Source organism: Bos javanicus, chromosome 10 (genome assembly GCF_032452875.1).
Source record: "Bos javanicus breed banteng chromosome 10, ARS-OSU_banteng_1.0, whole genome shotgun sequence".
Taxonomy (NCBI): domain Eukaryota; kingdom Metazoa; phylum Chordata; class Mammalia; order Artiodactyla; family Bovidae; genus Bos; species Bos javanicus.
This window is the reverse complement of record NC_083877.1, coordinates 94038816-94110904: the sequence shown is the minus strand read 5'-3', so window position 1 is coordinate 94110904 and position 72089 is coordinate 94038816.

The following is a 72089-nucleotide window of genomic DNA, read 5'->3' as shown; positions in this document are numbered from 1 at the left end:
CTGCTCACTCAAGGCCAGCCCCCGTATGCCAGCTGTTGTACTGTTCTACTGTGCTTCTCAAGGTATTGTACTGTAAGATGAAAAAAATGTTTAAAAAAAAATCTCAATTTCTTCTCACTCAAGATGAGGTAAAAAGACAGTTTTAGAGTAGCTTACAAACACTTACATTTGATTGTTACACATTTGAGCTGAGAGCCATGTATTAAAAATCAATCATTTTTTTTTCCCAAATGTATATAATTGTGGTAATGAATCTATTTGTTCATAGAATGAATATGTGAAACAAGGGTGTTGGGAGCAGCAAGGGAAATTATGGTCAGTTAAATGTTCAATTTTATTCAACTTATTTGAAAGACACAGACCAAGCTTAACTTGATCATCTAGTCTGTCAGCAGTATGTAACAATCTGAACATCATAATCTTGATTTAGGCAGCTGAATGGCATAATCCATGGATGCAGCATATGCCCATCACACACTCAGCAGACCACCTCCAAACAGCTCATTGCTTCAGTTCAGTTCAGTTCAGTCGCTCCGTCGTGCCTGACTCTTCACGACCCCATGAATCGCAGCACGCCACGCCTCCCTGTCCGTCACCAACTCCCGGAGTTCACTCAGACTCACGTCCATCGAGTCAGTGATGCCATCCAGCCATCTCATCCCCTGTGGTCCCCATAGACAAACCCAGATATCGCCAGCCAATCAGAACAGAGACTTTGCTCTCCTAATAGAAGACAGGGACAGTTCAAAGTCTTTCTTCCTCTCAACCTCATTCCCCAGAGCTTTAACTCTCCTCTGTACTGGGCATACTGCATGACAGCAAAATTTTCCACTCATCACTCAATAGTGAGCCTCATTTTTTTCTCTATGACAAAAGAAAATGTATCATTATTTTTTATGAATCCAAAAATGGGTGATGGAATTAATAGAGGTGTCAAGGAGAGAAAGAGTTGACAGGAAAGATTATAAGATAAAATATTGAATCAGTACTGAAGGACATTTACATTCTATCCGTTATTCTGTTGTAAAGGTAGAACAGAAGAGGATTTATGAAACACAGAACTAAGCCAAGCAACAAGAACATGAGATAGCACTGAACTTAAAAATTAGACTGAAAGGGCAATTATATGAATAAATGTAAAAATGTGACTTATCACCCTTAGAGATTCTTGGGTTGAGATACTAAATAAGATGTGATAGCAATGCTTAAAATTAACACCCTGAGATAATTTTGAGGGTTTAACATAATCACATTTTAAAATACTAAATCTATGTACATTTACACTGTTAAAGTATGTTTTAAAAAGAATGCATCATATTTGATATATAAACAGAGTCACTGTAGGTGAGGGTTGATGTGGATACTTCGAGCCAATTTTTTTTTTTCTGACATGAACATATAATATTGCCAAAATGTGTAAAATTCAGGAAACATTTAAGCTCTACCTACAACAAATGGCCACAAGGCAAGGAGAAGGGCAAGTTAATCTAAGGGAAATTTCAAACATGCACAGTCATTCTGATACATTCAGATGAAGTAAATTCATTTTATATTCAGATAACTGTGATCATATATTGAAGTTTTCATGATTCTAACACATTGTTATTGTTGTTCAGTTGCCGAGTCGTGTCTGACTCTGTGACTCCATGAACTGTAGCATGCCAGTCTTCCTTGTCCTTCACTGTCTCCTGATGTTTGTTCAAACTCATGTCAATTGAGTCATTGATGCCATCCAACCATCTCATCCTCTGTTTCCACCTTCTCCTCCCACCCTCAATCTTTCCCAGCATTTCCCATCTTTCCAATGAGTCTACTCTTCATATCAGGTGGCTTCCCTGATGGCTCAGATGGTAAAGAATCCTCTTGCAATGTAGGAGACCTGAGTTCAGTCCCTGGGTTGTGAGGATCCCCTGGAGAATTCCATGGACAGAGGAGCCTGGTAGGCTACAGTCCATGGGGTCCCAAAGAGTCAGACAGGACTAACACATTAATTATGGGTTAACAAGTTGGTTTGGAAATTCCGGCCCTAAGTCTTCAAAATAAAAGGATGATTCAGTATTGAGGTACATTGGCAAGGGTTTGGGCAGTTATCAGTCAAATATTCTGCAAGGAGTAGCTAATCATCCCCTGCCATCTATGTAGACTATTTAAATCTCAAGAAAGAAGGTCTGATTCCAGTGACTGCATTATGGTGAAGCATTGCCCTGTCTTCAAAACATGAAAATCAGTGGGTTGTTAAAAGTGTCCTTATTTCTTTTTTGAAAACAAAATTTTTTTTATTCTTAATATCTCTCCTATATTATACTATCTTACATTGTCTTACAGTTTGTTGAAATGAGGGTAGAATAGGAAAACAAAACAAAAAAAGAAAAACTTCTGTAAGCCAACATTTTCCATGACCAGAAACCCAGAAAAAAAACCACAAGTAAGATAGAAGATATTCTTGAGATATCTTTTCAACCTGCCTCCACTTTTAATAATATTTCATAGTAATTTGAAATCTGAGTTTTGCCAATGACTTTTAAAAATCTCTGAAAACTGTGGTTCCAAAACTCTATAGATGGACAATTGGTTGTTTTCTGTTTCATGATTACAGTGTCATTTTCTTTAATTAAAATTATTTTAAATTTACTTATTTTAACTGGAGGCTAATTATTTTGCAATATTGTAGTGGTTTATTTGTTTTTTAAACTTACTTATTTACTATTATTTTTTGGCTTTTAAAATTTTACTATGTTGTATTGGTTTCTACCATACAACAACATGAATCAGCCATAATTACACATATTATCTCCCTCCCTCTTGAGCCTCTTCCCCTACCCCCCGGCTCATCCCACCCCTCTAGGTGGTCACAGAGCACTAGTTTGGGTTCCGATAGTAACTGGCTATGTTTTCTGGATTTAAGTTCCCAAACTACACAGGCAGTGTTAACTTTTTAACTGTTTCTCATCATTTATCTGCATAAAAACAAATCATGAACATAAAAAGATACAAAATGAAACCAAACAAAGAAGTCAAACTCTGGGCACTCTTGCGGTGGTCACCCAGAATCCTGCCCCAGGAGAAAGAGCTTCTCCTCTGAACATTCTGGTTTTTGCATTTTTCTTTCCTCTTTTCCAATGTCACTCTTCTCTCTGGAATGTAAGCTTGCCTAGGGTACAATCGCTGCCTTATTTAGTTACACACCCCTATGGCACATGGCAGGGCCTCAGAAAGTGTTGGCTGAAGGAAAGAACAGCATTTCTTATTTTTACGCAGCTTCAACTTAGAGGCAAAAGACCTTTTTCAGTCCATCTAGGAGCCACAATAATGAAAGAATGATGAAGCAGTCTGCCTCATCCCCTAGCCTTAGAAATTTCCCTGACAAAACCACCATTACGGGGAGAGAAAAAATACCATGATGATAGAAGAGAAACAGGTAATCTGAACTACACAGCAAAGAGAAGGGCAAGGTTTTTAATAAATTACCTCTCGTGTGAAAGACGGTTAGAGGTAGAATTAAGTGCGTTTCCTACAGCCTGGCAGCGGATGTTTAAGCCAACATAGAGTTATATATTTTATATACGGAGAGGCAGGCTTGGCCCCTGGGAACCATCAACTACTGAATTAAATTTAATCACCTATGTTCATTTATTATGGATTCCCCAGAAGGCTTTTCTCCATGGTTCTGGGCAGCTGTGTTGGTTTCTCTTCAGCTTTTCCTGAACTTTTTAACCTTGTGGCTATTTTTCTTCTCTTCAGTTTTATTCATTTCTGCCTAAATGTACCTTTTTTTTTTTTCCTTGAAAAAGTAATCAGTCATTGTAAAAAAACTGAAGAATATCAGTTCTGAGGAGGCAGATATTCTATAATGTCTTACTTTTTGAAGTGAATACTTATTTTTAAAAAACACCAGATATCGCCATTAAATTTCTGGGCTCTGATGAACATTATTTGTTAATAAGAATGCAACTTCCTTAAAGAATTAGTAGTAAAGCCTGCAGAATTTGGGGTGTTTAGATACATTCTGACAATAGCTGGACTGTGGCCACTTAACTGTAGGTCAGGATTTTTCATTAACCTCTTAATAATCAGTACATTCACCATTGCCCTGATTCTTCCTCTTATACAAGAAAGTCACTGTTTATTGCTCTCTGATAGATTTCAATGAATAAGCTAAGCTGCTTTCAAATTATTTAAATAATTGTCCTTACTTTCAGCTTGCTCTATCTTGAGACTTTTCATCATTTTATCCATCCAAAGCAATCCTCCTGCCTCACACAGAGATAAGAGGATTTTGTTCTGTGTCTTAAATATGAACATTGATCACAATAATTTACTCATTCAGTCAGTAGAAGCTCTAAGTCCTACTGCAATGCCTGATACATAGTAAATAAGGCACAGATTTTGCCCTCCCAAAGCATAAAAATCATGAGGTGTCAAAACCTGTGATGATTAATATGATATAAAATCATGTTCCTAAAGACAGCAGCTACCCCTATAGTCTGGGGCTTGTGGCAAGATAGCCATCTCTCATCTAGTCATACAGAGTTTGGGCTCTGATGAATGGTTGAATACATCCCACTAAATAGGAAAATAAGTGTGTATGTCAGTGTGGGTATGTAGAAAGGGGGTAAAAATTTAAGGGAGAGCACAGAATTAGGGTTAGAGAAGAAAAATAGCCACAAGTTTAAAAAGTTCAGGAAAAGCTAAAGAGAAACCAACACAGCTGCCCAGAACCATGAAGAAAATACGTGGCATGCTTAGGAAATCTTGAGTAAGTTTCCTACAGCTGGAAGTTAAAGGCCATTATACTTTTTCTTTAAGAAGTATCTGAGAGGCAGGAAAGAGACACTGCTGCTGCTGCTGCTGGTAAGTTGCTTCAGTCGTGTCCGACTCTGTGCGACCCCATAGACGGCAGCCCACCAGGCTCCCCCGTCCCTGGGATTCTCCAGGCAAGAACACTGGAGTGGGTTGCCATTTCCTTCTCCAATGCATGAAAGTGAAAAGTGAAGTCACTCAGTCATGTCCGACCCTCAGCCACCCCATGAACTGCAGCCCACCAGGCTCCTCTGCCCATGGGATTTTCCAGGCAAGAGTACTGGAGGGGATGCCATTGCCTTCTCCTAAAAGAGACACTAGAGAAAGTTTAAACTGTGAAAACAAGTCGTATTAAACAATATAATGTACACATGCTTCAATTTGAAAAGAACTCAAGGGACTACAGTAGGGTTATAACAAGTCTGCTGACTGCGTAGAAAAGAGAAAGCATTTAGAAACTGGCCTCAGTAAAGAAAGTAGCAGTGTGAGAAATATATATATTCCACCTAATCATTGTAAAATTTATTTTTAATTTAGTCACTCAAGGCTATCAATATTACAGGTGAGATAAATTAACATTTACAGAACAAAGTGCAGCATTTGTGTGTGTGTGTATATATATATGTAAGTAATGTGTTTACAATCTTCACCTTAGATTTAAAACCAGGCAAATACTGGTGGAATCACATGGAACGTCAATATTTCAATTTTTTGAACTGACAAAGTAATTTAACTTCTAGAAATCTTTTATAAGTTCACAACCCCAAACCATACTTACTATGAAAAAATAAGTCATTTGTTGTTGTTCAGTCGCTCAGTCATGTGCAACTCTTTGTGACCCCATGGATGCAGCATGCCAGGCTTCCCCTTCCATCACTAACTCCTGGAGTTTACTCAAACTCATGTCCAGTGATTCAGTGATGCCATCCAACCATCTTATCCTCTGTCATCCCCTTCTCATCCTGCCTTCAATCTTTCCCAGAATCAGGGTCTTTTCCAATGAGTTGGGTCTTCGTATCAGGTAAGCCAAAATACTGGAGCTTCAACTTCATCATCAGTCCTTTCAATGAATATTCAGGACAGATTTCCTTTAGTATGGACTGATTTGATCTCCTTGAAGTTCAAGGGACTCTCAAGAGTCTTCTCCAATGCCACAGATCAAAATAATCAATTCTTCGGTGCTCAGCCTTCTTTATGGTCCAACTCTCACATCCATACATGACTACTGGAAAAACACACACACACACACACACACACACACACACACATATCCTTGGCTAGAAGGACCTTTGTTGGCAAAGTAATGTCTCTGCTTTTAATATGCTGTCTAGGTCAGTCATGGCTTTTCTTCTAAGCAGCAAGCGTCTTTTAATTTCTGCAGTGATTTTGAAGCCCAATAAACTAAAGTCTCTCACTGTTCCCATTATTTCCCCATCTATTTATCATTAAGTAATGAGATCGGATGCCATGATTTTCATTTTCAGAATGTTGAGTTTTAAGCCAGCTTTTCCCCGCTCCTCTTTCATCTCTATCAAGAGGCTCTTTAGTTCCTCTTCACTTTCTGCCATAACGATGGTGTCTTCTGCATATCTGAGGTTATTGATATTTCTCCTGGCAATCTTAATTCCAGCTTGTGCTTCATCCAGTCTGGCATTTCGCATGATGTATTCTGCATATAAGTTAAAAAAGCATGGTGACAATATACAACCTTGACATAATCTTTTCTTAAAAACCAGTCCGTGTTTCCATGTCTGGTTCTAACCTTTTCTTCTTGACTTTCATGTACCTTTCTCAGTAAGCAGGTAAGGTGTCTGGTATTCCCATCTTTTTAAGAATTTTCCAGTTTGTTTTGATCTATACAGTCAAAAGCTTTAGCGTAGTCAATGAATGAGATGTCCTTAAATGATCTTGACTATTACATACATACCTTTATATTTATATATTCAGCAAACATTTAAAATATATAGAAAATTTGAAAAGCAATTGCATCAAAATATTGTCTGTTATTGTCTTCTGGAGGTAAAGTTAAGGGAACTCATTCAGTTCTTCTAGTTTTTCTATACTGAGGCAACTACAAAATTTGCAGAAGTAAGGAAAGGGAGTAAAGAGCTGATGGAGGTAGACAGAGAGGAGAGGAAGAAGGAAACAGACATTGGGTTTGCCAGTTAGAAGGCCAGATATATACACACTGCAATGTGTATAATGGAACACTAGTGGGAACCTGCTGTATAGCACAAGGAGCTCAGCTCAGTGCTTTGTGATGACTTAGAAGTTTAGGATGGAGGGTGATGGGAGGGAAGCTCAAGAGGAAGCGGGTAAATATATAGGAATAGCTGATTCACACTGCTGTAGAGCAGAAACTAACAAACTAATCCAACATTGTAAAGCAATTGTACTCCAATTGTGTGTTTATTTAATCTCTATAATAATTTTCCACTGAAATCGACTGAAGTGAAAAAAAAAAGTAGAAGAAATTAAAAGACTTAGTTATTTCATGATTTTTCAAGTGAAAAAGCAGGAGATTTGGGGAAGAAAATAATCAAGAGATAGATATCCAAGTGGTAGGCCTTCAATGGTTTGTTGAATGTAGAAACATACTTTTGTGAATACTTTGACCACTCTACAAGACCTTGGAATGAGATTATGAGTTATTGGCTTGTTACTGTTGTGTGTTGCAATTTATCTTTTTGTCATTCTTGCCAATTAATTGCTTCCATTGCTAGAAAAGGAGATTTAGTGATATATATATATTATATATGTATATAATATATGTATTGTGATATATATATATATATATATATATATATATATATATATATATATATATTGTCAGCAGGTCACTGGAAGGTCCAGGTATTTGCATGCATATAGATCACACACTGCACTGGCTATCCTGCTACTGGGATCTGACATTTCTGACCTTTCCTGTTTGTGACATGTGAAATACAAAGGCCCCGGTGTATGCAAACTGCATACAGGGAAATTTAAACATTTATCCCAGGAAAGATATAATTCTGTTTAACAGCTTTGTTCACTAATTTTCAAGTTAAATTCTAGTAGAGAGAACTGAGGATCACATGATTCTACTGAATTTAATGAACAGAAGAAAGGGTTTATTCATCCAGCCATTTCAACTAATTTTTCCAATGCATTTTTTATTGTTCACTATCCCCCAAAGGATGAAATTCAGTGTGTAAAATATGTGTTTTTTTTAAGGGATGAATCAGCTTCTAATGCCAAATTCAATAAACTCAGCCGCTGAATTCACATCCCCATTATTACAAGAGGGGAAAAAATAAATGATGCCCCAAATTTCAACTATTTTTTTCTCAGAAGCTTCAAGCTGAAAATTAAGGGTAAGTTATTGGAGTGCTTAGAAACCAAATTGATATTTGGAAAATAAAACTCACATAATGATTTTTCCATCCAGTTTATTTATTCAGAATCCAATAGCCATTAATACACTTTAAACTCCAGGGAACTGAAAGAACCAATGTGGAGTTACTTCATTATCTCATTTATAGGGACTGTATGACTTTAGAAAGAACTGTGATTATGAAAAAAGTGGTTTTACCCCTTCGTTGCCTACTGAATAATGTATTTATTTTAAAAATCCTTTCTACCTCTTCTAGCATAGAACTACCAGAAACAACACAGAGCTGAGTCAATGATATGAAATACGCCCTTTCAATGCTTTTGACTTATACCTTAAAAGAAAAACATTGTCCAAATTATCACCAGCAAAATCTTCTGATAATGAGAAACCAACCCACTTATGGACGATGGATCCTTCCCACTTTACTGTTTGAACATTTCTCTTGTTATTGCCATCTCAGAGAGGGTACACACGGGCAGCATGAGCCAGGAGACCTGGGTTATAGTTGTCTCTGCTGAAGAATCCCAAACAAGGTTCTTGGCATCTCTAGACCTCAAGTTATTCCTCTGAGAGATGAGGACTCCCCTTATAGTACAAATCTCCACTGTCCTTGCAATCCTAGAAATCCATCTTCTAAGAAAAAAAAGATGCAAATTTGAAGTACAAAGACCATACCACTCGATAAAACACAAATGGTTTTCAAAACATACAGGTGCAAGAGACGATTATTTTACTGCACAAGAGTTATTGTTTCCCTTTGCTCTTAAATATGAGTGCTAACATAACCAAAAATGTTGAGTAAAATAGGCTCATAGAGTATACATATGAATTAGTTTTCGTGACATTAAAAAAAATGCTCTGTATAGATAAAATTACTACAACTGTTGGATTATTTTAAACAATTGACTGGTCCAAGGGTACATACATTTGAAGAAGAATTAATAACATAAATACACCTGTTTTGCTAATATGAAATGTGTGTATGTGTTTAATTTACAAAAATTGTTATATTTTCATTAATTTTCATTATGTTTTACAGAGCATAAGATAATTTTATAATCATTTCTCCCATTTTTTCATTTATGGAAATTGATAATAGATATGGACAGCCCAAGAATGTAGCACAGTTTATGACTTTTTAACATTAAAAATAGACATTTAATATATATTGTGGGCAAAATGAGCAGAGTGCTTATAAAATAATGTAAGCAAAAATACTGATAATGATAATAACTACACAAATACTATCATACGTGAATGCTGTGTGCCATGCACTGCAGGAACTTTTATTGCATTATTTTATTAATGCAATAAAGTATTAGGCAACTTTACTGACCAGAAAACTTGATAATAAGCCATAAGTAAATACATAACAGGAGAAGGCAATGGCACCCCACTTCAGTATGCTTGCCTGGAAAATGCCATGGACGGAGGTGCCTGAAAGGCTGCAGTCCATGGGGTCGCTGAGGGTTGGACACGACTGAGTGACTTCACATTCACTTTTCACTTTCATGCATTGGAGAAGGAAATGGCAACCCACTCTAGTGTTCTTGCCTGGAGAATCCCAGGGACGGGGGAGACTGGTGGGCTGCCGTCTATGGGCTCGCACAGAGTCGGACACGACTGAAGTGACTTAGCAGCAAATATATAACAGAATGCACCAGGAAATTAATATTTGCATTAGTCCTAGTTGGTCAGCTGTGTTCAGCTCTTTGCTACCCTGTGGACTGCAGCTTGCCAGACTCCTTGGTCCATGAAATTCTCCAGACAAGAATATTGGAGTGAGTAGACATTCCCTTTTCTAGGAGATACTCCTGACACAGGGATCGAACCTGGGTCTCCTTCATTGCGAACAGTTTCTTTAATATCTGAGCCAATAGGGTAGCCCAATATTTCGATTAGCAGTATAATTTGGATCATTCAACATGCTAGTCAGCACTTGGCATTATCAGATTTTTTTTTAATTTCAGCCATTATGATGAGTCTAATTGGTATATTACTGATCTCATTGAGATTTTAACTTGCACTTTCCAAATTAAGCATGATTTTTTCAAACTTTACAGGTACTTACTGAGCACAAAATGAAGCAGAGCAAAGGTTAACAGAGTTTTGTCAAAAGAATGTGCTGTTCATAGAAAATACCCTTTTCCAACAATGCAAAAGACAAATCTACAGATGGACATCACCAGACAGTCAACACCTAAATCACACTGATTATATTCTTTGCAGCCAAAGATGGAGAAGCTCTATACAATCAGCGAAAGCAACACCATGAGCTGACTGTGAGTCATATCTTGAACTCCTTATTGCAAAATTCAGACTTAAACTGAAGAAAGTAGGGAAAACAAACAGGCCAGTTAGCTGTGACCTAAATCAAATTCCTTAATGATTATACAGCGGAAATGAAAAATAGGTTCAAGGCAGATTTCATAGAGTGCCTGAAGAACTATGGACAGAGGTTTGTAACTTTCTACAGGAGGCAGTGATTAAAATCATCCCCAAGAAAAGAAATGCAAAAAGGCAAAATGGTTGTCTGAAGAGGCCTTACAAACAGCTATGGAAAGAAGAGAAGCTAAAGGCAAAGGAGAAAAGGAAAGATATACCCATCTGAATGCAGAGTTCCAAAGATATCAGGAAGAGATATGAAAGCCTTCTTAAATGAACAATGCAAAGAAATAAAGGAAAGCAGTAGAATGGGAAAGACTAGAGATCTCTTCAAGAAAATTAGAGATACCAAGGGAACATTTCATGCGAAGATAAAGGACAGAAGGCTCAATAAAGGACAGAAATGGCAAGGGTCTAACAGAAGCAGTAGGAAGACAAGCAACACCTGGAATAACAGACAAAATGTTCATTGGAAGGACTTATGTTGAAGCTGAAACCCCGATATTTTGGCCAACTGATACAAAGAGCTGACTCATTTGAAAAGACCCTGGTAATGGAAAGATTGAGGGCAGGAGGAGAAGGGGACGACAGAGGATGAGACGGTTGGATGGCATCACTGACTCAATGGACATGAGTTTGAGTGAGCTCCAGGAGTTGGTGATGGACAGGGAGGCCTGGCGTGCATGTCACAAAGAGTTGGACATGACTGAGCGACTGAACTGAACTGAACTGAACGGGCAAATTAGGCCTTGGAGTACAGAATGAAGCAGGGCAAAGGCTAATAGAGTTTTGCGAGGAGAATGCCCTGATCATAGCAAACACCCTCTTCCAACAACACAAGAGAAGACTCTACACATGGACACCACCAGATGGTCAACACTGAAATCAGATTGATTATATTCTTTGGAGCCAAAGGTGGAGAAGCTCTATACAATCAGCAAAAACAAGACTGGGAGATGACTCTGGCTCAGATCATAAAGTCCTTATTGCCAAATTCAGAGTTAAATTGAAGAAAGTGGGGAAAACCATTAAACCATTCAAGTATGACCTAAATCAATTCCCTTAAATTATACAGCGCAAGTGAGAAATAGATTTAAGGAAATAAATCTGATAGACAGAGTGCCTGATGAACTATAGATGGATAGATAGATAGATAGATAGTTAAATAAGCAGGGTGACAATATACAGCCTTGATATACTCCTTTCCCGATTTGGAGCCGGTCTGTTGTTTCACGTCCAGTTCTAACAGCCTTTGATTGTGTGGATCATGACAAAATCTGAAAGAGATGGGAATACCAGACCACCTGACCTGCCTCTTGAAAACCTGTATGCAGGTCAGGAAGCAACTGTTAGAACTGGACATGGAACAACAGACTGGTTCCAAATCGGGAAAGGAGTATGTCAAGGCTGTATATTGTCACCCTGCTTATTTAACTTCTATGCAGAGTACATCATGAGAAACCCTGGGCTATATGAAGCACAGCTGGAATCAAGATTGCCAGGAGAAATATCAATAACCTCAGATATGCACATGATACCACCCTTATGGCAGAAAGTGAAGAACTAAAGAGCCTCTTAATAAAAGTGAAGAGGAGAGTGAGAAAGTTGGCTTAAAGATCAACATTCAGAAAACTAAGATCATGGCATCTGGTCCCATCACTTAATGGCAAATAGATAGGGAAATAGTGGAAACAGTGACAGACTCTATTTTTGGGGCTCCAAAATCACTGCAGATAGATGGTGACCACAGCCATGAAATTAAAAGACGCTTGCTCTTTGGAAGAAAAGTTATGGCCAACCTAGACAGCATATTAAAAGGCAGAGACATTCCTTTGCCGACAAAGGTCCGACTAGTCAAAGCTATGGTTTTCCCAATGGTCATGTACGGATGTGAGATTTGGACTATAGATAAAGCTGAGCACTGAAGAATTGATGCTTTTGAACTCTGGTGTTGGAGAAGACTCTTGAGGGTCCTTTGGTATGCAAGGAGATCCAACCAGTCCATCCTAAAGGAGGTCAGTCCTGAATATTCATTGGAAGGACTGATGCTAAAGCTGAAACTCTAATACTTTGACCACCTGATGCGAAGAACTGTCTCATTGGAAAAGACCTTGATCCTGGGAAAGATAAAGACAGGAGGAGAAGTGGACGACAGAGGATGAGATGGTTGGATGGCCTCACCATCTCAATGGACATGATTTTGTGTAAACTCTGGTAGTTGGTGATGGACAGGGAGGCCTGGCGTGCTGTGATTCATGGGGTCACAAAGAGTCAGACATGACTGAGAGACTGAACTGAACTGTACTGAACTGATGAAGAGAAAGAGGAAAGAGAAAAAGTTAGCTTAAAACTCAATATTCAAAAAACTAAGATTATGGCAACTGGTTCCATTAACCCATGAAAAATAGATGGGAAAGAATAGAAACAGTGACAGATTTTATTTCCTTTGGCTCCAAAATCACTGTGGATGGTGACTGCAGTCATGAAATTAAGACACTTGCTCCTTAGAAAAAAAAAACTATGACAAAAGTAGATAGCAAAAATAAAATATATATATTAAAAAAAAGTAGACAGCATATTAAAAAGCAGAGATGTCAATTTGCTGATAAACATCTGTATAGTCAAATCTATGTTTTGTTTTTTTTTTTCAGTAGTCATGTATGGATATGAGAGTTGGACCATTAAGAAGGCCAATAGCCGAAGAATCGATGCTTTTGAACTGTGGTGTTGGAGAAGAGTCTTGAGAGTCCCATGGACAGCAAGGAGATTAAACCAGTCAATCTTAAAGGAAATTATCCCTGAATATCCCCTGGAAGGATTTTACTGAAGCTGAAACTCCAATATTTTGTCTCCATGATGCAGAGTTGACTCATTAGAAAAGACCCGAATTCTGGAAATTATTGAGAGCAGGAGAAGAAGGGGAGGATAGAGGACGAGAGTGTTGGATGGCACACCACCACTCATGTCAGTGGACATGAGTTTGAACAAACTCCGGGAGACAGTGAAGGACAGGAAGTCTGGGTTGCTGCGGTCCATGGGGTTGCAGAGTTGGACAAGTCTGAGCAACATAACAACTGATCATTCAGATATATTCTTCTGTGAACTGCCTTTTGCATTTTTGTTGTTTTTACCTTTTTCCTCCAAAGTATTTGTCTTTTTTTTTTTTCTTTGCTGGGATTCTGTACATACAAGTCCTTTGTCTGATGTATGTGTTGCAATCACTTTTCCCTGTTTCATGTTTCCCATATTTTCCTGGTGTCTTTCCATGATGAAATAAAATTCTCAATACCAATGACATTGAAATTAATAAACATTTCTTTTTTTGAATAGTGCTCTCTTTAAGAAATATTTCCTCATGCCATATCATAAATATATTCTCCTATACTCTCTTCTGAGAGATTTCTAATTTTCATTATTAAATATTGTGACTAAAATTTTCACTATTAAATGTTGTGACTATCTGTTTATAATATACCTAAATATCTGCATAAAAGACGATTTTAGTACACAATTTTAGTACACAAGACTCTGATTAAAACTGTAAAACTTATCCTTCATCTACAGGAAAATTGGGTGAGGATATTTTGCCAGTTATGTCCACTCACATGACAAATTAATCTCCTGGACTTAATCTGTTGCCTCTATATTATACATCTGTAAATACAAGAAGACTGGATTCCAGGATGTGCCATAATGCAAACTAAGAAGGACAGGAGTGATTGGATCATTCAGTGGGGACAGGAAATAACTTTTAGAAAGAAAGACTGTGGTCTTAAATCAGATAAGCCATTCCACAAGATCAACAATGGTTTCTTGCAGTAAGTAGATGTTTTGATAGGACAGATACAAAGAAAATTATTTTTTATGACTTGTTTTTTTTGATGTCAGTCAAGTTGTTTGTTTTTCTTTTTTTTAATTTTATTTTATTTTTAAACTTTACAATATTGTATTAGTTTTGCCAAATATCGAAATGAATCTGATACTCAGGAGTGTAGGTAAACCACAGCAATACAAGAAACCCTGGATAATGGCCTCTATTATGTAGACTCAGCTTGCATTGCTGGGAAATCTGGAACATGCTACTAAATGCTATTTAATGAAAATTTATGTTTAAGAAAAATCTTTAAGGGGTTTACAAATTGAAATGCTGTACAAAAATCTCAAAAATAATAAAAACTAGAGACCATGTTGAAAATTTGAGTGAATCCTGAAGTTTTTGAATCTTGAGCATGTTTTTGAAACTTTAAGGGAACACTATATATATATATATTGTGTTTATATATATAAATCGACAATGCTTTCAGGGATATTTGAATGAAGAAAGCAGATTCAAGTATAATATTTATCTAAATTCACACTTCTTGCTGGCACAATCAGCATTGTTATATCTTTTCCTCAATATATCAAGAGTTTAGAAGGTCAGTTATTCATATATATCTATCCCTGGTGACTCAGATTGTAAAGAATCTGTTTACAATGCAAGAGAATTGGGTTCAATCCCTGGGTTGGGAAGATTGCCTGGAGAAGGGAATGGCTACCCAATCCAGTATTCTTGCCTGGAAAATTCCATGAACAGAGGAGCATGGCCAGGTAAAGCCCATGGTGTCACAAAGTGGACACGACTGAGTGACAAACACTACTACTACTACTGTGCTCTCCATGGGGAAAAAGTGCAAAAGAAAATATGTAAAATAGTGTACAGAATGTATGGGAATTTCAACTCATGAAAGATTTTCAAACATAGGGATAGAGAAACTAAGTGCTTGAGGCAGGGAATGCTTACCTCACCATGCCGTACCATGCATGCACTGTCAGATGCAGAGGATTAGGTTGAATTACCACAGCATTCCACATTGATTCCACTAGAATTAAGTTACAAGGCAGAATGCTTCAAGACCAGATAGAGGACGCACTGATTATTAAAAAAAAAAAAAAAAAAACTCATGACAACACAGGAGGACACAATTTTGAGCAACTAAACCTATATAGATTCCTCCAGAGGACAGTACTAAAGTAATTAATGAAGAAAATTATGAGGACTTGTGGGTGTATGTTATTAGGATTGAGATCTGTGATGATGAACTCATAGGTTGCTCAGTTTTCCCACAAGCAGAATGGTGTAGCTCAAGGAATAAGAACATACAAACTCGGGGGACAAATCAGTCTGTTTGGATTGTTTGGATAATAGCTTACCCAGTGATGAGTCTCTCATGCATTAGTTTTCTCACATGTCAAATCATTGTAAAGAAAAAAAACAAACCTAGCTTTTTGGTGAACCAGAGTATGTAAAATTTGCCTGAAGTGTAGTCAACGGATGAAAGCTATCATTAGGACTTTTCTTTTCATGGGTGTCTTCTGCGGTTATGAAATGGTGACAGATCCTTGAAATTTCTCTACAAATGAAGAACTCTGTAGAGAAATAAAATATGATAGTAGGCTATCCAATCCTAGAAAAGAAAACCTAGCAACTTTCAACTCCAGCAAGAGCCTGCAACCCGCCTGCCGTTTGGGCTAAGGCTGCGTCAGGAACTTTTAATCCAGGTGCTGGCTCTCTGACAAGTGGCAGCCACTTTATTTTCATTGCTTATTTGACTAAAGGTTCACCACCTGTACAAATTGCAATTTTGATATTCCAGAGCCACACTGGAATTGTTCAACCCATTTCCATAAATTTCCTCTGGCGGTCACAATTGTTCATCCTTATCAGTCAGACCCAGCGCTCCATGGAACTGTTGTGAAGCTATAGTTAAAACCCTTTCTCAGACTTCTACATCAATTCCCAGTGACCCTCAGTCTCAATCTACCATACAGAACACTGTCTGACGTACTCATAGGCACATGGGCCTCATGAATAATCACCAACAAGAAAGACATTTATTTCCGTGTGAATTCCATCATTAACGGTGCTATAAATAATGGCGAACTAGAGGAAACATTTCTAATGGGAAGCACATGGACGAGGATTTTAGGTTTCCTTCCATTTCAATCGGGTGACTTTGCTTCCAAGACATGTGTTATTGTACCTGACGGTGGCTTTACAGGTGATTTTATTGGAGGTTGAATAGACAACTTAAACAGGCACGGATTAACGAAACACAAGTGACGGTGTCAACCAGGGAAGTGACCGTCACTGCTTAGGCAAGAGAAGGAGAAGATGCAGGGAGTAGCTTCCACTTACCGTCTTCCCACACACAGGAAATGTGAGGGCTGAAAAAACCCAGGGATGGGGTGATGGGTGGAGTTCATGGGAATAGTATACAGGAAAGGCTATTTCTTCCCCCTTGAAACTTACTTATATCTGAATATTATACAACAATGCAGTGACGAGCAGGCCACTTTTCCTGAGAGAATGATGTGGAACTCCAGCAAAAAAGCAAAATGTACCAAGCCAAACTCATTGCCTGCCTCCAGGCAACGGCCGCCTGTTAGCATGGAATAAGGATAGATTTTTCTGGCATCCCAGCTCTCAATAATTCATATGTAGATACATCAGTGTACTGATCGTTGAACCATGAGTAAATATCTGTGAAAGAGGTTCTCCTTGTGTAAATATAGAGTTAACCATTAAACATTTAAATTTTATCTTAATGACATAAATGAAACAAGGCAATAACTTTGTGCCTATCCAGACTTGAATATCCAAATTGTCTTTCATGTGAATACATTTTTTATACTTCTCTTTCAAGATTTACAGATGCCCTGAGATCCATCTCATTCATAAATCATATATAAATAAAGTTATTTGGCAGTAGGTTATATACAAATCAAAGAAGTTGTTTCAAAAATATAGAAATTATAAGAATAAAAGCTAGTTTTTGATGAGTATAGATGTCCTTGTAAAACATTTTTAACATTATGTCTTCATATACATACACATTTAGGTATATTTCATATTCACATAAACAAATGTAAGAGTTGTTACCATTAACATTTTACTAATGAGTAAATACGATAAATGCCATAAATGTCATGAATTTCTACCACAAAGAAATAGAAATTGGGAGAGACACTGAGCCCCAGATTATCTGAGTGAAAGCCCATCTTTTTAACTACCTCAAACTTGGTAAGACCCTTTTGCTAAATATTCAGAGGATTGTTGAGGCAAAATAAAACATATCTCACCAAAAAGATCTAAAATATTTGTGTTCTCATAGGTTCCTTCTTCAGTTCAGTTCAGTTGCTCAGCCTTGTCCGACCTTCGGCGACCCCGTGGACTGCAGCACGCCAGGCTTCCCTGTCCATCTCCAAATCCTGAAGTTACCCCAAACTCACGTCCATTGAGTCAGATGTCATGATCTTAGTTTTCTGAATGTTGAGTTTTGAGCCAGTTTTCACTCTTTTCTTTCGCTTTCATCAAGAGGCTCTTCTGTTCTTCTCTGCTTTCTGCCACAAGGAGGGTGTCATCTGCATATCTGAGGTTATTGATATTTCTCCCAGCAATCTTGATTCCAGCTTGTGTTTCATCCAGCTCAGCGTTTCTCATGATGTACACTGCAAATAAGTTAAATAAGCAGGGTGAGAGTATACAGCCTTGACGTACTCCTTTTCCTATTTGGAACCGGTCTGTTGTTCCACGTCCAGTTCTAATTGTTGCTTTCTGACCTGCATACAGATTTCACAAGAGGCAGGTCAGGTGGTCTGGAATTCCCATCTCTTGAAGAATTTTCCACAGTTTATTGTGACACACAGTCAAAGGCTGTGGCATAGTCAATAAAGCAGAAATAGATGTTTTTCTGGAACTCTCTTGCTTTTTCAATGATCCAATGGATGCTGGCAATTTGATCTCTGGTTCCTCTACCTTTTCTAAATCCATCTTGAACATCTGGAAGTTCACGGCTCACTGCTTCCTAAAGCCCACTTGACTTCGCATTCCAGGTTGTCTGTCTCTAGGTGAGTGATCACACCATCGTGATTATCTGGGTCATGAAAATCTTTTTTGTACAGTTCTTCTGTGTATTCTTGCCACCTCTTCTTAATATCTTCTGCTTCTGTTAGGTGCATAACATTTCTGTCCTTTATTTTGCCAATTTTTGCATGAAGTGTTCCCATGGTATTTCTAATTTTCTTTAAGAGATCTCTAATCTTTCCCATTCTATTGTTTTCCTCTATTTCTTTGCATTGATCACTGAGGAAGGCTTTATCTGTCCTTGCTATTCTTTGAAACTCTGCATTCATAAAGGTATATCTTTCTTTTCTCCTTTGCCTTTCACTTCTCTTCTTTTCACAGCTATTTGTAAGATCTCCTCAGACAAACATTCTGCCTTTTTGCATTTCTTTTTCTTGGGGATGGTCTTGATCCCTGCTTCCTGTGCAATGTCAAAAACCTCCGTCCATAGTTTTTCAGACACTCTGTCTCTTGTCTCTAATCCCTGGCATCTCTTTCTCACTTCCACTGTATAATCATAAGGGATTTGATTTAGGTCATACCTGAATGGTGTAGTGGTCTTCCTTACTTTCTTCAGTTTAAGTCTGAATTTGGCAATAAGGATCTCATGATCTGTTTTCTTCTTATTCCACTTCATTAAAAGGCTCTCAGTTGTCAGAAAACCTTTCTATAACTAGACACACATTAACCAAAACTATAACAGAAAAGAAAACAAATTGAAAGACCTAAGAGTGTCTTTCAGGCACACTGGGTAGCTGCTGCATATTTTCCTTCCAATAAAGACTTTGAATCACTATCTAGCTAGTACAAACCATGGGAAATCTTCATTTCACTTCAAAACAAAGACCTGTACAATGCCAGGAAACTAGTGATGCTTTGGGGACTTATCTGCAGAGTTTATAAAGCTATAAATTTTATTTTTTTGAGGAACAGAGAGTAAGCCTTAATAATTATGCCAAAGATGAATTGTGTAGCTATGCAATTAACATTATAATGGCAATAAAGGCACAGTTAAATTCATTTTAATATATGAAATTGTAAAAATATTAATACACTTAATTGGCATCTAATAAGATAGCTTCAGCAAGTTAATTGGATCTCAATCTATATAGTTCATGAATGTTATCTTTTTTAATAATTAAGCCCATATCCTCAAAATACTGCTCACATAGCTTATTAGGATTATTAAGATATACACACTTTCATGTGTAACGTATGTTTGAATCTTCCACATGTAGATTTACTTCCACATTTACCCATGCTTGTACGTTCATGAGCAGAAATATAATCCATCTGTATTCATCATCACAACTGAAATTCACTTAGCTGGCATTTTATATTATTTTTTTAAGTCTAAAGAATACATCCAAATACATTGCATAAATTCTTACCAAGTTCTTTAAAAAGACCTTGGCTTTATGTCTTTCTTTCAAGCTTAGTTAACTTACCTTCACACATAAGACGTTATCTTCTTGTTCTTTATTGTCTTGGGGTCTTACATTGGGAAATATTATCCTGACAACTGTCCTTTAATTCTATGATCTTGTAGATGCTGGGAAAAGATTTAAAAAAGAAAACAGTTGAATCACTCATAAGTAGTTCCTTCTTCAATCTATAATTAGGTAGAGAAAAAAATTAAATACTTAAAGAGTGATAATTGCATCAGCAACAATCTAATACAAAAAAGGAGAGTGAGGAGAGTGATATTATCTCACAAACTTGGAAAAGCTGGAACCATATCTATTGTTTCAGCCAGATCAGCTACACGAGGCATCAAAAACAATTGCCCAAATTATTTCAGAACGTGTAGTTAATCTGAACTCAGCAGCCCACATTAAGAACAAGATGAAAAATAAATAAGCTGGCAACTCTTCAAACTTTGTCTGATGTAGACAAACCAAAGGAGTAGAAAATAATTCTGCAAAAGAGATAATCTCCCTGAGATAATAGAACTTGATTAGGATTTGGTGATAATTTGAATTCATTAAAATATTTGTACAGAATGTTTTTTATGAAAAAAAAAAAGACATTTAGAAAGCCAAACTAAAGAAATGTACTGGACGTACAATATTCTAATAAATACACTGGAAAAAAGAAAAAACAAAGAATGAAATAGATACAATGAAAAATCAAATTAATGGCATGGAATAAAAGCTTAAAACAACTTCTATAAAGGGATAGAGGGGAAAAAAAGTAACCTGCCAAATGACTTCCTCTATAGACCCTTTCACAACCTAGCTATTTTGTATTATTTCAAAGCCAGCCAGAGAATTTCTCTCATTCTTTAAATGTCTCTGACTTCAGGAAGAAGCCAATATTTTTGAAGGGATCAACTCATTAGATCTGGCCCACCTGATAATCTTAGTTTTGAATAATGTAAAATCAATTGAATCAGGACCATAAACTTGTAAAATCTCTTCACTTTGACATCAAACATAGTCTAATTATGTGCATGTAGTCCATCCTATTCACAGCCCTGTCCACACTTAAGTGGAGGACATTATACAGAGCCTCCACAAAGGTGGGAAATTTGTGGACTATTTCAGAATTCTGCTGACTCCCATTTAAACAATGAACAGCATGGAGGTGAATAATATTCATATTCATATAAATATTTCCATATGTGAATAAAGCCTTCACGCATTTCACCTGCTTTACTACTTAATGTCACATGAATGATCCTGTGGACAAACTCAGACTAGTTGATGACCTAATTCTGTCGGATTGGCCTAACCTCCATGTGTACTTTTGGCTCAGAGGAATAAAACATATCAGTTTCACCTAAAATACTAGTTACATTTTCTTATAACCCCTTGCCATTTATTGCATAAACAGTAACACAAATTGCTCACTCCGATCTCACCTCTTGATCTTCTCTTTCCATTTAAAGATTATAATGACATCATGGTTTTTTGATAATTGACAGAATAATTTCTCTCTTTTTATGCCTCTTTAATAGTATGTGTTAGGATTTTATGAAGCCAAGAAGATTTTTCACACAATTGCAACCATCAGTGTCTTATTAAATCTCTACAAGCGGAAAAAAAAAAAAAATGCCTGGGGGAACAAATTTCCACACCCAAATAAGGTTTTCTTCCCTTCTGACCTGGCTGTACCATCCTTCAGCTTAACATTATCCTCAAGTATCTTGCATCTTGGATACTGAAGCACACACAAAAAATTTTATTGCATGCATCTGAGATAAAAACTATCAAAAACTTAACATAAGTAATTTGAGTAATATATACTGTAAAAATTTACTTGTTTACAAACAACTGTCTTCTTTTTCCCAAAGAAGATTTGTTTCTCTCAGTAACCCTCACTCCACTCCACATTGTGATATTTGCATTTTGGGAGTCTTCCACCTACTTCTCTTACTGAGATTTTGCAGGGGGACTTACGAATAAAAATCAGCCTTTAATCAGCCAGGAAAGGGATACTATACCCACAGCTCCTTTGGCTTATGGTTGGTTGGGAGGTAAGGTGAGCTCCTTCATTAGGGAAGTCACCCCATGACTTCCTGTTGCTTATAATCAGTTTGTTTAAGAGTAACATTTTTAGTGATTTGCAATGATTACAAATGTTGAAGTGATTACCAATCTCCAGAGAAAAACTAATTCTAATGAAGTTTTGATTTTCATCTTACCTTTTTTTTCCCCAATGTCTCTGCTATCCTAATATTTCATACCAAGATGAAGTCTAAGAGGAGAATAGTTTTATGAATGGACTGGTGATATTTAAGATCTGGAATAACACAGTCAAGTGCCCAAGCCAGCAAGAAGGGAAGAAAAGAGGTGGGAGATAAAGGTGACAGCCAATACTGATTACATTCAGATGATTTTCTAAATGTTGCTGAAAGAATAGAATTTTTTAAAAAAAGTAGTCCAAGCAATGACAAAGAAAGTATTGCTCAACAGAATCGCCAACCTTAATATAAGAAAATAATGGGACAAACATTAAAGGGGATATATGTCCAAGACTTTAAAGTTCAAATCAGGAAAAAAATACTGTATTATTTACATTTTCTTAATGATCTATTCTTAATGTCTAGATGGATTTATTTTGGGCACAAATATAATTTTTTTTGGTTCTGACTTATTTAATGTCCTTTCCAACTTTTCTAGATCTAAGTCAGTTTCCTCATGCTTATTTTGGTAAAGAGAACTCCTCTGCATTTGGTGGGAATTCTACCTCTTGAAACAATGCTTAGTTATAAAACAATGAGATAATTTTTTGTGAAATAAAAAACAATGTGCTGTAATATAATAACTGAGTAAAATGTATTTTCAAACTTGGAAAGACCACCAAAAAATAAACATTAAACAATACAAAATTAATGTATACAGAAGAATATTGCTAATTTTTCCTCTCTAATCTCACGATAACATTTCCATTAAAAATATTATTAAGTAAAATTTCCACATAAATATGATCATTAATTTTTGTAATCTAAGTGACCACCTGAGAAATTTAATGTAAAAACATTGAAAATTGTCTTTAGCTGTTGTGACTCTTAGTCTAATTCTTGAACCAACAGCATTGGTGTCATCTGGAAGTTTGTGGGAAATGCTCAACCTCAGACCTTACCTCAGATTTACTAAATTAGAATTAGCCCTGGACAGTAAAAAAAAAAAAAAAAAAAAATCTACCTTCAATGCAGGAGACCTGCTTTGATCCCTGGATTGGGACGATCCCCTGGAGAAAGGAATGGCAACCCACTTCCGTATTCTTGCCTGGAGAATCCCATGGACAGAGGACCCTGGCAGACTTCAGTCCATGGGGTCATGAAGAGATGGACATGACTGAGTGACTATCATACAAAAACCAATTAGAATTGCATCTGGAAAAATTCTCAGATAATTGACTTTTTTTTTTTTAAATCAGGAGATAGAAAACAGAAACTGAACAATCATAACTTGATTTTAATTAAAGTACAAATAGCTTAACTCTTGTAAAATTTACTTCTTATCAATGATATGTAGAAATATGTCCAATGATAAATATGTATAAGAAACCCAAATAATAACTGCTGAGAGTTGACTGAAAATGATTGTCAAGATGATCTATTCACACTATCCATTGACTTGTGCATTTTATGTTTACATAACTTTTAAATAGTAATATTATTCCTCTTTATTGTGGAAAGTACTGCTTAGAGAATTAATGCAGAATATAAATATATGTAAATATTATTTATTCCTCATATTAACCACTTCTGGAGTCTGATCTAGGAAACTGTGACTCCTTTCCAGTCTTGGACATCTAGAATAAACGTTCTGCTCGTGTATCACACAGTGTCACAGCCCAGAGACCAATGCTAGGGCAAATTCTGAGTCAAGTGCCAGTATTTCAGAATGCCTACCAATACTACCAAAGATAATCTTTTGTAGTTTCCTCAAAGGAAAAAATGAATTTAGTTTTCTTTATAATAAATCATTCAATTTGGTTTGTTCTACATGTCTTAAAATGGAGCAAGCATTTGACCTTTTAGCCATCATATGATTTTACATTTAATTAATGAAGAAGATTATATTCACTTAATGAATATAATATTTGAAGGAAAATTGTTCAACTTAATGATGTTCGAGCCTTACAGGATCCAGCCTGGGAAGCACTGAGTTTCAACTTCCAAAAGTTACATTAGCCTATGTCCTGACAGTTCAGGATCATTACATCTAACATATAATCCCAGTACCTTTCTACACAGTCTCCCACATCTTTTAAAATGTTTTCAGTAAAAAGATTTCTGGCAAGTACAACCTTTTTCATGATTGACATCTAAGGATAGTTATGTATAACAACATACATCGCAAGTTCAACACTGATTACAGTAATAATATTCACATATTATAGTAGGTATTCAACCTCATTTTCTCTCTCGGTTGATGAGGGAACAGGGAGAGACTCTTCCCTCATCAACTACATTGACTTTAGTCTTACCAGGTGTTATTCGTGAAACTGACACCCTAGCTATTTTCTCACAGGACCATATAATTTCTGAGATGAAACAAGCTTTTTTAAAAATCTAGGCAAATACCTCTAGCCTACGTGAGGAAATTGAGATTTGGAGACAAAAATTGAATGGCCTGTGCCACATACATTGTTTGGAGCTGAGCTGGAACTAAAAAAACAAGCACCTACAGATGAATATGATGTCATTAAAACTGCATATGTAAAGCCTTATTATAAATAATTTGATGGTTGGATTTCCCCTAATTGAGGACATCTCAAGTTTCCCATTATTATCAATGCTTACAGAAAGTGGCAGCCAGGGAGACTCTCTGTGACCATCTCAACCAAACAGTCTGGAAATAGATAACAGCTATTTTGATAAAAAGGATTACAGAATGGCAGAGACAGGAAGGCACCCAATAATCCTCCTTCACAAATCAATGAAAAACTAAATGCAATTATTTAAAAAAATTTAAAAAAAGGTCTGGAAGCAAATAACAAATTGAGAGCCATTTATTCCAGACAGATGACTGAAGTGCAGTTAAGAATGATTCAATTCTGTATACTTTTAGCCTGTAGCTACTCCATACTTTCCCTACACTCTCCCCATCAACCTCCACATAGGCCAGATAGTGTTGAAAACCAAGGAGTTTGCTGTAGGAAAGAGCTGTTTGAAACTAGAGAGGAGCTGAGAGACAGCATGCCCTGGGTATTAGAAACTATAGCAATACCAATGGGAAATGAATGGAGGCAGCCAGTGCTGCCTCTGTGTTCAGGCTGCAGACTTGACTTGGAAAAGATGGAAGCTGGCAGACTACTCTGACACTGATGAAGGTATTCAGTGAGCCAGGCATACTGTGTCAGCTATACCCTGATCTGTGATCTCTAGGCAACATCTTTTTGTTTGTTCGTTTGTTTTGGTTTTAAATAGATGTTTATTATAGTCACTGCCTCATGTACAATGTTACAACCCTCTGCCCGTAGTTCTTCAGGCACTCTGTCTACCAGATATAATCCCTTAAATCTATTTGTCACGTCCTTTGTACAATCATCGGAGATTTAACTTAGGTCATATCTGGATGGCCTCATGGTTTTCTCTAGTTTCTTCAATTTAAGCCTGAATTTTGGAATAAGGAGCTCATGATCTGAGCCACAGCTTCAGGTCTTAAATACTCTTAGATGATCCACTAATGTATTTAAAGAATAAATGTTTTTGTCTATTTTTACAAGGACCTAAATCTCTTTTATTTATTATGTATTTAAAAAGTTTTATTGGAGTATAGTTGCTTTATAATGCTGTGTTAGTTTCTACTCTACAACAAAGTAAATCTGTTATACGTATACCTAAATAAATAAATAAATAAAGTTGCCCAGTCGTGTCTGACTCTTTGCGATCCCATGGACTATCCATGGAATTCTCCAGACCAGAATACTGGAATGGGTAGCCTTTCCCTTCTCCAGGGGATCTTCCCAACCCAGGGATCGAACCCAGGTCTCCAGCATTGCAGGCAGATTCTTTACCAGCTGAGCCACCAGGGAAGCCCTATGTATACATATAGCCCCTCTTTTTTGGATTTCCTTCCCATGTAGGTCCCCACAGAGCAATGAGTAGAGTTCCCTGTGCGATACAGTAGGTTCTCATTAGTTATCTGTTTTATACACATATCAATACTGTATATGTCAATCCCAATCTCCCAGTTCATCCCACCTCCCCCTTTTCCCTTGGTATCCATACGTCACTATTTTGCTTTGTAAATAGATTTTAGGCTGCACGTTCTTAAGAGGCTTGTGAGCCCTATCTAGGTTTCCCCTCTCTCCTATGGCCTGGAAACTATCTTAAGGCAGTAAGCTGGGGCAAATGCAGCACTCACCTCGTGTGTTTCTATCCATCAGGAGTCAGCGTCATTCATTTCCCCATGTCCAGTATCTTCGAACCATGATTTCACAGATTGTTTTGTAATTATTATTGTTTATGGTAGGAAGTTAAATCCAGATGCCTGTTACTTCAGTTTGCTCAGAAGCAAAAGTATTTCCTTTGTCTCCTTGACACTTTCTCTTCTGACAGTGTAGGAAAGTCCAATTTGTTTAGTTTTATAATATTGTAATTAGTACTAGAGAGAAGAGTTGCCTTTACTCCATTTCTTTGTATTAATCTGAAAGAACTTTTCAGTGCCCTAAAATCTGCATATTTTCTTCCTTTGCTTTTAACCATTCAATTTCCAATGGCACTTACTTAAGCATTCTCCACTTCCCCTCAAAAAAATCATACTTTTCAAAGATGACCACCTCACATTGCACATGTTTAAAATCCTGTAAGTAGTGCTTTGATCTACTAAAACTTTTTTTTTCTCTTTTGGTATTTTCACACATAGGGTAGAGGTACCCTTTATGGAGAAGTAATAAAGCCATTTGAGATATGATGTAGGTTCCCTTCTGTCTTTTACATGAAGCTTTTCTTGAATTACCCTTGTTCACAACAAAAGCTGTGATAAGAGTGTGAAAGATTGCCTGTTGGGATTTGCTGTTTTGTATTTTAATGTGCAAGCAATTTAAAGTTTGGGCATCTTTTATTTACCAGTTACATTTCAGTTTTGGGGATTCCCTAGTAGCTTAGATGGTAAAGACTCTGCAGGCAATGTGGGAGACCTGAGTTTGATCCCTAGGTTGGGAAGATACCCCGGAGAAGGGAAAGGCTACCCACTCTAGTATTCTTGCCTTGAGGAGTCCATGGACATAGGAACATGGCAGGTTGGGGTTGCACAGTCAGACATGACTGAGCAACTAACACACATACATTTTACTTACAGCTTTATGTTGGTAGTTCTATGGGGCCTTCTTCACATTCTGTTTTATTTTTGAAGAATATTGGAAGACATGGGTTTATGCTGCTGCCATTGCTTTGGAATCCCTAGGAGTTACCCCATGTATGATATGGATTACCAGAAATTTGGGTTCAATTTATTTTTTCAATTTATTTTTAACTGAAAGATAATTGCTTTACAGAGTTTTGTTGGTTTCTGTCAAACATCAGCGTGAATCAGTCAAAGGTATGCATATGTCCCCACCCTCTTGAGCCTCCCTTCCATCTCCTGCCCCATCCCACCCATCTAGGTGTGTACAAGGCCCTGTTTGAGTTCCCTTAGTCATACAGCACATTCCCACTGGCTGTTTATTTTAAATATGGTAATGTAAGTTTCCATGGTACTCTCTGCATACATCTCACCCTCTCCTTCCTTTCCCCCACATTTCCATAAGTCTGTTCTCTATGTGGATGTCTCCATTGCTGCCCTGCAAATAATTTCAAAAGTACCATCTTTCTAGATTCCATACATATGCACATATGCATTAGTATGTGATATTTATTTTCCTCTGACTTACTTTACCCTGTATAACAGGTTCTAAGTTCATCGACTTCATCAGAACTGACTCAAATGCATTCCTTTTTATGGCCAAGTAATATTCCATTGTATATATGTACCACAGCTTCTTTATCCATTCACCTGTCAGTGGGTGTCTAGGTTGCTTCCATGCTCTAGCTATTGAAAACCGTGCTGCAATGAGCACTGGGGCACATGTGTCATTTTCAATTTTTGTTTCCTCAGGGTACATATCCTGTGGTGGGGCTGCTGGGTCATATGCTGGTTTTATTCCTAATTTTTAAAGAAATCTCCATACTGTCTTCCATAGTGGCTGTATCAGTTTACATTCCCATCAACAGCACAAGAGGCTTTGAAATCTGGGTTTGATTTCTAAATGCTAAATAAGTACTATTATGAGGGCTTCTCACAGTGTTATGTTACTTAATGTTATCAAAAATTATTTTAAATACATTTTCTCAAATCATATTTACATTTTATTTCTAAAGGATCCTAAAATTTATATAAATCTTACTCGAACTCATACATATTTTAGGTGCTAGGTCACCAACACTGCATGCATTTTTAATTTAGCGTAGTAATTTTCTTTTATTTCTCCTAAAAGTAAGAATTCTAAATTTGATATTTCACCTTCTTTCCTAGAATTTGAGGTTTCTCTAGAACTGGGGCTTCTCTGGTGACTCAAAGGGTAAAGAATCTGCCTGCAATGCAGGAGACCTGGGTTCATTCATTGGGTCAAGAAGATCCCTTGGAGAAGAGAATGACAATCCACTTCGGTATTCTTGTCTGAAGAATTCCATGGACAGAGGAGCCTAGTGGGCAACAATCCATGGGGTAGCAAAGAGTCAGACACAGCTGAGTGAATAAAACTTTCCTAGAATTATAATACAAAATAAATCTTTTCACATTCTGCTTCTCATATTACTGTATTAATTTTAAAATACCTCATGATTTTTCCTTCTATATTTACTTTAAAAGCTGAAATTTTTTTTGTTTCTTTTACGTTTTAAGTTAAATAATTCTAGTTTTATTAATAATATATTTTTCATAATAAAAACATTTTAAAATCCCTTAGAATTAAGACATTATTTAGAAAATACTGTATACCATACTACTCACATAGACTCTTGAGAAATAATAAATGAGAATTCATCATTCAGTACAATAAAACACCTAACTTTTGAAGGAACAGTGGTCACCTGTCTTAGACATAAAACAATTAAATCTTTTCATACCTTCAAAGGTAAAAAAGTAATCATGCAAATAATATCCTATATCAACAGTACAGAAATAAAAAATTACATGCTCAGTGAAAAGAAGCCCAAATATCTAATTGTTTTTAAAATTTTTAATTAACATTTTTTTAATTGAAGGATAATTGCATTAAGATTTTTGTTGTTCTCTGTCAAACCTCAACATGAATGAACCATAGGTATACATATATCCCCTCCGTTTTGAATCTCCCTCCCATCTCCCTCCCCATCCCACCCCTCTAGGTTGATACAGAGCCCCTGTTTGAGTTCCCTGAGACATACAGCAAATCACAATTGACTGTCTATTTTACAAATGGTAATGTAAGTTCCCATGTTACTCTCTCCATACATCTCACCCTCTCCTCCCCTCTACCCATATCCATAATTCTATTCTCTATGTCTGTTTCTCCATTGCTATCCTGCAAAAAAAAAAAAATAGTACCATTTTTCTAGATTCCATACATATGCATTAGTAGACAATATTTTCTTCCTGTTTCTGACTTACTTCACTCTGCCCTAAGTTCATCGACCTCATTAGAACTGACTCAAATGTGTTCCTTTTTATGGCTGAGTAATATTCCATGGTGAATATGTACCACATCTTCTTTATCCATTCATCTGTCAATGGACAGCTAGGTTGCTTGCATGTTCTAAATATTGTAAATAGTGCTGCAATGAACAATGGGATACATGTGTCCTTTTCAATTTTGGATTCCTCACGGTATATGCCTAGGAGTGAAATTGCTGGGTCATTGGTAGTTTTCGGAGAAAGCGATGGCACCCTACTCCAGTACTCTTGCCTGGAAAATCCCACAGACAGAGGAGCCTCGTGGGCTGCAGTCTATGGGGTCGCTAAGAGTCAGACACAACTGAAGTGACTTAGCAATGGTAGTTTTATTCCTAGTTTTTTTTTTTTGTTTTTTTTTTTAAGGAATCTCCATATCATTTTCAAATTCAGACTGAAATTGAAGAAAGTGGAGAAAACCATTAGACCATTCAGGTATGACCTAAATCAAATCCCTTTTGACTATACAGTGGAAGAGAGAAACAGATTTAAGGGACTAGATATGATAGACAGAGTGCCTGATCAACTATGGATGGAGGTATGTGACATTGTACAGGAGACAGGGATCAAGACCATCCCCAAGAAAAAGAAATGCAAAAAAGCAAAATGGCTGTCTGAGGAGGCCTTACAAATAGCTGTGAAAAGACGAGAAGTGAAAAGAAAAGGAGAAAAGGAAAGATATACCCATTTGAATGCAGAGTTCCAAAGAATACCAAGGAGAGATAAGAAAGCCTTCTTCAGCGATCAGTGCAAAGAAATAGAGGAAAACAATAGAATGGGAAAGACTAGAGATCTCTTCAAGAAAATTAGAGATACCAAGGGAACATTTCATGCAAAGATAGGCTCAATAACAGACAGAAATTGTAGGGACCTTGGCCACCTCATGCGAAGAGTTGACTCCTTGGAAAAGACTCTGATGCTGGGAGGGATTGGGGGCAGGAGGAGAAGGGGATGACAGAGGATGAGATGGCTGGATGGCATCACTGACTTGATGGACGGAAGTCTGAGTGAACTCCAGGAGTTTGTGATGGACAGGGAGGCCTGACATGCTGCGATTCATGGGGTCGCAAAGAGTTGGACACGACTGAGCGACTGAACCGAACTGAACAGAAGCAAAATATATTAAGAAGAGGTGTCAAGAATACACAGAAGAACTGTACAAAAAAGAGCTTCACAACCCAGATAATCACTATGGTGTGATCACTCACATAGAGCCAGACATCCTGGAATGTGAAGTCAAGTGGGCTTAGAAAGCATCACTATGAACAAAGCTAGTGGAGGTGATGGAATTCCAGTTGAGCTGTTTCAAATCCTGAAAGATGATGCTGTGAAAGGGCTGCACTCAATATGCCAGCAAATTTGGAAAACTCAGCAGTGGCCACAGGACTGGAAAAGTCAGTTTTCATTCCAATCCCAAAGAAAGGCAATGCCAAAGAATGCTCAAACTACCACACAATTGCACTCATCTCATATGCTAGTAAAGTAATGCTTAAAATTCTCCAAGCTGGGATTCAGCAATACATGAACCATGAACTTCCAAATGTTCAAGCTGGTTTTAGAAAAGGCAGGGGAACCAGAAATCAAATTGCCAATATCCACTGGATCATGGAAAAAGCAAGAGAGTTCCAGAAAAACATCTATGTCTGCTTTATTGACTATGCCAAAGCCTTTGACTGTGTGGATCACAATAAACTGTGGAAAATTCTGACAGACATGGGAATACCAGACCACCTGACCTGCCTCTTGAGAAACCTGTATGCAGGTCAGGAAGCAACAGTTAGAACTGGACATGGAACAACAGATTGGTTCTGAATAGGAAAAGGAGTACTTCAAGCTGTATATTGTCACCCTGCTTATTTAACTTATATGCAGAGTACATCATGAGAAATGCTGGGCTGGAAGAAGCACAAGCTGGAATCAAGATTGCCAGGAGAAACATCAATAACCTCAGATATGCAGATGACACCACCCTTATGGCAAAAAGTGAAGAGGAACTCAAAAGCCTCTTGATGAAAGTGAAAGAGGAGAGTGAAAAAGTTGGCTTAAAGCTCAACATTCAGAAAACTAAGATTATGGCATCTGGTCCTATGACTTCATGGGAAATAGATGGGGAAAGAGTGGAAACAGTGTCAGACTTTATTTTTTTGGCCTCCAACATCACTGCAGATGGTGATTGCAGCCATGAAATTAAAAGACACTTCCTCCTTGGAAGGAAAGTTATGACCAACCTAGATAGCATATTCAAAAGCAGAGACATTGCTTTGCTGTCAAAGGTCTGTCTAGTCAAGGCTATGGTTTTTCCAGTGGTCATGTATGGATCTGAGAGTTGGACTGTGAAGAAAGCTGAGCGCCAAAGAATTGATGCTTTTGAACTGTGGTATTGAAGAAGACTCTTGAGAGTCCCTTGGACTGCAAGAACATCCAACCAGTCCATTCTAAAGGAGATCAGTCCTGGGTGTTCATTGGAACGACTGATGCTGAAGCTGAAACTCCAATACTTTGGCCACCTCATGCGTAGAGTTGACTCATTGGAAAAGACTCTGATGCTGGGAGGGATTGGGGGCAGGAGGAGAAGGGGACGACAGAGGATGAGATGGTTGGATGGCATCACTGACTCAATGGATTTGAGTTTGGGTAAACTCCAGGAGTTGGTGATGGACAGGGAGGCCTGGCATGCTGCAATTCTGGGGTCACAAAGAGTCAGACACAATTGAGTGACTGAACTGAATTGAACTCAAATGCCATGAAAGTGAAACTCACTCAGTGGTGTCCAACTCTTGCAACTCCATGGACTAAACAGTCCATGGAATTCTCCAGGATAGAATACTGGAGTGGACAGCTTTCCCTTCTCCAGGGGATCTTCCTAACCCAGGTATCAAACCCAGGTCTCCCACATTGCAGGCAGATTGCCATAGCCTTAAGATAAAATCATACTTTTCAAGGTTTTATATATTTTTACTTAAGCTTCAGTATCTTTAGAATAAGTTTATATTGCAAGATCTATGTTATATTTTTGTGTATGCCCAATAGAATTTAATAATGTTTTCTATAGAGTATGTACTAAATAAATGATTATTTATCAGTAAATGGGAAACTAAGAAATTTTCACACACATGCAAATACACAAATAATTACACCCAAACACATACATAGTAGGGATGTGTGAGTTTCTACTGTGATTCTTTGCCAGTATAGATGATCCAAGCATCTATCTCTCCCCAAAAGAGAGTCCAGTCATCATGACAGTTCTCAATAAGAAAAGGACAGGGTCACATAAGTTGTAGAACCCACATCTGAAACTGAGTTGGGTAGGTCAAAGACACTGCTTGCTCTGTTTTCATTGTAAGAACTTCATATAAGTCAACTTCTATGTTGGAGAAAACTACAACATAAGAAATTAATCAATCTCACTGTAAGACAGAGTTACTACACCTGAGCAAAATCAAGTATTATTTGATGCAAAGATGATTTGTGCATTTCCAAAAGTTTCATTTTAGAAAGATAGTTACATACCAATTATTGGGAAATGAGGAAATTTTAAATGGGGGAAGACATAAACAATTCTTTCATTAGAATGTCTTAGAATAAAGCACAGGAGTGCTAAGTTGCTTCAGTCATGTCCAACTCTTAGAAACCCTATAGACTGTAGGCCTGCCAGGCTCCTCTGTCCACGAAATTCTCCAGACAATATACTGGAGTGGGTTGCCATTTCCTTATCCCAGGGTTCTTCCCAACTCAGGGGTCGAATCGGGGTCTCTTATGTCTCCTTCATTGGCAGGCAGGCTTTTTATCACTAGCGCCAACTGGGAAGCCTATTGGAATAGTTTTTATAATTAATTGGAACTAATTGCTCAATTAGTTAAATTGGCTTTTCTTTTTATTTTTACTTATTTAGGTAGTCTAGAAAACTGAAGGTCAAAGGTGCATGAAATGTAAATCTTAACTTGAATTAAAACATAGCAAAATACAGACCACGCTTATTACTTTGCTATTTATCCAGCAGCTATAATAATGCTCCTGTTGATTCTGTCCTCAGTGAAATGGTAATGTAAATACTTTATAACCCAGTTTCTTTCTTTAGGGAAATCAGTGAAGTGCCTGTAGGAGAAGACAAACATGTAGAAACTCTAGAGAACAATAGCATAAATTAATTTTAAATAATTTTAATACAGTTGCAGATAAAGTGATTAGTCTTTAAAGTGAGTAATTCAGGATAGAAAAGTAGCAAGATCATAAGGAAAAGGAAAGCTAGTACTAAAACCTGAAGCTCAGAAATTTATAGGTTCAAGGATTTATCACTTTTGGGTGAATTTGGACAAATTACGTAAGTTCTCTGAGTCTCAGCATTCCTTATCTTCAAAAGAAAACTCTTTTCTACCAAACCAAAGATGAAAATGGTATATAAGTCACATACAATGTTATATATGGTACCTAACACATAGTAGAAACTCAAGAAAAAGTAACAATTATTTAATTACTTATTGAATTTGTACTGTGTTAGTGGACTTAAAGCACTTTAAATGCTTTATTTATCATTTCCTTTTAATTATTGGAGAGTGGTTCCCTATGAGATAGGCATCCTTAATTTATAGATTAGAAAACAGAAACAAAGGAATAGTCATGAAGACATAACATCAAGCATCCAGAAGGAAGCTTTCCTCTAAAAATGGAAGAAGTATTTTTAAACACAGCTTTTTTTTTTTTTCTCATTCAAGATCTTACATTCTTAACTACTAGTCAGCAACACCTCTTATTATCATTGCTAAATGAACGGTTGAAGCAATTCATACATGAAAATCCACTCACTGCATCCTAATATAAGCAAGAAACAGTAGCTTTGCTCATCCAATCTTCAAAGCACAAATAGGTAACTGCAAAATGTATCACACTTTTCATCTTTCATTTTGATGGAACTCATTTCTCAGATTCTGTCTTGCCACATGCCAGATATCACAAGTTCATCCTACTATTTTCCTTTTATCTGTCCATTACATATTTGTGACTTATCTTTGTAATTTCTTTGGAGCCTGAAGTCTCATTTTCACTCTGTTTGGGTCTTTGGGTTCTAACAATTGTGAAAATCTGAGGACATCTGTAGTATTGAATAATTCAAATCATTATATTTTCTAAATCCAACTTCGCTTTAGTAGAAAAGCAAAACAGGAGTGTGCAGATTCATTTCTATACGACCAAATTTTGAATTATTTGCTCAGAAAAAGTTGTATCTGATCAACAAAATATATAAGCATTATTCTTTTTAAGGAACACTGACAGGTTAATAATCTACTTGTCAGGTTCTATTAACATTCTCCTAACCTGAACTTTCATCCAACCGTGAATCTTCAGAGGACTAAACTTCATTATAATTCTGTAAGTGGCTGAGATTGAGGGTCTTTTAAAATTTGAACTTGGAAAGGTCATCCTCAGTAAAATACTTAAGATTTTAGGAATATTAACAACAACACCTATTTTAGTATGCCTAGAATATTTACGGTAGATTTTCTATTTCCTTTTTTAAATACAAAGTATAAGACTGTGTGGGAAAAAAAAAATATTTACACACACATATAAGAACCAGATAGAATTTTAGGTGCTTTACAGGTTCCCTTTCCAAGAGGCACCAGTGGCAAAGAACCTGACTGCCAGTGCAGGGGATGTAAGAGACATGAGTTTGAACCCCAGGTCAGGAAGATATCCTAGAGCAGGAAATGGCAACCACTCCAGTATTCTTGCCTGGAAAATTTCAGGGACAGAGGAGCCCGGCAGGCTACAGTCCATAGGGTCACAAAGAGTTGGACACGACTGAAGCCACAAATGTTTCACTTAATTCTCAGCAATGTCCTTCAAGGTAGATTTTACTTCCCAGTATACAGAAGAGAAAATGGAGACTCATCAGGGATTAAGTAATAATTATTAATTTGTAGAGCTGTGACTGACTTGGCTTCCCTGGGATTTTATGTCTGAGTTTTCATTTCACCTCCCCTCAAATTATTATTAAATTGTTCTCTTTGCTAACAGGTAGTTCTTCAATTAGAGTTAGGCAGAGAATTCACCCAGAAAGGTTTCAAAAGTGGATGAGGCTAATTCTAACATAAATAGTATATTTATGTTCAGAATTAAACTTAACCCCTTATGATTCCAATTTTTGCCATGGGCATCACCTACCATAGCCCCAGGTGCCACTTAAGGAAAGGTGCTGACTTCAAAAACTGCCGGGTAGAATCCACCAATGTGCATGTACCAGAAATAAAAATTAAATCATTTCTATAGGTTGATGTTTGCCTTCTTTCTATTCTGTTACCTTTTTAACGTTCTCACTGCACCAGTTTTAACACACCTGACAGTAATTAAATGTTGATGTGAAAGTCACTCAGTGGTGTCTTGCTCTCTGTGACCTCATGGACTATACATACAGTCCATGGAATTTTCCAGGCCAGAACACTGGAGTAGGTAGCCTTTCCCTTCTTGAGGGATCTTCCCAACACAGGGATCGAAGCCAGGTCTCGCACATTGCAGGAGGATTCTTTACCATTTGAGCCACCAGGGAAACCCAAGAATGCTGGAGTTGTTAGCCTATCCCTTCTCCAGAGGATCTTCCCAGCCCAGGAATCGAACCAGGGTCTCCTGCATGGTAGGCGGATTCTTTACCAACGATTCTTTACCAACTGAGCTATCATGGAAGCCCAATTAAATGTTAGGCAGCTGAGAAAAGGCACCTCTGAGAGAAGTCAACAGGGCCATAATTATCTAGATGATTGGACTATCCACAAGAGAAACCAGCCAACGTTTAAGGAAAAAATCATCCATATATTTTCTCACTTATCTAGCAGGCCTTCCAAAATATTTACATAATTGAATTGTACTATAGAATCAAAGGGCTTCCTCAATGGCTCAATGGTAAAGAAGCCACCTGCAACGCAGGAGATGAGGGTTCGATCCCTGGGTGGAAAAGATCCCCTTGAGGAGGAAATGGCAACCCACCCCACTATTCTTGCCTAAAAAAATCCCATGGTCAGAGAAGATTGGTGGGCTATAATCCAAAGGGTTGCAAAGAGTGTCAGGACTGAGTGAATAAACTTTCACATATGCAACAAAACACCCAGTGACCTGAGGCAGTGCTTGGTAATGCAGAGTGGGGGACCCACTGCTAGTCACTCCTTAAACAGGGTGTCCTGTTTCCTCACAGGTCTCTTATTCACCTGCATCAGGAGGAGCCCTACCTGGATGGAAGTATACACTCAGATCTCCTGAAGATCAAGAGTACTTGGCTTCAAGCCAGGCTAGTAATTTAGAAACAGGTATTATTGAACCAATTAGCATTTCTAATTGATTTTTTTTTTTTTTTGCAATTTCTTCAGTGAAAAAATTGATCAGGGCTCATTTTGAAAATGAGGTAACTGCCTTTTGAAGCATTGCCAGCTTGCAGAAAATAAAGTCAATATCAGTTCATTAGCAAATTAATAGGACTCTGACTTCATTGTAAATAGAGTGCCTGTAATTGGGCATACTGAACGGTCATGCTGGAAATGGCAGATGAAGATGTAAAAAAAAAAAAGTTGCATCCACTAATGAAGATCAACTTCAGTCAAATGTTTAAGATTTTACTGGAATATAACAACAACAGAAATAGATGAAATTTGCTCGGGAGGTTTTCAGTACAGCATTTCTCAACAATTAGGAGTCTTGACAAGGAATACATAAATATTTCTCAACAAAATTAGTTATGGTGACGTCCTTCAAGAATATTCAGTAAAACAGAATTGAAGTCAAACCTGTAGCAGAATTCAAGACCTTGAGTATGGAGAAGTTTCCTGGAAAAGGCCTCTAAAGAAGTGACTTACAAATCATCAGTTTGGATTTTGTTGTTTAATGGTAGAGCATAGAATACTTCTTAACTATGTGAATTGGATAATATTATTTTATCTTTGCACAGTAAAGAAACCAACTCTGGCTAAATTAATCTAAAGAGACTTTATTTGAAGGATACAGAAAATTCATAGGATAAAAAGTTAGGAAGACAAATGTGTTTAGAAGAGTCAGGAGAGAGGAAGTGATCTACGTTCTTGACACTGAGTCACAATTTCTGTCCAGATGATTTTTCCAATTATCTTTTTCCCTCTGGCCCACTCCCCCAGTCCCTGGTTCTACCTGGCAGTTTTGGCAAGCTGGAAAATTCTGTTTCACTTGCTTATGTGACATACCTTTTCCTTGGTGTGTCAGTCAGAACAAAATCAGCTGAAAAAAGTCACCAGAGTCCCTTCAGATATTTGGTGATAAGCCTACCACAAAAAGGATTCCCCAAAAGGAAACTGGATACTGCTAAAAAGAGGAAAGAGAGTGGGTGCCTCCTCTGCTAACCCACTAGAACCTCCAATACCTAGTGTTTATTAGAAGAGCTAAGTTTTATCCCGTTTACTTTTTCTTACAACTCTGTAAAGAGGAAAGATTCTACTTAAGGGAAAACAGAGACTCTGGAAGATAAAGTTGCTTCTTCCCAGTCACAAAAGTAGAAAACAACCCTGGAATTTAACTGGTGTAATTTGATTCCTGATTCCATGATTCTAAATGCTAAGAATGATTGCTACTTCCACATACGTAAGACCAGTAAAAAACCTACGACAAAGAGTGCTCTGGTAATGTATGTTTATTAAAAGACGTCATTAATGCCCACAGAATTTAGGAAAACTTGTGGTTCAGAAGAAGTTTGTGAAAAAGTCTCTTCACGGTTTTGAGTCTTATACATATATGTTGTTGATCAGTCGCTAAGTCACGTATGACTCTGTGACCCCATGAATGGCAGCAGCAGGCCTCCCTGTCCATCACCAGCTCCCGGAGCTTGCAAACTCGTGTATTGAGTCCGTGATGCCATGCAAACACCTCATCCTCTGTTGTCCCCTTCTCCTTCTGCATGTACATGTATATATCATGACAAATGTAGACAAACAAGTAAAAACAGTAGTGTAAATATCAATAGCAAATTAAACAAGTTTGTTTACATGTAAATTAATAAGGTAAATAGCATGAAAGCCAAAATAGAATAAAACAATACAGAGGGGCCAGAGCTATCATATATTTAAATGTATTACAAGTATTAAAAGTTAGAAAATGATGGAAAAAATAACTCACAAAAAATTTTAAAACTATAAAAATATACAAAGTGGACCCAAATATATATGGAAATTTGCTTTATGATAAATGTTGATGTTAAACCAGTTAACAGGAAGAACTTCTTATTAAATAATGTTGGAAAACTGAATTGTTATCTGACAATGAAAATTAAGGCTTATACAGTACAGCAGGATGAATTCTATAATACTTCAAATATCACAAAATTCAAATGTAAAAAATGTAATATTAATAAACAACAAAAAATACCTTAGCAATAATTCCTTTATATGTTTTAAATAATAATGCCTTTGTTATTATACCTCGATATTGAGAAAACTAAATGAAAATGATAAGACATGTAATTGTATAAATGATAACATAAAAATCTGTATCAATTATATCTGATAACACGGCATAATACCACAAGCAAAATCAAAAGAAAAATTTGGCTTGTGAAAAGTATTCGCCACACATTTCACAGTAGGAGGTATATAAAGTGATCTTAAAAATATGCAATAAAAAGATAACTCAAATGAAAAATAATGATAACTATTAAACAGAGAACTCACAGAATGGAAAATAAATGTGGTAGCTTATGAAAGGGATGCTCCACCTCGCACTGTGAGAAAAAAATGAAAATTAAAGCTTATTAAAATATCTGTTTAAACTAGGATATTTGCAAAGATCCAAATTTGGGGGAAAAAAAAAAAACACTCTGTTCAAAAATAAATGCTAGAAAGAACCAGCATTTATGTATTTCAGATGGTAGTTTAAATCCACACAATATTGACAGAGGGCGACTTAAAAAGTTATCACCTTGGTGTGTTTATCCTACAAATGTTTCTTCACGTTTAAGAAACTGCCCATATACAAAGCTATATGTTATTTTATATTTAGAAAATATGCATGTTTGTAATACAAGAGTTTAAAATGACCAACATGCTCACCAAAAGTCATTATTTGAAAGCTTTATGCTTTTTATACATGTGTGTGTATGTGTTAGTCACTCTGTGATCAGCTCTTTGCGCCCCAAGGGACTGTAGCCCGCCAGGCTCCTCTGTCTATGGAATTCTCCAGGCAAGAATACAGGAGTGGGTTGCCATTTCCTTCTCCTGGGCATCTTCCCAACCCAGGGATTAAACCTGGTCTACAGCATTGCGGGCAGATTCTTTACCATCTCAGCCACATACTGCGTATGTGTATCAGGTCAGTCACTCAGTCGTGTCCGACTCTTTGTGACCCCATGGACTTAGGCACGCCAGGCCTCCCTGTCTATCACCTACTCCTGGAGCTCACTCAAACTCATGTCCATTGAGTCCATGGTTCCATCCAACCATCTCATCCTCTGTTGTCCCCTTCTCCTCCCACCTTCAATCTTTCCCAGCATCAGGGTCTATTCAAATGAGTCAGTTCTTCGAATCAGGTGGCCAAATTACTGGAGTTTCACCTTTAGCATCAGTCTTTCCAGTGAATATTCAGGACTGATTTCCTTTTGGATGGACTGGTTGGATCTCCTTGCTGTCCAAGGGACACTCAAGAGTCTTCTCCAACACCACAGTTCAAAAGCATCAATTCTTCGGTGCTCAGCTTTCTTTAGAGTCCAACTCTCACATCCATACATGACTACTGAAAAAACCATAGCTTTGACTAGATGGACCTTTTTTGGCAAAGTAGTGTTTCTGCTTTTTAATATGCTGTCTAGTTTGGTCATGACTTTTATTCCAAGGAGTAAGGATCTTTTAATTTCTTGGCTGCAGTCACCATCTGCAGTGATTTTGGAGCCACAAAAAATAAAATCTGTCACTGTTTCCACTGTTTTCCCATCTATTTGCCATTAAGTGATGGGACCAGATGCCATGATCTTAGTTTTCTGAATATTGAGCTTTAAGCCAACTTTTTCACTCTCCTCTTTCACTTTCATCAAGAGGCTTTTTAGTTCTTCTTTACTTTCTGCCATAAGAGTGGTGTCATCTGCATATCTGAGGTTACTGATATTTCTCCCAGCAATCTTGATTCCAGCTTGTGCTTAATCCAGCCCAGTGTTTCTCATGATGTGCTCTGCGTAGAAATTAAATAAGCAAGGTGACAATATACACACTTGACCTACACTTTTCCCGATTTGGAACCAGTCTGTTGTTCCATGTCCAGTCCTAACTGTTGCTTCCTAACCTGCATACATATTTCTCAAGACGCAGGCCAGATGGTCTGATATTCCCATCTCTTGAAGACTTTTCCCCAGTTTGCTGTGATCCACACAGTGAAAGGATTTGGCATAGTCAGTAAAGCAGAAGTAGATGTTTTTTTGGAACTCTCTTGATTTTTCAATGATACAATGGATGTTGGCAATTTGACCTTGGTTCCTCTGCCTTTTCTAAATCCAGCTTGAACATCTGGAAGTTCACGGTTCATGTACTGTTGAAGCCTGGTTTGGAGAATATTGAATATTACTTTAATAGCATGTGAGATGAGTCCAATTATGCAGTAGTTTGAGCATTCTTTGACATTCCCTTTCTTAGGGACTGGAATGAAAGCTGACCTTTTCCAGTTCTGTGGCCACTGCTGAGTTTTCCAAATTTGCTGGCGTATTGACTGCAGCACTTTCACAGCATCATCTTTTAGGATTTGAAATAGCTCACCTGGAATTCCATTACCTCCTCAAGCTTTGTTTGTAGTGACACTTCCTAAGGCCCACATAACTTCACATTCCAAGACGTCTGGTTCTAGGTGAGGGATCACACCATTGTGATTATCTTGGTCATGAAGATCTTTTTTGTACAGTTCTTCTGTGTATTCTTGACACCTCTTCTTAATATCTTCTGCTTCTGTTAGGTGCATACCATTCTGTCCCTAATTGTGCCCATCATTGCATGAAATGTTCCCTTGGTATCTCTAATTTTCTTGAAGAGATCTCTAGTCTTTCCCATTCTCTTGTTTTCCTCTATTTCTTGCACTGATCACTGAGGAAGGCTTTATTTTCTCTCCTTGTTATTTTTTGGAATTCTGCATTCAAATGGGTAAATCTTTCCTTTTCTCCTTTGCTTTTCACTTCTCTTCTTTTCACAGCTATTTGTAAGGCCTCCTCAGATAGCCATTTTGCTTTTTTGCATTTCTTTTTGCTGGGGATGGTCTGGATCCCTATCTCCTGTACAATGTCACAAAATATGTATATAGACATACTGCATATGTGTATAGACCATTGAATAACATTCAGATTAAAAGGGGAATGAGGGATTCCTCTATGCAGTGGTATAAAAAGATCTTAAAGGTGTGTTATCAGGTGAAAAGAAGAAAGACAACAAGTTTCCTTTGTGTAAAATAAGTACATGTTTGCTACTTGCTGATATTGTCATAAGCAATCTTTGGATTGTTACCCAAGTAATGAATAGCTGCATAGAGGGAGAAAAAGAGAGAGGGAAAGAGAGAGAGGATGAACGTTGGGTTAGGTCAGGAGTAGTATATGGAGGATTGCTGCAAAACCTACCATTTCTATGCCTTTCTCTCATGTCCACTTTTTGAAACAGGCATTTACCTAATCAATGAACTTAAAGGGTAGGAAAATCTATCAGCATATCTAACAATTGTACTTTTGTAATTCTCCTATTCTGCCATGCCAATGAAATTAAATATGGGTTTCACCTTTAGTAGGAGTCTTGTAACATTAAAATTTGCTGCCCTAACAATTATAAGCAAATACTAAGGGTAATGAATTTTACCCTAAGAGGCTAGGAAGTTCACAGCTATTCAGCTGTTAAATGTCTTGCTAATAAAGACAGAAATCCTTACTTATAAAAAACTTACCTTTCATGATACAAAGATAATTTAAACTGTATTTAATTATTATCTTCTCTTCAATGTCAGCTCGACCAATGCTCGACTAAGAGACAGTGGCAGGAAGCACATGATTACTCAACTTTGTATCCCCAGGCCGTGATGTTATGAAATATTATGTATATGACATGTATGCGAAATGATTAAACATTTAAAATAAAACTATCATTTACTCCTTATTTGAAACCTACTGCATGATTTGACTTACTGAAGTAATTTTCATTAGCCATATCAAAGATATACTTAAAGTGTTTAGAAATATGGAAACTGTGCATTTTTTCCATTCTTGGACCTATTAAATAAAGTCTTAAATATGCTTTTGGTATACTATTATAAGATTCCCTCATTGCAGCTTCATTAGTTAACTCAATAAGCCCAACATTACGTTAGGAACTCTATGGTAGCTTAGACACTCAGCTAATTGTGATTGCCTGCATGTGGATTTCCATTTTTAATCGAAACTTATTTCCCTTGCTTCCACGATAATCTACAATCAAATATGAGTGGCTCTTACATTATTCTGTTTGGGATTATCTTTCCCTGGCACTAGTATAATTACAATAATGAATAATAATGATAATGATGAGTTGTAAACTTGATGTTCAGACACAGCAGGGAATAGCAAGTGCAAATTCATATATAAGATCTTGTTTACAACTTTATTACAAAGTGCTGTTATTTGTTTTAAGATATATGCATTAAAACAACAGTGTCATGGCGTGTTGGTATTTCTAACAATTCAGAGTACGGATGAGAGCTACTTAGGGCAATTTCAATGTACTGCATTTTCTTTAGTATAACCCATTTTATATAAAGTGAAATAGAGGCATGTAAGGTGAGACATTTTGCCATTAAGCATTGAGCAATGCCATTTGCTCACTGACCTTGAAGCAAAAGTCCCTGTGTTGGAATCACTATTATAGGACCTCTGTTATTTATCCACTGGATTCTAAATGTCAGTTTGTTAGAAAAGTTTGATTAGTAAATGAGAGAAGCTTAAAATAGGAAACATTTGCTGATACTTTCCTAAATCAAATTCATTCATTCTTTTTTTTTGTTGTTCTATGATACTCTCTACCCTTATTTTTAACAGTTTTGTTGAAGAATAACTGACATATGATGACACATATTTGAAGTGTACAGTATAACAATCTATGTTCTATTAATATTGACCATCATCATCCCCCCAAAAGAGATGGTTAACATTTCCATAAACCTCAAAAGTCTCCTCATGCCTTTCAGAATCCGTCATTACTAACATTTATGATCAACACTGCTATTTTATAGTGAAGACTTATGTAGTTTGAATATTTTTATTTTTGATTACTTGGCAAACCAGAAAATATACTACTTTGCTCGATAAATATTTACCGAGCTCTTACTATAAAAACACTGTTCTAGGCTTAGAGAACACAACAGGAAGAAAAATAAGACAGCTGCCTTCATTTAGTTTATATTTTTATAGTGAGATGAGCCAGCCATTAACAAGATGTGTGCAATAAAGGAAAATAAAGCAGGATAAAAGAATATAAACAACTGTAGAAGGAGAGAGGTTTATTTACATATTATATCAGCAGAAACCCTTTTGTCAGAGTGATGTCAAATACTTGATACCCTCTTCTCTACTGCCCTCACCTGCTCCACAATTTTTTCTTTTCATCAACTTTTTATTTCAGAGAAACTAACAACCAACTCCCTAGGCTTTGTAACCTTTAAAATGTGTCCAATAGTAGTAATCATAAAATTGTTGTTGTTTAGTTGCTAAGTTGTGTCTGACTCTTTTGCAACCCCCATGGACTGTAGCCCACCAGGCTCCTCTGTCTGTGGGATTCCCCAGGCAAGAATACTGGAGTGGTTGCCATTTCTTTCTCCAGGGGAAATTCCTGGCCCAGGGATCGAACCTGGAACTCCTGCATTGGCAGACAGACTCTTTGCCACTGCATCACTTGAGAAGCCCCTTTAATAAGGAGTTGTACATAAAAAAAGCCCAATGACAGTGATTAGATTAGTGTCTGGGTCATGGTGAATATTTAAGGTAAAAACAGACTTTGTTATCATGACCCAAGATCTTAGAGTAGGTAGACATGAGATCCCAAGGCAGCTCTCACGTTCTCTTGCTGTCTCCAAATATTAAAACCACTAATTAAAATTTAAAATCTCAGTTGATCCAAGACAAGTATAACCAAAAACTGATTGACTTGTACATGCTTAAGCATTGAAATTACCAGATGATAAGTCATAACATGTTATGTTTTGCTATCTATTTTTCATTGCATAAAGTTCACCCTCAATAGTTTAACTTGCTAATGATATTGTTACTGTTTGCTGTGAGATGATAGGGATTTAAAAACCATCAAGGAATAGCCATGATGTTCACTTTCTAAAACGGCTGGCATATTACATGTCTGTTTCTATAATTAATACATTCTATTCAGCAAAGTCCAATGCCATTCATAAAATGGGAGCAATTTGTACAAAGTTTTCACAAATAGATAGCCATTTTTATGAATCTCAAAGTTAATGTCTTCAAACTTCACTTGTGGCATAACAGCTCATAGAATGTTACAAAGTCATTTCAATCAACTACCTAAGGGAAGTCATCAAATAATGCAGCATTTTTAACAGTCAAAAGAAAATACTCAACAATTCACACTGTTTCATGCTTCTTTTTCTCCATACTCAGTTTTCACTGGAAGACTGTTGACTGAAACTACATGCCTGCTCAGATGCTTCAGCCATGTCCAGTTCTTTGCAACCCTATGCACTGTACCCCACCAGGATCCTCTATTCACGGAATTCTCCAGGCAGGAATACTGTAGTGGATCACCATGCCCTCCTCTAGGGGATCTTCCGAAACCCAGGGACTGAACCCACATCTCTTATGTCTCTTGATTGGCAGGCAGTGTCTTTACCACTAGTGCCATCTGGGAAGCCCCTTACTGAAAGCACCTTGTGCTATTTCTTGATCCCCTAACGATGGTTTCCCTGGGGTGGTTACTTCACTTCAGTTTCCAGTGAGTTATCTGTTAGATACAATGCTAATACAGGGCTTGCCATGTGACGCAGTTGTAAAAAATAAGTCTGCCAATGCAGGAGACCCTGGAGAGGTGGGTTCGATCCTTGGATCAGGAAGATTCCCTGGAGTAGGAGCTGGAAACACTCCAGTATTCTTGCCTGGAAAATTCCATGGACAGAAGAGCCAGTAGGCAACAGTCCATGGGATCCTAAAGAGTCAGACAGGACTGAGCACACACACAATGCTTAATTGTGCTCGTCTCAGAAGCTCAAAAGTTTTCATTCTTAGTAAACAATTGTACACTCATTTCCATGGTCTAAGTACTAAGCATTTTATTCTCTCAAGACCTCAAAGGCAGAACTTCACAGGAATGAGCCACTTAAACGATGCAACATGTTCCTGGAGAGACTTCCATAAGCAGGTCTGAGTATTACACACTGAAAATCATCTATAAATTTTTTTTTAAACATTTTGTTGCTTGGGGAACAGAGTGTTTTTGTTTAATTTAATTTTCTGTGTAAGGTTTAACCAAGTTTAATCTTTTTATGACAAAAAAAGTTGAATGACTTTATAAACTCCTTAAAATTTTCTACTCTAAAGCAGAAGAGAAAGAGCAAATATATCCGTGCTCATATATATACGTATATCCGTGCTCATATATATGCATGGCTGAGTCCCTTTGCTGCCCACCTGAAACTATCACAACATTGTTAAACGAATGTACTTCAATATAAAATTAAAAGTTTTAAAAAACTGAAAAAAATGTGTGAAAAGAGCACATACTTCCAATGTGTGTGTATTGAGGATGGAGGCATACAGGTATGTGTGATCTTAACCTCAATCAGCACTTTATATTGTTGGAAATACATGGGAATGTCATGAAAGTTTAACAGTTACCTTCAGTTAAATTTGGAGTACAGTGAAGGAGAAAAGGAACAGGAACTAAGAGCCAACTATACAATACTTTGTGCAGAAAGGATCCCAACTAAAGAGCTAGATGGCATTTATGAAAATGACATGGATGGAAAGGATGATGTTTTATAAACTTGCTATATACATATATCTGCAGATTTTAAAACATATCCTCTATTGCTGGAAGACAATTTAGAGATAGTTGGATCAAGTTATTTTACAGGTAGGGACAAAAGCCTGAGAACCCTAGTAATATGTCCATAATGTCATAGCTAGAGAATGCCAGAGTTGGAATAATATCCCAAATTATCAGATTCAAGAAAAAAAAAATTGAACTTGTAAAAGTCAGAAAACTCAGAGAACCTTTTATAAGGTCTGTAGGGAAAAGTAAGGTTTATATGTATCTAATTCTCATGTTTTTGGAGATTGGAACTGGGGAAAAGCTTTGCAGGATACTTAAAACCGAGAACAGGCTCTAACATGGGGTTTGAACTCTACTGGGTTAGTTGTTCTATCCACAAAGACAAGAGTAGACTGAACTTAATATTGGAAGGTTTAGAAGCTGTACTGCATGTTAGAAATGTGTTATCTCTAGCCTTTTTCCTGGTGTTAAATAAATGAGTTTTAAATCTATAAACCTATTTATCTTCCTATGGCTTTGGACATATATCCTTGTCTTCGCAAATTGCTTACAAGAAGTCTGCTAGAAGCTTCTGAAAAAAGGTTTGCTATCTAATTAAACAGAATGAGTATTAGTTAAAAACCAGCTATTTTAAGCAATAAATCCCAAACAATATGGTGTAAATTCCAAACTTACAATGTTGATACACTAGAACAAATTCCTTGCTCACACAGTACAGTACTGCTATTTCTGGGTTTCAATTGGTTTTCCACCTGGAATTTCAAATATTCAGACTCTCCACCTGCATGTCAAGTATTCACTAATGCTTCTACAGTGGGAAAAAAAAATGAAAGTGTTAGCCACTCTGTTGTGTCTGACTTTTTGGAACCGATTAGACTGTAGGCCCGCCAGATTCCCCTGCCCATGGGATTCTCCAGGCAAGAATACTGGAGTGGGTAGCCATCCCCTTCTCCAGAGGATCTTCCTGACACAGGGGTCAAGCCTGGGTTTCCTGCACTGCAGGCGGATTCTTTACCATCTAAGCCACTAAGGACGCTCCCTCTGTGTGTTATGTCATCTAGGGTTGAGAATAGGAAATAAGAGTACAGTGATATGGAGCTGGCACACTTGCAACACTTCAGCCTGGAAGTAACACAAATGAGGGAGCAAGACATGAGGGGGTCAGGCAGGGACGAGGAAACTACTGAAAGCAGGGAGAAGAGACTGAGTCATTGGCTGAGCAGCCATTCCCTAGCAAATATTCTGTTGACGGACCAGGAGAACAAGCTTTTGGAGAACATCAACCTACCTCACCCATTACACTTGTGAGACATACTACTTTTTATTGGGTGTAAACTTATCCTGTCACCCTACAAGGTAGTTAAAATAAAAAGCATAGGGACAAAGATAACCTGCTTATTATATAATTCCAATTGCAACAGAGAGCAACTTGGGAGAGCCTTAATTAAAGGTTAAAAGAGGTAACACAAGCAGTGATAAGACTAAAGACTTCAAAATCTGATAAGGACAAAATGGACGCTGACCATCAGCTCTGAGCATCTATTAAAATCACTTTTTGAATGAAAATTATATTATTATTAACTGTTTGTGAATGAAGAAGAACTAAAGAGCTTCTTGATGAAAGTGAAAGAAGAGAGTGAAAAAGTTGGCTTAAAACTCAATATTCAGAAAACTAAGATCATGACATCCGGTCCCATCACTTCAAGGCAAATAGATGGGGAAACAATGGAAACAGTGACAGACTTTATTTTGGGGAGCTCCAAAATCACTGCAGATGGTGACTACAGCCATGAAATTAAAAGACACTTGCTCCTTGGAAGAAAAGTTATGACCAAACTAGACAGCATATTAAAAAGCAGAGACATTACTTTGCTAACAAAAGTCCTTCTACTCAAAGCTATGGTTTTTTCCAGTAGTCATGTATGGATGTGAGAGTTGGACTAAAAAGAAAGCTGAGTGCTGAAGAATTGATGCTTTTGAATTGTGGTGTTAGAGAAGACTCTTGAGAGTCCCTTGGACTGCAAGGAGATGCAACTAGTCCATCCTAAAGGAAATCAGTTCTGAATATTCATTGGAAGAACTGATGCTGAAGCTGAAACTCCAATATTTTGGCCATCTGATATGAAGAACCGACTCATTTGAAAAGACCCTGATGCTGGGAAAGCTTGAAGGCAGGAGGAGAAGGGGATGACAGAGGATGAGATGGTTGGATGGCATCATCGACTCAATGGACATGAGTTTGAGTAAGCTCCAGGAGTTGATGATGGACAAGAAGGCCTAGTGTGCTGCAGCCCATGGGGTTGCAAAGAGTCGTACATGACTGAGCAACTGAACCGAACTGTACTGATCATTAGACATATATATGGTATTTAATCATAAAAAACCCATCTGTAACGCAGGAGACCTGGGTTTGATCCTTGGGTTGTGAAGATCCCCTGGAGAAAGGAACAGCTACCCACTCAATTATTCTGGTCTGGAGAATATCATGGAGAGAGAAGCCTGGCAGGTTATAGCCCATGGGATCACAAAGAATCGGACATGACTGAGTGATTTTCCCTTTCCTTTTCTTTCTTTCCCATTCATAGCACTAAGTGACTCCTCTGGGATCCATGTACCTATATATATATAGGTATGTATATATATCCTTTTCTTATTTACAAGTACCCAACTTGGTGTCTGCCTGCCATGTGGGTTTTTTATTGTCTGCTATTCAGCTTCTTCTACTGGTACTTCTATTCATTCTGCTGTGATATTCTCTATGTTGTGTAACTGGGACCCTAAGCAATGGAGCCTTTTAAATTGCATGAATGGACTTGCAATGACTGTCTTCAGGAGTGACCTGAATGTGAAACTATGTGACTTCTAATCTGACTGCTCAGAATCTGTTTTTACTTTTATTCAGATTCCTGTTTTTTTTTTTTTTTAATTTATTTTAATTTGAGGCTAATTACTTTATAATATTGTAGTGGGTTTTGCAATACACTGACATGAATCAGCCATGGGTGTACATGTGTCCCCCATTCTGAACCCCCCTCCCACCTCCCTCCCATCCCATCCCTCAGGGTCTTTATTTGGGTAATATCTCTTCCATTTAAGGAAAGAGTAACTGAAAGCTTTAAGACCCTTCAAACACATGTTCTTTCATAACATAAATATAGTATATATAGTTGCATTTACAAACTGTTTGCACTTTCTTACCACATCAGTTCCTTATAAGAAATGCCAAAATAAAGATCAGACTAGCTCACATATAATTATCTTGAAGCCCTGAACATGTGAAATCACAGCTAATGATATTTACCATAATTAGGGAAGCAAATTTGAAGAGTATTAAAGCCTTCCTATTGCAGTATCCATAGATAGACTTCTAGGTAAATTACAAAATAAAATTGTCACTAATGAATTTTTTCACAAAAAAAAACTAATACATTCAGCAATATTTTTGTGTATGCAATCATTAGGTACATTTTGGGGAAAAAAATAGCTTTTATCTGTGACTATTTTGTCTCAGTGAAATAAATGGAGATTGTAGAAACTTAAGAAAAATGCTTATACCAAAGCAACTTTCCCTTTGTTAACAACAGGAATAAAGTTCTTAGTTTATCCTACGTAGAGATATTTTGGATAATATTTATATTTATGAAAGAAAATAAAGGTATTCCATTACATCTGCTCAAAGAATAAATTACAAAATGAAAATTTTGCTGTGGATTTAATGGGGTACTAGTCGAGTGGGGGAAAACAGTGGAATGTCAATTTCTGACTTTGTCCATAGAAAGCTTACAGTCTATTTTGCAGAATAAAGTGCACCAAGGCAACAACAGTTTATAATTGAGAGTTCAATGATATAGTTGAGAACACAAGGGTAGAAAAGCATAACAATATCTTAATAGTAAGTAACTGATGTTCAGAAAGTTTCACTGGAGAATATACCATAACAGTATCATATTTTTAGATATTTAGGGCTCTCTAATACTACTCAATAAGCATCATCTGTAGAATTCATAGTATCTACAGGGAATATATAAGGAGCTGCAAACAGTAATCTGACAAAGAATCTATCTCAAAAGATTGCATGCTTACTCTCAGGCATGCTGTTGGGCACTAGAAGTCTAGTGGAGGAGTCACAGTAGACATATGTAACAACAGGCTCACATTGAGGCTTTGGAGTATATGACACTCTGGAAATGCAGGGACAGGGCATCAAACCCATCTTAGAAAGGGGGTCACAACAAGACAGATTTTAAAGGAGAGACAGATGGAGGTGAGAGGTGGAAGATGTCCCATGCAGAAGAAACAGAATGTATGAAGTTGAAGATAAAAAAAATGGATATCTGCAAATAATACCTTTTACTGTAATGAGGTGTGTGGGAGGTGGGGGTGGTGATTGTAAGTGCTAAAAGTAACATTAAAATTTCTCATCATTGCTATGACATCTGAAAGATGTTTTTTTTTTTTTTTGTAATTCTCCTTTTTTAGATACTTTTTTTTGTCTCGTGATATCTACTGGGAAACTATTTGTGCAGTGAATATTGACTAGTAAATGAATTCTGTCTGTGACTCTGAAGACTTTGGACCCAAATCCTAATAGAAGTCCCTTCTCATGCAGTTTGACCAACTTAGAGAAGTCTTTCTGACTGAGAGATAGCTTGTTCTGCAGAATTAAAGGCAACCTATCATCTTCTTTTTTCTCCTGTGTCTTTGAGGCATGTTTGGTTCCCCAGGAAACAGACTCCGAGAAAGTGATTGGATAGAATGCTGGATTTGGGATGGCATGGCAGAGTGGCCTCAGTTGGTGTGAAATACTAGGCCTCCATCCCCATGTCAACCAGTCACTGGATGAGGCCTGACCTTAGGCAAAATGTCTCTCTCAAACTCAGATAATCTCCAGAAGGAGACCCTCTGGGGCTAGACCCCAGCTTGAGGGCCCCAACCCTCTCAGCAGCTGCAGAAACTACTGCTTCAGTCCCAAAATGAGATTCTGAGTGTTACAATACAGTGTTTCACACAACCCTGAAACCACCACCAACATAGTTCTTAACTTTCCAACATAAGTCCGGTCTCGATCTTGCTAGTCTATAGGACGAGACAAGTATAATTCCCAGTAACAGACCTCTTACCTGCTTGTCTAGAGGGGCTGGTTGGAAGTCACCCACCTGAAGCCTTCCTCCCAGGGGAGGTGGAAATAGCCCCCAAACATGCCCAGTACACTTACAAAATAATGAGGCTCTCTAGAGAGGGGTTACTTCAGTCACAGAGCTGCCTTTACCAGGCCTTCTTAGACCAGTAGACATAATAAAGTGAAACCATAGAGAACTAGGAACCAAGAGTGAATTGTGTTACATTCGCTCTACTAGCTTTGAAGTAATATGTGGAAACTAATCACAGGCAACTTGCTCAAATAACATTTTATAAGATTCTATTTATTATATTTAATAAATCTTGATTAATCCTTCTATTAATAACCCCTCAAAAACACATTATTTGGGGATAGCAGTAAGGATAAATGGCTACAAAACTTTAATCTTGAGCTATGGCCACACAATGACCCATCAACTGCCTTGGTAGGTCCACTGAAGACCTTGTATTTGTGGATGACTTTTCTTTACCAAGAAACCTCCTAGAAAAATATAGTTGACTGGATCTTTGGCCAAAAGAGAAAAATCCAGATGATTCATTAGATTAAATCTTGAAATTTTAAGAAAGTACAGAAGCAACTTAAAATCCTGCAATGGGGACAGTAACACAAGACATCAAAAGCTCATGGCTCTCGTATATTGCACAATGGGAAATTATTTTCTGTGACTAGTTTTTCTAGAAATGTTGATATTCTCCCTCTGCATGCAAATAATAAACAAATCCAAATATGTTGATTTGATATGAATCATGTGTTTGCTATTTCTGCTAATTCTACCGATTTGACTGTAAATTTTATGGTTATATAAATGTGACAACACTAATACATTAATGCTAAATGAAAAATTGTAGACTATCAGTGGGATTCAAAGCAGACTTCATGTGTGCTCAGAATTGAAATTAGTCTTAAATTATATACCCTTATGCTCTAATGTGAGAAGTTTTAAGGTCAGTTTTCATTCCAATCCCAAAGAAAGCCAATGCCAAAGAACGCTCAAACTACCGCACAATTACACTCATCTCACATGCTAGTAAAGTAATGCTCAAAATTCTCCAAGCCAGGCTTCAGCAATACATGAAAGGTGAACTTCCAGATATTCAAGCTGGTTTTAGAAAAAGCAGAGGAACCAGAGATCAAATTGCCAACAGCAGCTGGATCATGGAAAAAGCAAGAGAGTTCCAGAAAAACATCTATTTCTGCTTTATTGACTATGCCAAAGCCTTTGACTGTGTGGATCTCAATAAACTGTGAAAATTCTTCAAGAGATGGGTATACCAGACCACCTGACCTGCCTCTTGAGAAACCTGTATGCAGGTCAGGAAGCAACAGTTAGAACTGGACATGGAACAACAGACTGGTTCCAAATAGGAAAAGGAGTACTTCAAGGCTGTGTATTGCCACCCTGCTTATTTAACTTCTATGCAGAGTACATCATGAGAAATGCTGGGCTGGAAGAAGCACAAGCTGGAATCAAGATTGCCAGGAGACATATCAATAACCTCAGATATCCAGATGACACCACCCTTATGGCAGAAAGTGAAGAGGAGCTAAAAGCCTCTTGATGAAAGTGAAAGAGGAGAGAGAAATAGTTGACCTAAAGCTCAACATTCAGAAAACAAAGATCATGGCATCTGGTCCCATCACTTCATGGGAAATAGATGGGGAAACAGTGTCAGACTTTTTTTTTTTTTTTTTGGGGGGGGGGGGCTCCAAAATCACTGCAGATGGTAATTGCAGCCATGAAATTAAAAGACACTTCCTCCTTGGAAGGAAAGTTATGACCAACCTAGATAGCATATTACTTTTCCAACAAAGGTCCATCTAGTCAAGGCTATGGTTTTTCCTGTGGTCATGTATGGATGTGACAGTTGAACTGTGAAGAAAGCTGAGTGCTGAAGAATTGATGCTTTTGAACTGTGGTGTCGGAGAAGACTCTTGAGAGTCCCATGGACTGCAAGGAGATCCAACCAGTCCATTCTAAAGGAGATCAGTCCTAGGTGTTCATTGGAAGAACTGATGCTAAAGCTGAAACTCCAATACTTTGGCCACCTCATGGAAGAGTTGAATCACTGGAAAAGACTCTGATGCTGGGAGGGATTGGGGGCAGGAGGAGAAGGGGACGACAGAGGATGAGATGGCTGGATGGCATCACTGACTCGATGAACATGAGTTTGAATGAACTCCGGGAGCTGGTGATGGACAGGGTTAGGCCTGGCATGCTGCAATTCATGGGTTCACAAAGAGTCAGACATGACTGAGCAACTTAACTGAACTGATTGAAGGAGAGAGAAAAAAAATTGCAACAAAAAATGGCATTTCATTTCAGTTACATTCCAGCCTTACATAAACAGGAACATATATCTGAAAGAATGTAGATTCAGTATGATATATAACAGTACCCGTGTAGCACATCTTGAAAGGAGGAAACTGAGGGACCAGGGGGTATGCGCAGAAAGAGCAGGGACAATGGCTTACTATGCACAGTAGTGTAGGACACGCTTTCAGTATTTGCCAAGAGAAAATGCATCTAATTTCATTTAATTATTTGTTTATGAAACTTATTTACATACACAAACATTTAGTAAGTTATATCCATTTAAATCTCTTGAGGTAGCTTGGGAATAGAGATGCTAATACAATAAAAAGCCACCAGTACCAAATGGTCATTGAGAACATGGACTTTGAACTAGATAACCGTATGCTGCATCATGAATCTTCCACTTAGTATCTCTGTAAACTTGTTAGTTAATGGGTTTGATTGTAGTTCTTCATCTGTAAAATAAACTGTAATATATCAGTCACGTGTATTAAATAGAGTAATGTACTTAAAACATGGTAGTGTCTAAAAAATAGGGTTTAACACATGATTTTACCATTGAAACATTCTTATTATCATAGTTCTTATTGTCTCAGAAAACTTAGTCTGTGTTTTTCCCACTTTCTCAATAATAAGTATTGAATCCTTGCAATGTGCTATATTATGAGGGATGCTACTGATGCAATGGTGAACAAAAAAAAAAAAATAGTTCTTGCTTTCAAGGAGCTTAGAGTCTAGTGCAGGACATAAGCATATAATCAACCAATTACTATATACTAATAGGAGAAGCAAATTGATCAACAAACAAACAGTGAAAATATTCTTGGGATATTCCTACTGAAAGTCAACACCACTAATATCTTCTGATTTGCTGTAAGATTCAAATTTTAAATTTATAAAAAGAATTTCAGTATCAGAGAAAGAAAGGATGCTTGACATGAGTTACCTCATTATGGAGAACTCTGGAAAAGTCTAAGCATACAACAACATATGATTGTTTAAATATGTGTGTGTGTGCTCTATGCGTGTTTGTGCTGCCATGTCCAGCTCTTTGCGACCCCATGGACTATTGCCCACCAGGCTCCTCTGTCCATGGGAATTCCCAGACAAGAATACAGGGGTGGGCTGCCATTTCCTTCTCCAAGCAATCTTCCCAGCCCAGGGATTGAACCCAAATCTCTTTCATCTCCTGCATTAACTGGTGGATTCTTTACCACTAGAGCTACCTGGGAAGCTGTGTGTGTGTGTGTGTGTGTGTGTGTGTGTGTGTGTGTGTAGTAAGTATCCATTAAAAACCATGTGATCAACTGGTATTCATGAAGTTGGGCCTTCTCATGGAAATAAGAAAAACAGAATACAAACAATAAGCACCTTAGATTTTTTTTTTTTTTTTTTTTTTATGTACAAGCCATCAGACAGTGAAACTCCTTTACGTGGAAGTACAACAGGTAAAAGACTAAAGCCAAACTAGAAATATTATAAATAGGTCCCTCTAGGTGATGAGATTATAAACTTTTTTTTTTCATTTGGAGCTTTTCAGCATTTTCAGAGATTATTTACTGTTTTAGAAATTACGAAAGTGCATGTAAGAAATAACTTATGTTTTTATAGTAATGGCAAAAATATATTTCAAGTCATAAGTATTGTTCTCATTTCCAAGGGCATTAATTTATCTTGGATCCGTGAACACTTTAGCAATTACACTTGAAGGCTTTTAAAGGGTGTTCCCACATGCCCTTAAATTCAGAAATTTTCTATCAAACAGCTAACATGATGACAGAGCTGAAGCATCTCAGGTACAGGCTGGCACTTGCAATGTACTGCCTTACCTGTGGTTCTTGTACTTTGTATTAAGAAGAGCTTTCGGGATTATTGAAACTGCTAAGGCATCAAATGTTTAACCTGAGTCACAGAAATGGGATAACTTCCAAAGGGCAAGTAGAGATTTTTCTTTTCTTTTTAGGAACATTACCTTAAGATTCCTGTTTCTTTTAGATCTATACAGATTATCCTTGGGTGCATTTCACCTGAAGCATGTTTGTGTATAGAACTAACTTTTTTTCCTTTGGAATCCCATCACACTTCAATTTCAAGCATAGGAGATATGGGCAAATGAATTTCAAGGCTACCTTTTGCAGAGACTGTTGAGCTCTAATGAGACTGTGGTTCCTAGGATTGAACCCGGCAATAAGTGTATGATTCAATCCTTTTCCACTTAGGCACTATTAAGAGTTTTGGGAATTCTATGTGAATATAAGGAAAGACAAGAGGATTTAATATGTGCATGCATGCTAAGTCACTTCAATTGTGTCTGACTCTTTGTGACTCCATAGACCTGGGGAGGAGGGCATGGCAACCCATTCCAGTATTCTTGCCTGGAGAATCCCATGGACAGAGGAGCCTGGTGGGTTATGGTCCATGGAGTTGCAAAGACTCAGACACTATTGAAGTGACTTAGCATGTATGCCGGAGAAGGCAATGGCACCCCACTCCAGTACTCTTGCCTGGAAAATCCCATGGACGGAGGAGCCTGGTAGGCTGCAGTCCATGGGGTCGCGAAGAGTCTGACACGACTGAGCGACTTCACTTTCACTTTTCACTTTCATGCACTGGAGAAGGAAATGGCAACCCACTCCAGTGTTCTTGTCTGGAGAATCCCAGGGATGGCAGAGCCTGGTGGGTTGCTGTCTATGGGGTCGCACAGAGTCGGACACGACTGAAGTGACTTAGCAGCAGCAGCACGTATGCACATATTAAATTCTCTTGCCTTTCCTCATATTCACCTAGAAATAGTCTCTTCAACCAAATATATTCTGTGAATTTATAAATATAAGCAACACCTACTACATATCTAGTTTGGCAGATTCTAAAATCGCCTACTTATTGTCGTTTCTTTCTTTGAATGGGGAGAAATGTTTTCTCATGAGAGTTCCTGTTTGCAAATGTAAGTTACGCTACTCTTTTGATGTAGAACTCAATAAAAAAATAAATTATATCTTTGAATGTTCTCCAAAGTGATGGTGAAATCTTTAATAAATAGTTCCAGTGATAATAGAACTGAGAAATAAAATTAAAAAAAACTATAATTTGTTGGTTCCAAACAGACAGTCTAAAAGAAATGGAATAACAAGATTAAAGTATCTCAGAATGACAACCACTTATCTAAAATATTCAACAATTACTTTTTTTCAGACAAGGAAGAATCATCAGGTAGGATGAAATTTGCCTTGATGGATAAACACACATTTATCCAACCTGTAAGCAACTTTAGCTTCCTTATTTTATGAGTTATGGTTACTTATTTCTAACCAGAATACACACACACTGCAAACTCTTGATGATTTAGGGGAAAGAAAAAAATCCTAATTCAAATAAGTGAAAATCAAAGGGTCTCGGTCAGGGCTCAAACAAAGCCACTAGGACTTAGGTTCTCCTGAGTCTGCCTTCTCACTACTGATTTCATTCTCAGGCTTCACTTGGCGGTTCCCCAGTGCCATCAACTACTGCTTCCTGATGACCATGTGTCTATAATAACCTCAGTCTCATACCCTTTCATGTTTAGTACCATAAGTAAAATATATTTCTGTTTTCAAGATAAGCCTACAGAATTCCTAGTCATTCTCATAGAAGTTGGATATTTCCCCACCATCCCTAAACCCCAGACACTGGCCAGGAAAATGCAATGCACTTCCTGACTTGACTGAGGTCATGTGGGAATGAAGTCAATTTAGACAGCATGAGTTAAGAGTTAAATAGGGGAGATTTCTCAAGTGAAAATTGAGGTTCTTGCTAGATGAAGTGGCAATGGATGTTGGGAATGCTAACTATCAATTCATTTACTATACTTTTTAGTAGCCTCTCTCTGTACAAACTGACTATTTAAAACAAAACAAATAATACAGACTATTGTAAATCTTTTTGCTTCATAAAGGGCTCTTATTGACCCTACTGAGCCACTGAAAGATCATCACCATTAATGCCTTGTTTCTCAGCTAATTAACATTACAACATTCTCCAGGAAAATAACAAGCTTGCACTTTACAAACACAAAATAGTGAACAAAGTTTGAATAAGAATGCTAACTTTTCTATGTATAGAAAGAATTAGAAGGCCATGGCACATTTCCTAGACTTGAATTGTAGAAAAAGGGTAGGGATCTAAGTCAGGAAGCTCTTAGGGGTATAATCTGCATTGATTGGTAATAAAAATTCCTTAATGAAATGACTAAATAGGACACAGAATGAACTTCCCTGAATGCATTTATTTTCTCTGGCCAAATGGGTAGTTTGACTTGATTAAATGTTGATATTCAGGAAGATACAGAAGGCTCTGACTACATCTTAAGAGAAAGTGCCAACTCTGTCTCTTGCTGGCTATATGACCTTGCACCAAACTTGTCGTATTTCAGACTCAGCTTCTTTAGTTATATATTAATTAAAAAATATTTATGGCCCTGGCTCAACATACTTGTACTTTTAAAATATGTGAAATTCCTGTATTTGTGGAAAGTGAAAGACTTGGCCTCAGTAGTCCTTCAGATTCAGTATCAGAGGAGTTGGCAGTGAAACAGGTCCCGAAAATCCAAGTTGGAGTGATGAACCAGAGAATAGTCCTATTACATGGGTAATGAGGCATGGTGAAAAACAGGAGTGATCAGCAAGAATCTTATGTTTGAGCTAAACTGCACACGTCATTTCTCACCTCCCTCTATTTAAATTAGTTACTTGTTTTGACCTTGAAAATGTACAGTTGTCTTACCTATGTTATAACCACCATTGCTATTCCTTTCAGGGAGAGTGAAAGGTATACTCATGCAAAAGAAGGGAATATTTCTGAATTAATCCTAGAGATAATCCTAGAATATGGAGACATAGCATCTTTGCCTTTCAATCAGAAAAATGTTAAGTAAAGATCTAATATGTACTGTGAAAACATTTGGGATCTACTATTAAAGGATTTGGTTTCAAACCCTGCCCTACCATCTGCTAGCTGGGTAAGAATGGGAAATTTATTGGTCTCTCTGAGATATAATTCATTTGTATTACCATGAGAACACTATTGCATTCACTATAGGACTGCAAAGGTTGGGAAAAAAATCAAGGTTTTCACCAGAAATTTGTGGAAAATCAATGGCCATCAGCCTCAGGAATCTGTGAATAAGAATGGGGTTTTTATATAAGATACCACAAGCTTTCAATTGTCCATGAAGATGGAGCCTCATCAGGTATTTCTGAGCAGCCCAGGCCTGTCTCATGCAGGTGTTCAGCTACAATGGCCCACGTCCTTTCTGTTGCTGGACAGTTCACAGCTGGTGCTGCTCTCCAAGGGAGGACTGTGTGTCTTCCCATCTAGAGGGCTTCTTCCCATGGCCACCAAAGCTGCAGTCCTATAGCCGTAGAATGTTACATGGCCATTTTTCATTCTCACTGTGATGCTGAATCTCATGCATAAATGAGCAGAGTGTCTCTAGCAAAAAATGTGTTGTACCATTTACCTCTGTCTCAAAGCAATATTGCCTTTTCCTCTGAATCATAAATGGATTCTAGAGAATGGGGACCCCTTACATTTATCCCAGAAGCACCTTTCTTTCTGGGAGGCATGGGTTCTGTTACTTGCAGAACTGTTACTTGCGGTTGGGCTAGAGAACAATGCCCGTACTGTACTCCACTTCAGCGTGTCCCCTCTGCCTTCTCTCCCAGGCAACCACATGCAATTTCCACTCCATAGACCATAAGTAAATCCCTCCTGTCAATAACTACCCTGAGTTTCAAAAACCCAGAAAAATCCACTTAAGCTCCTTCCACATTCCTTTCTCTACTGATAACTATATATATATATATATATATATATATATTCAATTGTGGCATTATATTATTTAGACATAGCTCATCTATAGGCTGGGCTTCCCAGGTGGTGCTAGAGGTAAAGAACACACCTGCCAATGCAGGAGACATAAGAGACATGGATTTGATCCCTGGTTGGGAAGAACCCCTGGAGGAGGGCATGGCAATCCACTCCAGTATTCTTGGCTGGAGAACCCCATGGACAGAGGAGTCTGGCAGGCTACAGCCCATAGGGTCACGGAAGTGGACACAACTGAAGCGACTTAGCATGCATGCTGACATGACCTACAGGCTAACATATTTTTTAATCACTCAGTAAAAAAATGGCAATTCTTTATTATGAATTATTATTTATAGATTGATGCCATTTGTAATTTTTGTTAGCAAATGTGTTTAAACATTTTGGAACACTGACTACAAAAACTATACTATTAGCCTAAAGCCATTATTATGTAGTATGTTTTTCTTAGCAGGAAATTGGTTTGTTTCTAAGTCTTAGACGCTGAAAGCTTCAGAGATATATTTATAATGATTTAAGATAAATATATGGATTTCTAAAAGGAAGGATAAAAGGGAAGAAAGAGGCAGAGAGTTGTCTACCTACCCTTGGGAAGTAAGGATGGGCCTAGAGAACCATGTAACTTGTCACGAGTCTTTGATTGTACCTTGGCAGGCAGGCTTGCATTGATCATATTTGGCAGCCAAGTTTAATTTTGCTATTTGACCAAGATCAGTGAAATACGTATCTCTCCAGCTACAGTTGTCAGTTACTTACTGAGGAAGAGACAGAATTTATTAGATTCAGGAGCTGGATTTCAAAATGAGAAGAAGCTTCCTTCCACAGGAGTATAATTAGTGAATAGTTCAAATGTCCTTGAATAAAGACTGTTGTTTTAAAGAACAAGCTAACCAGGTGCAATTTCATCAAGCCCTTATTTTAAAATAGTGTGCACCTCAGTGAAGCGGATATGTTTGGAAAGAACAATGAGACCTAGAATCAAGATAAGACTTCTAATCATGAAGAAAGACATACAGTCCTAAGAAAAACAGCTTATTAGATGAAACCAGATTTTGAGGAGCCTGAAAAGAAGCTCTTTCCTCTCCCAAATTAGGCATGGCTAAGGGAGTGAGGACTTTTAAAATAATATATCCATTATACTTGTCCTAAAGATAGCTGAGGAGTTGGGCAGAAAGGTGAATATTTCAGTGAAAGATTGAAGAACTTATAATCAGGAAAATCCCTCTTTCTGGAAAGCATCAGCAAATTGGCTGCTTTTAGAACATCTGTTTAATCAAGTTATTCATTCTCCAACATAAAGATGATATGCCTTTCCTCTGGAATTTTTGGAAGATAGTCTCAAATACTACAAAGAAGATAACAGTAGTCATGCAAAATCTCACTACCCAGTGAAGTCTTATTGTTAACTGAAAGACATTTCGATCCAGGCTTTTCTTTATACATATATTTGATATAATAATGTATTTGTCATTCATAATCCTGCTTTATTACTCAGAATTATAGCCTATGTATTTTCCTATCGTTAAAAGGTCAATGTACATCATTTTAAGGATAAAATTTTATCTTGCCAGAATTAGCCATTCAGTTGTGGTTGAACATTTACTGTGTTGGATGTTTGCTGTTAGAAATAATGCTGTTATATGTGTGCTTCACTTTGAAAGTTTTTTCCTAAAATATTTTTGAATTTGCCATAGAAAAGGGGTGATAAAGGAAAGAAACCTAATTTTGTTGAGCCTGTACATGTCATCCACTACTCTAGATTCTTTATATATGTCATGTGGATCACAGCTTATACCCAATTTGTGTCTACCACTGAGATTGAGGCATGTGTCTAACAGTCTTTCAGCAGCCAAGCCTTACCTGCTAGACAGTTTAAAAGAAGGACTAAGGAAGTTACAACAGGAGAATTCATCCTTAGGGACTGCTGGAGAGCAAGGATGACTCTGAAAAACTTAATATTTATTGTTCAAATATGTATCCTGGCCCAGTTCCACAGCCAGCTGAAAGGGGAAGAGAATAAATAAAAGCAAAGTACTATTTCTCTGAAATTATACAAATAGCATGATTTTATTTGAAAACAGTTTTAATAGCATTAATATAAAAGGGAGAGAGGAAGTTTTCCCAGTTTCTGAGCAAACTCCCAGCATTGGCATTTAAAAAACTCTGGGCAAGAGGAAGCTAGCGTGTCTCCCGCTTGAACAGAGCAACACCACTGCTCCGGCGTCTGCCTCAGTTGCTATCCACAAACTTATTCTTAAAGGCATTCACTTTTGAAAATGAGCTTTGAGGCTTCCTTCCTTGTAGATGTAACTGACTAGAACAGATAGGCTACATAGATTGATAAGCATCTCATTAATTTCCACTTTCCAGTCCTTGTATGTCAGCAACACCTTAGATATTCTTTAGCAAACTCAAAGCTAAAAAAAAAAAAAAATCTTATTTTTTAGCAAAGTCCATCTCGTTTGGATTTACTTATGCATTTTATTAACACCCCAAAGTTCCATCTGAATCTGCCTCCCAAGGTAGCATGAGCTAGACTTGTGGTCTTCAAACAGTTTAGGTTGGTGTTTTAACAATTTTCGTGAGGTTATAATTAATAAAATATGAATTCTTCCATTACTTGTCTGCATATTAATTTAAATATGCCCTCATCAAAATTAGAAGAGGCTGATTAAGTTAATTTACTTTATGGAGAATGTGTGTTGCCACATAATTTCAATAGTAAGTTAGACCTCATCATTAAGCCATTAGATCAGACTTTCTGTAGAAAATGCACCCTTATGACTTTTTCTTTTAAGTTCAATAAACAAGCTAATACAATTCTATATGACAGTCATTTCACTTCTAAAATATAAATCTAATGTATGGGTGGATGGATGGATAGGTATAAAAATAAAGAGAACTGACAAAATTGCCATGAGTGTTTCTTGCATAAAACCAGTTACTATTTCTATAGAACTTCTCTTTGCTTTTGTTTGTTTCCAGGAACTCTCAATCAGGAGCTCTGCCCTCTTAAACAGCACTTTTTCTGTGTAACTACACCAGGCCTGTATAGCACTGTGAAAGCAAGATTCAGGCTATGTGGCAGACTGTCTTTAATACAATAAGATAATTGGTGTGAAAGGAGAAGTGGCAGATTGTGGGTACCATTCTCTCGAAGATACATCTTAGAGGAAAGTATATGTGGAGACTGACAGTCTGGGAAATTATTTTCTAAAGACTGTCTGTATGAAAAGTCTTTGTATACTTTCAGAAGTGTATGTGTCCCAGTCGGAAGACCACCAAGATGGACATATTAAATTGCTCCTAGTTTTTGTGGATCCCTGTAGTCTTGTTTACTATAAATCATTGTATTTATAGTTTGTATTTAGAGTCAGACACAACTGAAGCGACTTAGCAGCAGCAGCATTGTATTTGGATAATACTGAGAAAGGATTCTCACAACTTAGTTATCAGAGCCCGAGACCCCGTTCTTGATTTGCCTCACACTTCAGTTCAGTTCAGTTCACTCAGTCGTGTCTGACTCTTTGCGACCCAATGAATTGCAGCACACCAGGCCTCCCTGTCTATCACCAACTCCCAGAGTTCACTCAAACTCATGTCCATCGAGTCGGTGATGCCATCCAGCCATCTCATCCTCTGTCGTCCCCTTCTCCTCCTGCCCCCAATCCCTCCCAGCATCAGAGTCTTTTCCAATGAGTCAACTCTTCGCGTGAGGTGGCCGAAGTATTGGAGTTTCAACTTTAGCATCAGTCCTTCCAATGAACACCCAGGACTGGTCTCCTTTAGGATGGACTGGTTGGATCTCTTTGCAGTCCAAGGGACTCATAAGAGTCTTCTCCAGCACCACAGTTAAAAAACATCAATTTTTTGGCACTCAGCTTTCTTCAGAGTCCAACTCTCACATCCATACATGACCACAGGGAAAACCATAGCCTTAACTAGACAGACCTTTCTTGGCAAAGTAATGTCTCTGCTTTTCAATATGCTATCTAGGTTGGTCATAACTTTCCTTCTGAGGAGTAAGCGTCTTTTAATTTCATGGCTGCAATCACCATCTGCAGTGATGTTGGAGCCCAAAAAAATAAAGTCTGACACTGTTTCCACATCGATTCCCCATGAAGTGATGGGACCAGGTGCCATGATCTTAGTTTTCTGAATGTTGAGCTTTAGGCCAACTTTTTAACTCTCCTCTTTCACTTTCATCAAGAGGCTTTTAGTTCCTCTTCACTTTGTGCCATAAGGGTGGTATCATCTGCATACCTGAGGTTATTGATAGTTCTCCTGGCAATCTTAATTCCAGCTTCTGCTTCTTCCAGCCCAGCATTTCTCATGATGTACTCTGCATAGAAATTAAATAAGCAGGGTGACAATATATAGCCTTGAGGTACTCCTTTTCCTATTTGGAACCAGTCTGTTGTTCCATGTCCAGTTCTAACTGTTGCTTCCTGGCCTGTATATAGGTTTCTCAAGAGGCAGGTCAGGCGGTCTGGTATTCCCATGTCTTTCAGAATTTTCCAGTTTATTGTGATCCACACAGTCAAAGGCTTTGGCATAACCAATAAAGCAGAAATAGATGTTTTTCTGGAACTCTCTTGCTTTATCCATGATCTAGTGGATGTTGGCAATTTGATCTCTGATTCCTCTGCTTTTCCTAAAACCAGCTTGACCATCTGGAATTTCACAGTTCACGTATTGCTAAAGCCTGGCTTGGAGAATTTTGAGCATTACTTTACTAGCATGTGATATGAGTACAATTGTGTGGTAGTTTGAGCATTCTTTGGCATTGCCTTTCTTTGGGACTGGGATGAAAACTGACCTTTTCCAGTCCTGTGGCCACTGCTGAGTTTTCCAAATTTGCTGGCATATTGAGTGCAGCACTTTCACAGCATTATCTTTCAGGATTTGAAATAGCTCAACTGGAATTCCATCACCTCCACTAGCTTTGTTCATAGTGATGCTTTCTAAGGCCCACTTGACTTTGCATTCCAGGATATCTCGCTCTGAGTGATCACGCCATCATGATTATCTGGGTCATGAAATCTTTTTTGTACAGTTCTTCTGTATATTCTTGCCATCTCTTCTTAATATCTTCTGCTTCTGTTAGGTCCATACCATTTCTGTCCTTTATCAAGCCCATCTTTGCATGAAATGTCCCCTTCATATCTCTAATTTTCTTGAAGAGATCTCTAGTCTCACCCTTGAACTGCATAAAAAACAACTTACCTTCTCCCTAGGGCTTCCCTATTGGCTCAGTCAGTAAAGAATCTGCCTGGAATGCAAAGGACCTGGGTTTTATCCCTGGGTTAGGATGATCCCCTGGAGGAGGAAATGGTAACCCACTCCAGTATTCTTGCCTGGACAGAGGAACATGATGGGCTATAGTCCATGGGATTGTAAGAGTCAGACACAACTTAGTGACAAATCCACCATCTTTCCCTATGCCATATGCCATATTCCCTTTCCCTATGAAAGTTGGACTTTCACTGAGTTCATATATTTTATAATATGTTACAGATATCTTTGATAAAAGCATTACTCAAAAGTGGACACAAAAATTACAATGTAATTTTCAGTTGTGTGTGCACTCATGGAAAAATCATTCTTCTTATTCCAAAGATTATAAACCCTGTCTTCATATTAAAAGTTTCTAGGGAACTTTAAGAAATACTAATATCTGGTCCTATCTGCAGAATTTCTTATTTGATTGGTATGATGTAGAGACTAGATATGAGCATTGTTCAAAAATAATAATAATAAAGTGATTTGATGTACATCTAGAGTTTAGAAGTACTGCTTTTTAATCATGAGAAATCCGAGAAAAAGAATTTGTAAAAAAGACCTAACACAACAAGCTATATTATTATTAGGAGGTTTCTGAGATGCCAAATGTCTTAAACTTGTATTTTTGTTTGCCAAAGCAGTTCAAAAATACAGATTAAGTACTCATTCAAGAATCACTTGGCAGTGGGATTAGCCCCATCTATGTATTATTGAAGTAACTAAAGATTACTCCTTCAAGTTTCCAAGCCTATTTAAAATCTATTCTAAACCAGATTTACTAAGGTTTCAAGGGAAGACCTAAGAAATAATGTAATGTTGCAGGATTTTCAAGAAGATTTGATACACTTATTGTCATGTAGTGTTGAGTTTACTGGGAGCAACATTTCCAAAAATGTATAGGTGGGTAAGAACAGGCAGAGTCTAGATCTCTCTAAATATCCATGTTCCCTCAAAGTATTGCAGGCAACCTCGTAACTGTCACTCTTTAAAAAATATTTTCGATAATATCTTAAAGCAAAAGTCATGGTGCAACATATATACACTTCTAGTAAATTGATTCTTACCCAAATGGCTTCTCCTATGTGCAAATCAGTATGAATGAACTCTTAATGCATATTCTTCAGTGGAAATACTAATTTTTCTCACTAGGCAAAGTTTATAAGGGCCAAAATGGAGGCACTTCAAGAAAAAATAATAATAATCAGTGTCCCCTCCATTTGGAAAGAAAATCAGTTTGAAGGTACAGGACTTGAGGGATAACAAAGGTTAATAGCCAATTATGCAGAAAAATTATGCAAAAGCATGCATAAAAAGCACTTTAATGCACTATTGCCTTTTCTTTTATTTGTGTTACAGTGGTATTTTTTTTTAACATTGTTCCAAATTGGTTTGGTCTATGTCACTGGTATTTAGATTCAGAATGTCCCTCAAAATATAAAACAGTAATAGTTGACCCTGACCTGTGAATCAGATGAAAAGAAATGTCTCAGGGAGAAGAGGGGGCAAACTGAAAATGAAGTTAGCATTTTCCTGAACTCTCCTGAAGGCAATCAGAACAAGGAAATTAAAATACTCCATTCTCCTTATGTGTAAATACTGTTCCAACTACTTAGAAATGAAAATTTTAAAAGAGATCTTTAGAATTTGGAGAACATTAAAACATATAGGTTTGACTCTGGTCTCACGTACCTGTTATAGGACATAGTAAAAGTTCGTATCATTCATATGGCCCAACTAGTCCTTTCCCATTTTAAATTGTCAATGTACTTACATTCAGTTATATTCCATTTGGATGTTTCTTAGGGAATATTCAAATAAATAAAAAATATGCATTTATTTCTTCAAACATCTATCAAAGTTGATAGATGTATAGTTCCTATACTCTGTGAAAGTGTGAAAGTGTTAGTTGCCCAGTTGTACCCAACTCTTTGTGACCCCATGGACTGTAGCCCACCAGGCTCTTCTGTCCATGGAATTCTCTAGACAAGAATACTGGAAAGGGTAGCCATTCCATTCTCCAGGAGATCTTCCCTACCAGGGATCGAACCTGGTTCTCCTACATAGGAGACAGATTCTTTACTGTCTTAGCCACCAGGGAAGACCCTCTTATACTCAGAGGGGAAACCAATTAGACACCAGCCACCTCCTAGAACATCCTGGAACCCTACTTTCATTCGAAGGGGTTGTGAATTCAGATTGATATGGGTTTCAGACAATGATAGTGGTTTGAGGATGTGTTTGAAACAATGATTTGATTTTAGTAAGTGTTTATGTAGAGAAACCATAAAAATTCTGACTAATTTTGATTTATGGAGAAAAATAGAACTGTAACAAACTGCTTAAAATCAATCCAGGAAAACATTTATTTTTATTATTATTTTTTTACTCTACAATATTGTATTGGTTTTGCCATACATCAACATGCATCAAAATGACCACTTTACCATACTTCACTGGGCTTCCCAGGTGGCGCTAGTGGTTAAGAACCCCCCTGCCAATGAACGTAGACATAAGAGACACAGGTTCGATCCTTGGGTCAGGAAGATCCCCTGGAGAGGGGCACAGGGGAACCTGGGGGTCTATAGTCCATAGGGTCGCATAGAGTTGGACACGACAGAAGCAACTAGTCATGCACCATATTTCACTGTCCAAAATCTCAGCAAAATTAGCAGTTTCAATGTATGTTTGCACTATGTAAGCTGTCTTTAGTGTAGTGTAGTAGTGCTGTTAGTTGCTCAGTAGTGTCCCACTCTTTGCAACCCCAGGGACCATGCCCTGCCAGGCCCCTCTATCCGTGGAATTCTCCAGGCAAGAATACTGGAGTGGGTTGCCATTCCCTTCTCCAGGGGATGTTTCTGATCCAGGGATCAAACCCAGGTCTCCTGAATTGCAGGCGGATTCTTTACCATCCGAGCCATCAGGGAAGCCTAACGTTATCTTTAGCATAAGCAAATTACCACAAGAGTAATATGCATTCATTCATTCTTCTTCACTGTTGTTGTGTTTCAACAAATACCCACTGGATACTATACTGCTGCTGCTGCTGCTGCTGCTACTAAGTCACTTCAGTCGTGTCCGACTGTGTCACCCCATAGACGGCAGCCCACCAGGCTCCCCCATCCCTGGGATTCTCCAGGCAAGAACACTGAAGTGGGTTGCCATTTCCTTCTCCAATGCATGAAATTGAAAATTGAAAGTGAAGTCGCCCAGTCGTGTCCGACTCTCACCAGGTGATAGAAATACGGAGAAAAATGGTACCTGATTTCTTCATTATTTCATAGGGTACAGAGTGTGATCAGCAGAATTTGAAGACCACCAAGATTACACACACACTGTATAACTTCCTCCCTTTGAATGTAGACTGGATTTTTTTAATCTAATGGAATATCACTCCCATGATAATTGGAAAAAATTTTACAGATTTAATTAAGGCCCTACATCAGTTGCCTTCAGGTTAATCAAAATGGAGATGACTCTGGGTGGGTCTGACCTAATTAGTTAAAGGAGACAAGCAACAGCAGCAGACACTAGTTTGCTGCCATTAAAGGAGTAAGCTGTCGTGTTATGAGAGGAGACCATATGACAAGGACCTGAGGGTGACCTCTAAAAACGGACAGCAGCTCCTCACCAAGAGCTCTCATGAAAATGGATCATAACATCAGTCACACAAGGGTATGTTAATGAATTCTGCCAAAAAGCAAACGAGCTTGGAGAAGAGTGCTGAGTCTCAGACGAGCCTGTGGCCACGGTTAACACCTTGATTTCAGTGTGGTGAGAACCTGACCAGAGGATTCAGCTAACCTGCACCCAAACTCCTGACATGCAGAAACTGAGAACTAAGAAACTTGTGTGGACTTAGCTCCTAATTGTGGGATAATTTGCTACACAGCAATAGAAAGCTAATAAACTGACAAATAATCGATTTCTGGGTTGGAAAGATCCCCTGGAGGAGGGAATGGCAACCCACTCCAGTATTCTTGCCAAGAGAAGTCCATGGACAGAGGAGCCCGGCGGGCTATAGTCCATGGGGTCGCAAAGAGTTGGATATGACTGAGGGACTAATACTTTCACTAAAGTTTTAAAAGTACTATGAGAGAGCAGCTTGGTAAACAAGGTGGGCACAGAAGACATTGTAAAATCTCCCTGGTAGAATGAAGAGGTCACTGTAGACAGGTCCATGAAATGTGATTGCATCTGAAACGTATTTCTTAAGTGACTGTTACAGGCTAACATGAGGGGTTGGACGCCCAAACATAGAAAAACAATTTTCCCAGATCTTGAGTTGCTAAAATACTGACAATGTACAAGGTAAGACAGTGCATACACCAGGGGGTACTCAAAGCAAAGGCAGGCTGGTAACAGCTAAGAGTTATTGGGAGCTCACTATGCAAAAACCATGGCTGTACGCGGTTCACAAGTATTAACCTATTTAATATTCAAAACAACATAATGGTATAGCGGCTATTATCATCCCCAGGTGAATGCTGAGAAAACTGATGTACAGATAAAGTAAGTTACACAGTGTGATGCAGCCACTAACTAGGATGGTCTGACTGCAGAGTTCCTACTCATAACTATATGGAATAAGAGTCCACGGTAGCCTAAAACAGGTTAGCAAGTTCTGAGAAGTGTTTTTTGCCTTGGATTTTTTGCAATCAACTGGATGAAAAATACTAGCCACATCTGCTCCTTCTTGGTTAACATATGATTGGTTTATCTGCCTTAAACTATCAAATGATGATTAAAAAAAATATGTGGGAGCAAAATTGTGATTATATTCTGGGACTATGGTGGACACAACATTAATAAAAAGGGATAAAAGGGTTACTAAATGAGAAGTTTAGGGTGGAGCCAGGGTGGTTAAGAAAAGAATTAGCAAAAATTAAAATAAAATCTGGGACAATTATCTTGAAATTATTCTAAATGTTTTATCTAAACATGTAATAAAGATACTTAATTTAATGTTCCAGTATCTTTTTCATGAAATAAATATCTATGTGATGAAACCCAGAGTTTCAAATCTGTCATTAAAAAAAAAAAAAATCAGTTGAACTTTCAAAAATTTTCTGCAATAGAGCAGAGCAGTAAAGGGTTAAACATGCAATTATACTCCAATCATACTCTGAGTTTTGCAAAGGTTTAATTTTAACTGAATTAAGCACTGTTTTCAAAAAGTTTTACTATTAGAATTTGTGACCTGATTTTATACATTCAGTTTTATGATGTGTATTATGAGTGCATGCAGATTTCCATTCTAATGGAGAACAGGGTGAACTTCTTAATTTTCAAAAACCAACTGTATCACTGCTGGTGTGAGCATACATATTTTTACAGAAATCCATTAATCAGTACTCTTGCAGTCAAAATGTTTCCTATCAGCAAGAAGACAATAACACTACATGTGCTTTATTTTTTTCACTTATTTCACAGAGTCTATTCCTCTATTAAGTTAATATAAGAATCCTGATTCATAAGAGCGAACTAAAGCATCTCATTCCTGGTTTTTAAAGAATATTTTATAATTTTAATGGTTCTGTTACATACAGTTGGAAAGTGGAGTTCCTATGCTTGTCATTCTTGTTGTTTTCTTTTATTGAAGGAGAAAAGAGATCATTTTGCTTCTACACATGAAGTGGAACAGAGGAAGTAATTGCCATCTTCTGATGTCATTGATGTATGACTTTCTCTAATTCTAATCCTCTACTTGTAATTAAGGCCTTTTAGAAACCCTTTTTTTAATGATTTCCAGTATAATCAAGAAACAACAAGACCAAGAAATATTAAGCTGTGTTCTTGATTCTACCATAACGAGACAAACTCTGTTATATCAAATATGATTTCATTACTGGTGAGCTACAAGACAAGTTTCTGAAGTGTTTCCTCAGGACTTTACACACGCATATTCAATGTTCCAGGTGCTAAGGATGCGAATAAAAATGTATGGGTCTTGCTTTCAAAGAGCTTAGTCTAAGGAATAAGTCTCAGAAATACAGAGGATATTATGAGTGGATGATTCCAAAGTAGAATAATAAATTTCAAGATGATTTAGACATATGGTAGGGTGAGAGAACCTAAATAAATGACACACGAGATGTTAAAGTGGTAGGGAAAGTGCTATTCTTCTTATTAATGAATCGTAAAACGATGCTTATGTTAAAGTCTCTCACAATTGCTCAGGCGAGATCATCAGTTTGTATTTCGGCTAAAGAACAAAATATGTCCACCAGGCTTCCCTGATGGCTTAGTGGTAAAGATTCCGCCTGCCAGTGCGGTAGATCCGAGTTCAGTCCCTGGTCCGGGAGGATCTCACATGTCATGCAACGGCTAAGTCCATGTTCACAGCCACTGACCCTGTGCTCTGGAGTCCAGGAACCAGGGCTACTGAGCCCACGTGCCGCAACTACCAAAGCCCACATGGCCTGTGAGCCCATCTTTGCAACTAGAGAGGCCACCGTCGTGAGAAGCCTGGGCACTGCAACTAAAGAGCAGCCCCTGCTTGCAGCAACAAAAGAAAAGCTTGAGCAGCAGTGAAGACCGGTGTGGACAAGACAAATTAATAAATAATATTTTTAAAAATATATATTAAAAAACTATGCCTACCAACACAGACTATGGCCCAAGCATACTATAGCATCTAGGTTAATGCTTGTGACATTTTTGAGGATAAGTTTTGTTTTGGAAAATAGTGATAATGGAGCTTTATTCAAATGTTTTTCAAGCTGTAAAACCAAATCCAGACTTGTAGAAAGATATTAATAAAGTATAGGCACACTGCTCAGAAATATTGTGTATTAGGTACCAAATCACCACAATAAAGCACATGTTAGACATAGGCAGGGCAATGGTGCATGTCCCCACAGGTCAGACAGAAAAACTTCATGAAGGACACAG